This window comes from Oncorhynchus clarkii, chromosome 30 (assembly GCF_045791955.1).
Source record: "Oncorhynchus clarkii lewisi isolate Uvic-CL-2024 chromosome 30, UVic_Ocla_1.0, whole genome shotgun sequence".
In the NCBI taxonomy this organism is placed as follows: Eukaryota; Metazoa; Chordata; class Actinopteri; order Salmoniformes; family Salmonidae; genus Oncorhynchus; species Oncorhynchus clarkii.
In genome coordinates, this window is record NC_092176.1 from 39780147 (window position 1) to 39852235 (window position 72089).

Sequence of the window (72089 nt, forward strand, 5' to 3'; positions counted from 1 at the left end):
ATTCAACATCTTATTGATTGTTCCATCAATATATTCAACATCTTGTTGTTTGTTCCATCAATACATTCAACATCTTATTGATTGTTCCATCAATATATTCAACATCTTATTGTTTGTTCCATCAATATATTCAACATCTTATTGATTGTTCCATCAATATATTCAACATCTTATTGTTTGTTCCATCAATATATTCAACATCTTATTGATTGTTCCATCAATATATTCAACATCTTATTGATTGTTCCATCAATACATTCAACATCTTATTGTTTGTTCCATCAATATATTCAACATCTTATTGATTGTTCCATCAATATATTCAACATCTTATTGATTGTTCCATCAATACATTCAACATCTTATTGATTGTTCCATCAATATATTCAACATCTTATTGTTGATTGTTCCATCAATACATTCAACATCTTATTGATTGTTCCATCAATACATTCAACATCTTATTGTTGATTGTTCCATCAATATATTCAACATCTTATTGTTGATTGTTCCATCAATATATTCAACATCTTATTGTTGATTGTTCCATCAATATATTCATCATCTTATTGTTGATTGTTCCATCAATATATTCATCATCTTATTGTTGATTGTTCCATCAATACATTCAACATCTTATTGATTGTTCCATCAATACATTCAACATCTTATTGATTGTTCCATCAATACATTCAACATCTTATTGTTGATTGTTCCATCAATATATTCATCATCTTATTGTTGATTGTTCCATCAATACATTCAACATCTTATTGATTGTTCCATCAATACATTCAACATCTTATTGATTGTTCCATCAATATATTCAACATCTTGTTGTTGATTGTTCCATCAATACATTCAACATCTTATTGATTGTTCCATCAATATATTCAACATCTTGTTGTTGATTGTTCCATCAATACATTCAACATCTTATTGATTGTTCCATCAATATATTCAACATCTTGTTGTTGATTGTTCCATCAATACATTCAACATCTTATTGATTGTTCCATCAATATATTCAACATCTTATTGATTGTTCCATCAATACATTCAACATCTTATTGTTTGTTCCATCAATATATTCAACATCTTATTGTTTGTTCCATCAATATATTCAACATCTTATTGATTGTTCCATCAATATATTCAACATCTTATTGTTTGTTCCATCAATATATTCAACATCTTATTGATTGTTCCATCAATATATTCAACATCTTATTGATTGTTCCATCAATATATTCATCATCTTATTGTTGATTGTTCCATCAATACATTCAACATCTTATTGTTTGTTCCATCAATATATTCAACATCTTATTGATTGTTCCATCAATACATTCAACATCTTATTGATTGTTCCATCAATACATTCAACATCTTATTGATTGTTCCATCAATACATTCAACATCTTATTGATTGTTCCATCAATACATTCAACATCTTGTTGTTTGTTCCATCAATACATTCAACATCTTATTGATTGTTCCATCAATATATTCAACATCTTATTGTTGATTGTTCCATCAATATATTCAACATCTTATTGATTGTTCCATCAATACATTCAACATCTTATTGTTTGTTCCATCAATATATTCAACATCTTATTGATTGTTCCATCAATACATTCAACATCTTATTGATTGTTCCATCAATACATTCAACATCTTATTGATTGTTCCATCAATACATTCAACATCTTATTGTTGATTGTTCCATCAATATATTCAACATCTTATTGTTGATTGTTCCATCAATACATTCAACATCTTATTGATTGTTCCATCAATACATTCAACATCTTATTGATTGTTCCATCAATACATTCAACATCTTATTGTTGATTGTTCCATCAATACATTCAACATCTTATTGATTGTTCCATCAATACATTCAACATCTTATTGATTGTTCCATCAATATATTCAACATCTTGTTGTTTGTTCCATCAATACATTCAACATCTTATTGTTTGTTCCATCAATATATTCAACATCTTATTGATTGTTCCATCAATATATTCAACATCTTATTGATTGTTCCATCAATACATTCAACATCTTATTGTTTGTTCCATCAATATATTCAACATCTTATTGATTGTTCCATCAATATATTCAACATCTTATTGATTGTTCCATCAATACATTCAACATCTTATTGATTGTTCCATCAATATATTCAACATCTTATTGTTGATTGTTCCATCAATACATTCAACATCTTATTGATTGTTCCATCAATACATTCAACATCTTATTGTTGATTGTTCCATCAATATATTCAACATCTTATTGTTGATTGTTCCATCAATATATTCAACATCTTATTGTTGATTGTTCCATCAATATATTCATCATCTTATTGTTGATTGTTCCATCAATACATTCAACATCTTATTGATTGTTCCATCAATACATTCAACATCTTATTGATTGTTCCATCAATACATTCAACATCTTATTGTTGATTGTTCCATCAATATATTCATCATCTTATTGTTGATTGTTCCATCAATACATTCAACATCTTATTGATTGTTCCATCAATACATTCAACATCTTATTGATTGTTCCATCAATATATTCAACATCTTGTTGTTGATTGTTCCATCAATACATTCAACATCTTATTGATTGTTCCATCAATATATTCAACATCTTGTTGTTGATTGTTCCATCAATACATTCAACATCTTATTGATTGTTCCATCAATATATTCAACATCTTATTGATTGTTCCATCAATACATTCAACATCTTATTGTTTGTTCCATCAATATATTCAACATCTTATTGTTTGTTCCATCAATATATTCAACATCTTATTGATTGTTCCATCAATATATTCAACATCTTATTGTTTGTTCCATCAATATATTCAACATCTTATTGATTGTTCCATCAATATATTCAACATCTTATTGATTGTTCCATCAATATATTCATCATCTTATTGTTGATTGTTCCATCAATACATTCAACATCTTATTGTTTGTTCCATCAATATATTCAACATCTTATTGATTGTTCCATCAATACATTCAACATCTTATTGATTGTTCCATCAATACATTCAACATCTTATTGTTGATTGTTCCATCAATATATTCAACATCTTGTTGTTTGTTCCATCAATATATTCAACATCTTATTGATTGTTCCATCAATATATTCAACATCTTATTGTTTGTTCCATCAATACATTCAACATCTTATTGATTGTTCCATCAATATATTCAACATCTTATTGTTTGTTCCATCAATATATTCAACATCTTATTGTTTGTTCCATCAATATATTCAACATCTTATTGTTGATTGTTCCATCAATATATTCAACATCTTATTGATTGTTCCATCAATACATTCAACATCTTATTGATTGTTCCATCAATATATTCAACATCTTATTGTTGTTTGTTCCATCAATATATTCAACATCTTATTGATTGTTCCATCAATATATTCAACATCTTATTGTTTGTTCCATCAATATATTCAACATCTTATTGTTGATTGTTCCATCAATATATTCAACATCTTATTGATTGTTCCATCAATACATTCAACATCTTATTGATTGTTCCATCAATATATTCAACATCTTATTGTTGTTTGTTCCATCAATATATTCAACATCTTATTGATTGTTCCATCAATACATTCAACATCTTATTGTTGATTGTTCCATCAATACATTCAACATCTTATTGTTGATTGTTCCATCAATACATTCATCATCTTATTGTTTGTTCCATCAATATATTCAACATCTTATTGTTTGTTCCATCAATACATTCAACATCTTATTGTTTGTTCCATTACTGTATTCGGAACCTAACTCACTCTAGCTGTGATGTCATTCATATTGCCCCTCTATATGGCGATCATAATAGATTCCACTTGGCCTCTAGCCCCCTCAAACTCAACTCTGGACCTCATTGTTCCCCTCTAATCAGGGCCTGATTTAGACCTGGGACACCAGGTGGGTGAGTCCCCTCTAATCAGGGCCTGATTTAGACCTGGGACACCAGGTGGGTGATTCCCCTCTAATCAGGGACTGATATAGACCTGGGACACCAGGTGGGTGATTCCCCTCTAATCATGGCCTGATTTAGACCTGGGACACCAGGTGGGTGATTCCCCTCTAATAAGGGCCTGATTTAGACCTGGGACACCAGGTGGGTGATTCCCCTCTAATCAGGGCCTGATTTAGACCCGGGACACCAGGTGGGTGATTCCCCTCTAATCAGGGGCTGATTTAGACCCGGGACACCAGGTGGGTGATTCCCCTCTAATCAGGGGCTGATTTAGACCTGGGACACCAGGTGGGTGATTCCCCTCTAATCAGTGACTGATTTAGACCTGGGACACCAGGTGGGTGATTCCCCTCTAATCAGTGACTGATTTAGACCTGGGACATCAGGTGGGTGATTCCCCTCTGATCAGGGCCTGATTTAGACCTGGGACATCAGGTGGGTGTAATTAATTATCTGGTCAAACAGAAAACCAGAAGGCTCCGGACTTTGTACGGGTAAGAGTTGCTCTAGCTAGCCCCTGGTCTCTTGGTCTGTCTGCATGTAAACTAGGCTGCTGTGATGTCCACTGGCTCCTCTAGGGCAGGGGAGTCGAACTCATTCCATGGAGGGCCTAGCGTCTGCAGGTTTTCCTTTCAATTAAGCCCTATACAACCGGGTTAGGGATGTTCCTTATTAATTAGTGACCTTAATTCACAAGGGGAGGAGCCACTCGGCCCTCAGAGGAATGAGTTCGACACCTGTGCTCTAAGGCAGGTTTCCCAAACTCCCCCCCCCCCCCGGATGCACTGGTTTGGTTTTTGCTCTAGCACGACATAGCTGATTCAAATAACCAACTCATCATCAAGCCTTGACTGTTTGAATCAGATGTGTTGTGCTAGGGAAATTCAATTGAAATGGGGATCCTTTTAATCCTCACATCGTATTCCAACATGGCGTTATAATCCATCAAAATACTCTGTCCACTTCGCGGGGTTGGATGTCACCCAGTATGGAAATGGGACAATAAAAGGCCACTCTCAAATGTGCAGTTTTGTCACACAATACAATGCCACAGATGTCTCAAGTTTTTCAGGGAGCGTGTAATTGGCATGCTGACTGAAGAAATGTCCTCCAGATCTGTTGCCAGATCATTTTACGTTAATTTCTCTACCATAAGCCGCCTCCAACGTCATTTTGGAGAATTTGGCAACCTGGTTGCTCCTCAACTGGAAGATATGGATCCTCAATTGATATTGTAGTCTTCTTCCACATGGACAATAATAGTCCTATCACAGTGTGTGTGTGTGTGTGTGTGTGTGTGTGTGTGTGTGTGTGTGTGTGTGTGTGTGTGTGTGTGTGTGTGTGTGTGTGTGTGTAAGCGAAGTCTCTATAAAGTCCTGAATACTCTCTTCCTGTCCGTAACGCTCATGTGTACGTGTGAGAAGCTATTTCATTGCATAGAGACAATGAAACCGAAAATAATACTATCAGTTTTAAATGTCTTTAGCCAACACCATTTACAATAGAGTCTACACACTATGCCAGCCCAGGTATCGCTATGTTGCATTCTGGGTTTTAAATGTCTTTAGCCAACACCATTTACAATAGAGTCTACACACTCTACCAGCCCATGTATCGCTCTGTTGCATTCTGGGTTTTAAATGTCTTTAGCCAACACCATTTACAATAGAGTCTACACACTCTACCAGCCCATGTATCGCTCTGTTGCATTCTGTTTTTTTTTTAGGAATGTGTTGAATGCGTCAGTCTCCATTGAGTTAACAGCAAATGATTGATTATTATTAATGATTGATTAGCAAATGATTGATTATTTGCATTGATTATTATTAATGATTGATTAGCAAATGATTGATTATTTGCATTGATTATTATTAATGATTGATTAGCAAATGATTGATTATTTGCATTGATTATTATTAATGATTGATTAGCAAATGATTGATTATTTGCATTGATTATTATTAATGATTGATTAGCAAATGATTGATTATTTGCATTGATTATTATTAATGATTGATTAGCAAATTATTGATTATTTGCATTGATTATTATTAATGATTGATTAGCAAATGATTGATTATTTGCATTGATTATTATTAATGATTGATTAGCAAATGATTGAATAACCTATCTCATTGTTCCTTTTGGTTGTAAGTCACAACAATGTTCTCACTGTGTGAGTTTTTATAACAAAGTAGACAGCCTACCGTCACGAACGTTGTTGTAAGAATCGGACCAAGGCGCAGCGTGCGTAGAGTTCCACATGTTTAATTAATAAAGAAACTCACCAAAACAATACAGAACAAACTAAACGTGTCGCTAATGTAATGCTCGTGGGCAACTATACATAGACAAGGGCCCACAACAAACAGGTGGGAACAGGCTGCCTAAATATGATTCCCAATCAGAGACAACGATAGACAGCTGCCTCTGATTGGGAACCATGCCAGGCCAACCTAGAAATAAAGAAACTAGAATGCCCACCCTAGTCACACCCTGACCTAACCAAAATAGAGAATAAAGGATCTCTAAGGTCAGGGCGTGACACCTACTTACCCCCAGCTGGGTGCTGGGGGGGCTGGGGGCTGGGTGCAGGGGGAGCTGGGTGCGCTGGAGGGGCTGGGGGTGCTGGAAGGGGCTGGGTGCTGGGTGGTGCTGGGGGGGCTGGGGGTGCTGGAGGGGCTGGGGGTGCTGGGGGCTGGGGGATGGGGGCTTGGGGCTGGGTGGGATGTTCATACCCTTACAGGAGTTAAGACAGTTAGCTTCATATATGACCTGAGGCACCCGGTTCAAGTCCCATAGGGTGGTGCAAAATTGGCCCAGCGTCGTCCGGGTTAGGTTTTGGCCGGGGTAGGCCGTCATTGTAAATGAAGAACTTGTTCTTAACTGGCTTGCCTAGTTAAATAAAGGTAAAATAAAACTAAATAAAAAGATTCCTATCCCAAGTCTCCAATAGTGATTAGCTTTGTGTCCTGCCATTACATTGTTGTGTGTCTGTATAGTAACAGTCTAAGACATCCATCCGTTAAAGGTGCTCACACATAGCTCCAGGCAGCCACACTGCGTTCGTTGAGGCGGTTGGGCAGGCTGACTAGCTGTGCGTGGTACTCCGGCAGGATGCCAGTGCAGAAGCTCTCATCCACACACTGCCCCCCCCCCCCCCCCCCCCCCCAGACACTGACGAAGGGCCAGCATGCACAGGAGCAGCAGGAGCTGCGTAGGAAAACACAGAAAGTTAAATATCAACGTTGAGTTGGAGCCGAACACGGAAAACACAACACCAAAAGGGATTGAATATCATTGTTAAACCTAGAGATTTACTGTCCCTTGTTTAATGATATAATGTCTTGTCATTAGGCTAGTGGCAGCTGAAGCTGAGCAGATAAAACATCAGGCACTAAACATTACATCTGTGCAACTAAATACAACTACAAGCCCAGGGCTCTACGCTGAGATTGTTTTTACGAGGAGCACATGTGCACCTCAGATGAAAAATGTAGGAGCACATGAAAAGATTTAGGAGCACAAGGAAAAATATTCAGCGTGTTATTGATAAGAATTGCCAGCAATTACAAAATACAGGGTTAATGATAGAGATGTAGTCTGCGTTGGCTATATGAATCCTAGTTACTTTTGAAGCTCATCTCCCGAAGAAGCTCTCCCTTTTCACTTTTTTTATGTTGTACTAAATGGTATCTGAGTACTGTTGGGGCACTGGCGCTCCCAAATCAAAATGTCAGGTAGCACAGCAAAACACTTAGGAACATTTGTAACCGAAATGGAAGCACCGTAGTGCCCTGTAGCCTAGGTTTAGCTTACTGTCTTAGGCCTAATTCTGTCTTGTCCAAATGCCCGAAAATAACTAACTACATACAACTACCGTACCCTAAAACAATAAGAATCAAAACTTGATTCATTTTGACGGTTTGACCTTCCACTAAGAGAGCTAATGCTCAGCCGGGTGGTAGCACTGTAGCTCATACTGTGCTGTTAGAATGAGCCTAATAGCAACAGCAACAACAAAGGATGAGAATACTAAATCAAAGCACATAGTTTGTCTTCACATAAACCTCACAGCGTAGTAATAACCAGTGGCAACCAAGAACATTCAACACTCATAGTGAAAGTTAGCGTCATAAAGTTGGGGTCAGCGTCACAGCTAGGGATGGGTAGACCCTTCAAGTGAATGGTCACAACGTTTAGGTCAGCGTCACAGCTAGGGATGGGTAGACCCTTCAAGTGAATGGTCACAAAGTTGGGGTCAGCGTCACAGCTAGGGATGGGTAGACCCTTCAAGTGAATGGTCACAACGTTTAGGTCAGCGTCAGAGCTAGGGATGGGTAGACCCTTCAAGTGAATGGTCACGAAGTTGGGGTCAGCGTCACAGCTAGGGATGGGTAGACCCTTCAAGAGAATGGTCACAAAGTTGGGGTCAGCGTCACAGCTAGGGATGGGTAGACCCTTCAAGAGAATGGTCACAAAGTTGGGGTCAGCGTCACAGCTAGGGATGGGTAGACCCTTCAAGAGAATGGTCACTCTACTCTACTCTACCCTACCCTACCCTACCCCACCCCACCCTACTCTACCCTACTCTACTCTACCCTACCCTACCCTACTCTACTCTACCCTACCCTACCCTACTCTACTCTACTCTACTCTACTCTACTCTACTCTACTCTACCCTACCCTACCCTACCCTACCCTACCCTACTCTACTCTACTCTACTCTACTCTACTCTACTCTACCCTACTCTACTCTACTCTACTCTACTCTACTCTACCCTACCCTACTCTACTCTACTCTACTCTACTCTACCCTACCCTACTCTACTCTACTCTACCCTACCCTACCCTACTCTACTCTACCCTACCCTACCCTACCCTACCCTACCCTACCCTACTCTACTCTACCCTACCTATGGGTAGACCCTTCAAGTGAATGGTCACGAAGTTGGGGTCAGCGTCACAGCTAGGGATGGGTAGACCCTTCAAGAGAATGGTCACAAAGTTGGGGTCAGCGTCACAGCTAGGGATGGGTAGACCCTTCAAGAGAATGGTCACAAAGTTGGGGTCAGCGTCAAAGCTAGGGATGGGTAGACCCTTCAAGAGAATGGTCACTCTACTCTACTCTACCCTACCCTACCCTACCCCACCCCACCCTACTCTACCCTACTCTACTCTACCCTACCCTACCCTACTCTACTCTACCCTACCCTACCCTACTCTACTCTACTCTACTCTACTCTACCCTACCCTACCCTACCCTACCCTACCCTACTCTACTCTACTCTACTCTACTCTACTCTACTCTACTCTACCCTACTCTACTCTACTCTACTCTACTCTACTCTACCCTACCCTACTCTACTCTACTCTACTCTACTCTACTCTACCCTACCCTACTCTACTCTACTCTACTCTACCCTACCCTACCCTACTCTACTCTACCCTACCCTACCCTACCCTACCCTACTCTACTCTACCCTACCCTACCCTACCCTACTCTACCCTACCCTACCCCACCCCACCCTACCCTACCCTACCCTACCCTACCCTACCCCACCCTACTCTACTCTACTCTACTCTACTCTACTCTACTCTACCCTACTCTACTCTACCCTACCCTACCCTACCCCACCCCACCCCACCCCACCCAGTACCCTACCCTACCCTACCCTACCCTACTCTACTCTACTCTACTCTACCCTACCCTACCCTACCCTACTCTACCCTACCCTACTCTACTCTACTCTACCCTACCCTACCCTACCCCACCCCACCCCACCCCACCCTACCCTACCCTACCCTACCTACCCCACCCTACCCTACCCTACCCTACCCTACCCCACCCCACCCCACTCTACCCTACTCTACTCTACCCTACCCTACCCTACTCTACTCTACTCTACTCTACTCTACCCTACTCTACTCTACTCTACTCTACCCTACCCTACCCCACCCCACCCTACTCTACCCTACCCTACTCTACTCTACTCTACTCTACTCTACTCTACTCTACTCTACTCTACTCTACTCTACCCTACTCTACTCTACTCTACTCTACTCTACCCTACCCTACCCTACCCTACCCTACCCTACCCTACCCTACCCTACCCTACCCTACCCCACCCCACCCCACTCTACCCTACTCTACTCTACTCTACTCTACTCTACCCTACCCTACCCTACTCTACTCTACTCTACTCTACTCTACCCTACTCTACTCTACCCTACCCTACCCTACTCTACTCTACTCTACTCTACTCTACTCTACCCTACCCTACCCTACTCTACTCTACTCTACTCTACCCTACTCTACCCTACTCTACTCTACTCTACTCTACTCTACTCTACTCTACTCTACTCTCTACTCTACACATATACAGAGAGAGTATTGCCTTCACTTGTTACATTACACAGCCACAGATGTGTCATTTTCTTAAAACCTGTCCTCTCCTCTTCTTCTCATCAGACTGGCTTTGTCTTGATCACTCCTCATCATCAGACTGGCTTTGTCTTGATCACTCCTCATCATCAGACTGACTTTGTCCTGATCACTTCTCATCATCAGACTGGCTTTGTCCTGATCACTTCTCATCGTCAGACTGGCTTTGTCCTGATCACTTCTCATCGTCAGACTGGCTTTGTCCTGATCACTTCTCATTGTCAGACTGGCTTTGTCCTGATCACTTCTCATCGTCAGACTGACTTTGTCCTGATCACTTCTCATCGTCAGACTGACTTTGTCCTGATCACTTCTCATCGTCAGACTGGCTTTGTCCTGATCACTTCTCATCGTCAGACTGACTTTGTCCTGATCACTCGCTTCAGATCAGTCCAATGAAGGAGAGAAAGTTTTTTTGGGGAGAAGGATCCACTGAGTTTGGCTGATTTAATGAAGTGTTAACTGTGCTAATGCCAGTGGGGCTGTCCTGTTGTTGGAATGTGTTCCAGGTTCCAGACCAAGTACTACCAAGTACTACCAAGTACTACCAAGTACTACCAATATAAATATCTCCTTCGGGCTGTCAGACCCCACACTGTGGAGCGCCACAACAAGATCCTTCAAATCAGAGACCTTCTGATTCATACAGGCTAAGCTGAGCCCCAATTCTAAACCAAGCCTTAACCCTAACAATGACCCTAACACTGACCCTAACCCAAGATCCACTTACCCTGGATCTCAAACTGAACTTGTATCCGTGTTAAGTAGCAATGATATCCTTCGCCACTGTCGTCTTACGACAAATATCTCAAACCTGTCATGATTATTCAACAAAACAACAAAACAAATGAATCAGTTTTTTTTCCAGCAAATTTCTTAGTAACATGAATGTATAACTAGCAGAGGAGTTTTTAAGTTGAGGGTGCAGTATTTATGAAGTTTGGCAATGTGGACTAAAATTAGCATAATTAACCAATTTACTCTCACTTAGCTACATATATTTTACAAATATCATACCCCAAGACATGCTAAACTCTCAACATTACAATAACAAGGTTTTTTTTTTGGGGGGGGGGGTGATATTTGAGTGTCTAACTTTCTAGGGCCATTCATAAAGCTGGTTGAGGACCTTATTACTGATGAATGTGATGTTCTGGTGCCTCTAAGGCCATTCATAAAGCTGGTTGAGGACCATATTACTGATGAATGTGATGTTTTGGTGCCTCTAGGGCCATTCATAAAGCTGGTTGAGGACCATATTACTGATGAATGTGATGTTTTGGTGCCTCTAGGGGCCATTCATAAAGCTGGTTGAGGACCATATTACTGATGAATGTGATGTTTTGGTGCCTCTAGGGGCCATTTAGAAAGCTGGTTGAGGACCTTATTACTGATGAATGTGATGTTTTGGTGCCTCTAGGGGCCATTCATAAAGCTGGTTGAGGACCATATTACTGATGAATGTGATGTTTTGGTGCCTCTAGGGGCCATTTAGAAAGCTGGTTGAGGACCATATTACTGATGAATGTGATGTTTTGGTGCCTCTAGGGCCATTCATAAAGCTGGTTGAGGACCATATTACTGATGAATGTGATGTTTTGGTGCCTCTAGGGGCCATTCAGAAAGCTGGTTGAGGACCTTATTACTGATGAATGTGATGTTTTGGTGCCTCTAGGGGCCATTCAGAAAGCTGGTTGAGGACCATATTACTGATGAATGTGATGTTCTGGTCCCTCTAGGTCCATTCAGAAAGCTGGTTGAGGACCTTATTACTGATGAATGTGATGTTTTGGTCCCTCTAGGTCCATTCAGAAAGCTGGTTGAGGACCATATTACTGATGAATGTGATGTTTTGGTGCCTCTAGGGGCCATTCAGAAAGCTGGTTGAGGACCATATTACTGATGAATGTGATGTTTTGGTGCCTCTAGGGGCCATTCAGAAAGCTGGTTGAGGACCATATTACTGATGAATGTGATGTTTTGGTGCCTCTAGGGGCCATTCAGAAAGCTGGTTGAGGACCATATTACTGATGAATGTGATGTTTTGGTGCCTCTAGGGGCCATTCAGAAAGCTGGTTGAGGACCATATTACTGATGAATGTGATGTTCTGGTCCCTCTAGGTCCATTCAGAAAGCTGGTTGAGGACCTTATTACTGATGAATGTGATGTTCTGGTGCCTCTAGGGGCCATTCAGAAAGCTGGTTGAGGACCATATTACTGATGAATGTGATGTGTTGGTGCCTCTAGGGCCATTCAGAAAGCTGGTTGAGGACCTTATTACTGATGAATGTGATGTTTTGGTGCCTCTAGGGCCATTCAGAAAGCTGGTTGAGGACCATATTACTGATGAATGTGATGTTTTGGTGCCTCTAGGGGCCATTCAGAAAGCTGGTTAAAGACCATATTACTGATGAATGTGATGTTTTGGTGCCTCTAGGGGCCATTCAGAAAGCTGGTTGAGGACCTTATTACTGATGAATGTGATGTTTTGGTGCCTCTAGGGCCATTCAGAAAGCTGGTTGAGGACCATATTACTGATGAATGTGATGTTTTGGTGCCTCTAGGGGCCATTCAGAAAGCTGGTTGAGGACCATATTACTGATGAATGTGATGTTTTGGTGCCTCTAGGGGCCATTCAGAAAGCTGGTTGAGGACCATATTACTGATGAATGGGTTTGTTTTTTCTTTCTTCGTGAATTTTGTATTTATGTCTTGATATGTGTATTTTCAGTCATTTATGTAATTCAGGGCTCATCTGTAAAAGAGACCTTGGTCTCAGTATGACTCCCTGATAAAATAAAGGTTAAATAAAATACATGTTCTATGTTTGAGCTGCTTTTGAAAGAAAAAAGTCAAATAGAAAACATTGTTGAATTCGATTTTAATAATAGCAAGTTAGCACTGATTGTTTGGTTACCAAGGGAACTAGCCACTGTAGCTATCTAGTGAACTTGCTGGCTAACTTACTTCAGTGGATTTTGAACAAATTTCTACCAGCAAATTAACACATTTCTAGTGACAAATGTGTTAAATGATAGCCTTGTTATGAAAGGGATAATTAACTCGAGGCTCTACGTGTTCTCTGGAAAATAATGCAACTCTGTGGAAAGTTAGTTGTGCTCCGCTAACACATTGTGGAATTGTTTATCTCTGACATATATGGCTATGGCCTGCAGGTATCGTGATCATTGAATGTTAAACCTTCTTCAAGATATCTGCTAAATAACTACACAGTTCAGCAGAAGTGTATACACTGTATTTACAATCATCAAGGTTGGAACAAAATTATTGCAACTTACACTATGTGACCAAAAGTATGTGGACACCTGCTTGTCAAACATCTCATTCCAAAATCATGGGCATTAATATAGAGTCGGTCCCCCCTTTGCTGCTATAATAGCCTCCACTCTTCTGGGAAGGCTTTCCACTAGATGTTGGAACATTGCTATTGGGACTTGCTTCCATTCAGCCACGAGGATTAGTGAGGTCAGGCATTGATGTTGGGTGATTAGGCCTGGCTAGCAGTCGGCGTTCCCATTCATCCCAAAGGTGTTCAATGGGGTTGAAGTCAGGGATCTGTGCAGGCCAGTCAAGTTCTTCCACACCGACCTCGGGGACATTGTCATGCTGAAACAGGAAAGAACCTTCCCCAATCTTGTGCCACAAGGTTGGAAGCACAGAATCATCTAGAATGTCATTGTGTGCTGTAGCGTTAAGATTTCCCTTCACTGGAACTAAAAGGCCCAAACCATGAAAAACAGCCCCAGACCATTATTCCTCCTCCACCAAACTTTACAGTTGGCACTATGCATTGGGGCAGGTAGCGTTGTCCTGGCATCCGCCAAACCCAGATTCGTCCATCGGACTGCCAGATGGTGAAGCGTGATTCATCACTCCAGAGAACGCGTTTCCACTGCTCCAGAGTCCAATGGCGGTGAGCTTTACTCCACTCCACGGGTAACGGGTGTGGCTGAACTAGCCAAATGCACTAATTTGAAGGTGTCCTCATACTTTTGTATATATTGTGTATTTGCATTGTGGTCCTCTGAAGAGTGTGTCTGAATTGTGATCGCTTCCATTTTAGGTATGGGTTGGCAGCACACCATGCAGATAGCAGAGCGTCTGTACACCCAGGGCTGGAGGAAATTGGTAATTGGTATAGGCACTTTCATTTGTTAGTAGATACCAGTTTACCCAGTAAAGGGACGGGATGGTCAATCAAAAAAGGAAGATTACATAAACATTATTTTAGTGGAAACTTGCTCAAATTTGTTATCTAGTTCGAAATCTCTGACTGCCTTCAACGAAAAGGCATGTGCTAAAATTAGATTACTTTGAGGCACGCACACAAACACTTTGGTCGAGCGGTCGAGCGGGAAGGCACCAGGCCTCTGACACACGGCCAGCAGACGTTAGTTCCCCCCTCCTTTAACCGGTTTGGTGGCCGAGATGCGGCCTTCGGTCGGCGCCGAGGGACCAGAAAAGGGGGCTTTTAAATGAACAGATCCACTTGAGCTGAGGAAGTCACTAAAGCATTAGTTATTCATCAGGGTGATGTTCATCAGGAAACAACGTTCCAAAACGTTTTCCAACGGAAAACTAAGAAGGAGCGTTTATTTTTTGTACAAGTCCAGGTTGTCCCTCCCTTGAACTAGTCTGTTTTCTGTTCCGTTCGGTGCCTAATGGACACAACCCTTTTTCTAATTGCATCTGCATGTCGTTACGTAATGCGTGACTCAAGAGAGAGAGAGGTGTGTACCGTTCTAATGACGTTTAGGAGAGAGGGGGAGACAGCGAGAAGAAGTCTGTGAGGTAGACCTTTGAGAAGTGAAACTACTCTCCTTTGATTCCTCAGACTGTTTTCCCTTTACTTCTATTTTTACTTGGTCCTCTGCCACACAGCCCTGTTGGAGTTACAGACACACAAGGACACCACTGCTTTCCTTGAAATCAAACCATTTCCCTGCTATCCCATTTAGCTATGCTGTTGATCCATCCTCAGTTTTCTCCTTTCACAGTCATCAAACTCTGTAACTGTTTTAAAGTCACCATTGGCCTCATGGTGAAATCCCTGAGCTGTTTCCTTCCTCTTTGGCAACTGAGTTATAAAGGAGGCCTGTGTCTTTGTAGTGACTGGGTGTATTGATACACCATTCAAAGTGTAATTAATAACATCAACATGCTCAAAGGAATATTTAGTGTCTGCTTTTAAAAAAAATAATGATTTTTTACCAATCAGTGCCCATCTTTGTGAGGCATTGGGGAAAAAAGGGCTTGTTAAGTCAACATTTCACGGTAAGGTCTACACTTGTTGTATTCGGCGCATGTGACAAACAAAGATTGATTTGATTTTGATTTAAACCGACCAGATGTAAGAGCTGAAAGGGAAAGTCCAGAACTGAAATTACATTCCTTCAATAAGGAGGGAACTAGGCCTGTATTCCATTTCAGTTTCACTTTCATTTGGCCTTTTTTCAAAAGGACACCTAAACCTCTTTGCTGGAAACGGGAACCTTTCCAACAGAACCTGCTTGTCTCCCAGTCAGTTATTCTACAGTAGTCTACTATTAACACATTCCTCTCATTGATTAGGTGAATCAATTCATGTTATAAATATACCAGATTGATACAATGAACCTTGTACTTTTATTCATTATTCAGACTCCACTAACACAAACACAATAGTGCATTTGTTTTATGGTATTTGTGTTATATTCTACAGCTCCCGTGGAGCTGTTACCAACTCCCTGCATAGTGTTCATTAGATAAGGATCATTTTTACATGATCTATTGCAGGTAACAGTCAAACAGAATGTATTTGCACATGAGATTCGTCTTTTGAGTTCTCAGGAAAATGTATAGTTGTCTCTCATTCAACAGAATATCGGGGAGGATTTGGTCATGCAATGCAAGGTCCTCTTCAGTGCTGCTCAGCCAGCTTGGATCATATCATGCCTCCAACATGCTTCCCTTACTGTTTAGATATTTTATGGGAACAGGGTTCGATCTATACATTGAGTTTTGATGGTGGCAAGATGTTGATATGGGGGGGGGGGGGGGGGGGCTCACATTGGTATTTCTATTATGTGACCCCCCCCCCCCCCCCTGTAATTCAAACCCTGTACGGTTATGGAGTAGGTCATTCCCTGTCAGAGAGGCTGTTTCCCCCTGCCTTCAACATGCCTCCTGGTTCACTGTCAGAGAGGCTGTTTCCCCCTGCCTTCAACATGCCTCCTGGTTCACTGTCGGAGAGGCTGTTTCCCCCTGCCTTCAACATGCCTCCTGGTTCACTGTCAGAGAGGCTGTTTCCCCCTGCCTTCAACATGCCTCCTGGTCTACTGTCAGAGAGGCTGTTTCCCCCTGCCTTCAACATGCCTCCTGGTTCACTGTCAGAGAGTGTTTCTGAGAAACAAGATGTCTCGTGAGAAAGGAGAAGCAGGGAAAAGGGAAAAACTCCCGCTTTCATCTTCCTCCTACTCTCATTGGATGACTGCCAGAGAGGGCATGGAATTCAGTATAAATACAAGCCAAGCTCTCCTCCATTCACAACTTCTATCACTTCTCTCCTTCATTCACAACTTCCATCACTTGACTGAGCTGTCCATCCAGACTCTGAAAGAAACTGAAGAAGCAGTATCCATGACCAACACGATGACATTAAAGGTCCTCATCAGCTTCCTTGCCTGTCTGCTCCTGGCCAATGTTGAAGGTAACATCTCTGAAATATCTTCAATTATATTTCTAATATCGTTGACATCTTTATTAGAAGTCTGTAGCATACAAAGCAACTTGCAAAGCCAGGGAGATGTGTAGTAAAATAATAGGTTTGATTTCTGACTGAAGAGTTTAGTTCTTAGCTGCAATAATGCCATAACCAAACCTGCCATAAACTGTTCTTGTCATCTCCAGGCCAGGTGGGTCATTCTAAAGCTCGGTGCCTGTGTCTGAATGGACTGGTGAACCGTGTTAAACCTCTTCACATTGAGAAGCTCGAGGTGTACACTTCCAGCCACTCCTGCAGGAACATGGAGATCATGTAAGAAATCTGTCTGTCTGTCTGTCTGTCTGTCTGTCTGTCTGTACCATATTAATATCAGTGCATATTGTGACCAGCTCAGTAGATGGACACAATGGTAAATGTTGCTATTTATTTGTACACCTGCTAGTAGGATAATATTATTTCTCTCTATGCTCAGTTGGAAAGTGGTGAAGGCTAACTTCTAACTGTAGTCTCTCTCTCCTTGTATATTCAGTGTCACTCTGAAGAACGGAGAAGGGAAGAAGTGTCTGAATCCAGAGGCTCCATTTGCCAAGAAAACCATTGAGAAAATAATGAAAAAACGAAGGTTTGCAGACTTCATTACAGATTCAATACACACTAACTGATCCATATGCATCTTTCTCAACAGAGCAATACTCAGTACATCAGTATTACATCAGTACATCAGTATTATTTCAGTATTTCCATATTATATCAGTACATCAGTATTATCAGTATTTCAATATGATATCAGTACATCACTATTATATCAGTACTATGTCAGTATATCATTATATCAGTATTATATCAGTATATCAGTATTATATAAGTACATCAGTATTACATCAGTACTATATCAGTACATCATTATATCAGTATTATATCAGTATATAAGTATTATATCAGTACAATATCAGTAAATCAGTATATCATTATATCAGTATTATATCAGTATATAAGTATTATATCAGTACAATATCAGTAAATCAGTATATCAGTATTATATCTGAACATCAGCATTATATCAGTAATATGTATATTATATATGTATTACTGATATATGTACTAATGATATATGTACTAATGATATATGGATAATGATTGTTTTTCCTTTCAGGAGTGTGCAGTAAAATGAATGACACCAGTTCAGGTGAGAACTCGATAGAGAGAGAGAGAGAGAGAGAGAGCTGGAGGAATGCAAAGAAGACTGCCTGAAGACTGCCTGAAGACAGCCTGAAGACAGCCTAAAGACTGCCTGAAGACTGCCTAAAGACTGCCTGAAGACTGCCTGAAGACTGCCTGAAGACAGCCTAAAGACTGCCTGAAGACTGCCTGAAGACAGCCTAAAGACTGCCTGAAGACTGCCTGAAGACTGCCTGAAGACAGCCTGAAGACTGCCTGAAGACTGCCTGAAGACTGCCTGAAGACAGCCTGAAGACTGCCTGAAGACTGCCTGAAGACTGCCTAAAGACTGCCTAAAGACTGCCTGAAGACTGCCTGAAGACTGCCTAAAGACTACCTGAAGACTGCCTAAATATATGTTTACATTGTTGAATGGTACTTAGAAAGCTGTTTTTTAAATGTACAAAGTCAGTATCTGTTACACAATATGACTTACTAGTTGAGTGACATTTCTAGCATTTCCAATGGAAAAAATAAAAAGCATGTAAATATGTAAATATACTTTTTTATTATGTAATGTCAAGAATATATGTATGTATTTCTCAGGTTTTCTATCAAATTAATAAAGAAGCATTTGACTCTACTTCTTGCTCTATTTGACCTCTTTTCCTCAAAATTGAGCTCAGGTACATCCTGTTTCCATTGATCATCCTTGAGATATTTCAACAACTTGATTGTCCACCTGTGGTAAATTCAATTGATTGGACATGATTTGGGAAGTCAAAAACCTGTCTATATAAGGTCCCACAGTTGACAACGCATGTCAGAGAAAAAACCAAGCCGTAGAGCTCCGAGACACAATTGTGTCATGCGCCCATGAAGAAACTGACTGTTAGAACTGCCAAATCCCCTTCGGTCACCCAAGTCATAGACTGTTCTCTCTGCTACCGCACAGCAAGCGATACTGGAGCGCCAAGTCTGGGACCAAAATGCTCCTTAACAGCTTCTACCCCCGAGCCATAAATCTGCTGAACAACTATTCAAATGGCCACCCTGACTATCTACATTGTTTTTACACTGCTCCTACCCACTGTTTACTATCAATGCATAGTCACATTACAAATTACCTCGACTATCCTGTACCCAAGCACATTGACTCTGTACCGGTACCCCCTGTATATAGCCTCCACATTGACTCTGTACCGGCTCCCCCCTGTATATAGCCTCCACATTGACTCGGTACCGGTACCCCCTGTATATAGCCTCCACATTGACTCTGTACCAGTACCCCTTGTATATATCCTCCACAGTGACTCTGTACTGGTAGCCCCAATATATAGCCTCCACATTGACTCGGTACCGGTACCCCTGTATATAGCCTCCACATTGACTTTGTACCAGTACCCCCTGTATATAGCCTCCACATTGACTCTATACCGATATCCCCAGTATATAGCCTCCACATTGACTCTGTACCGGTAGCCCCAGTATATAGCCTCCACATTGACTCTGTACCGGTAGCCCCTGTATATAGCCTCCACATTGACTCTGTACCGGTAGCCCCAGTATATAACCTCCACATTGACTCTGTACCGGTAGCCCCAGTATATAGCCTCCACATTGACTCTGTACCGGTAGCCCCAGTATATAGCCTCCACATAGACTCTGTACCGGTAGCCCCAGTATAGAACATCCACATTGACTAAGGTACCGGTAGCCCCAGTATATAAATTTGTTATTGTTACGTAGATGTACTGTGTTACTTTTTGAATGATATGATTTTTTAAAACTTTTGTTTTGGGCTTGTAAGTAAGCATTTCACGGTAAGGTCTACTACACCTGTTTTATTCAGCATTTCACGGTAAGGTCTACTACACCTGTTGTATTCAGCATTTCACTGTAAGGTCTACTACACCTGTTGTATTCAGCAGTTCACGGTAAGGTCTACTACACCTGTTGTATTCAGCATTTCACGGTAAGGTCTACTACACCTGTTGTATTCAGCATTTCACTGTAAGGTCTACTACACCTGTTGTATTCAGCATTTCACTGTAAGGTCTACTACACCTGTTGTATTCAGCATTTCACGGTAAGGTTTACTACACCTGTTGTATTCAGCATTTCACGGTAAGGTCTACTACACCTGTTGTATTCAGCATTTCACTGTAAGGTCTACTACACCTGTTGTATTCAGCATTTCACTGTAAGGTCTACTACACCTGTTGTATTCAGCATTTCACGGTAAGGTCTACTACACCTGTTGTATTCAGCATTTCACTGTAAGGTCTACTACACCTGTTGTATTCAGCATTTCACTGTAAGGTCTACTACACCTGTGGTATTCAGCATTTCACTGTAAGGTCTACTACACCTGTTGTATTCAGCATTTCACTGTCAGGTCTACTACACCTGTTGTATTCAGCATTTCACTGTAAGGTCTACTACACCTGTTGTATTCAGCATTTCACTGTAAGGTCTACTACACCTGTTGTATTCATCATTTCACGGTAAGGTCTACTACACCTGTTGTATTCAGCATTTCACTGTAAGGTCTACTACACCTGTTGTATTCAGCATTTCACGGTAAGGTCTACTACACCTGTTGTATTCAGCATTTCACGGTAAGGTCTACTACACCTGTTGTATTCAGCTTTTCACGGTAAGGTCTACTACACCTGTTGTATTCAGCATTTCACTGTAAGGTCTACTACACCTGTTGTATTCAGCATTTCACTGTAAGGTCTACTACACCTGTTGTATTCAGCATTTCACTGTCAGGTCTACTACACCTGTTGTATTCAGCATTTCACTGTAAGGTCTACTACACCTGTTGTATTCAGCATTTCACTGTAAGGTCTACTACACCTGTTGTATTCATCATTTCACTGTAAGGTCTACTACACCTGTTGTATTCAGCATTTCACGATAAGGTCTACTACACCTGTTGTATTCATCATTTCACTGTAAGCTATACTATACCTGTTGTATTCAGCATTTCACGGTAAGGTCTACTACACCTGTTGTATTCAGCATTTCATGGTAAGGTCTACTACACCTGTTGTATTCAGCATTTCACTGTAAGGTCTACTACACCTGTTGTATTCAGCATTTCACTGTGAGGTCTACTACACCTGTTGTATTCAGCATTTCACTGTGAGGTCTACTACACCTGTTGTATTCAGCATTTCACTGTAAGGTCTACTACACCTGTTGTATTCAACGCATGTGACAAATACAATTGGATTTGATTTGAGATGGATGATGATTTGAAAAACTGTATGGCTGAGTGGGATGAGGCAAAGGGAATAGCAAATAAGTCTGACAACACAGCAGACTGGCAAACAGAGTCAATTGAGAAATTACTTATCTAAAATAAAGAAAATAAGAAACTCTACTACTGAACATAGATAACTAATATAAAGAATGACAGTAAAACACTCTTGAGGACTTTAAATTACATTCTAGGGAAAAAGCCAACTCGGCTCCATCCTTCATTGAGGCAGATGGCTTGTTCATAACAAAAACCCTTTGATAGTACCAACTACTTTAATATCTTTGTTGTTGACAAGACTAGAAAACTTATATATGACAAACATTTGAGTTCCACAACGTAGTTGTGGAAGATGTGACATTTGTTTTTGCTATCTATAAATAAGGACAAACCACCAGGTACCGACAACCTTGATGGTAAATTGCTTGAGGTTGGTAGCAGAATACACTTTGACTCCTGTTTGCCTTATCGTCAGTTGAAGCCTAGAAGACGGTGTGTGCCCTCAGACACGGAGGAAGTCAAAGGTCATTCAGCTACCCAAGAATAGCAGAGCACCATTTAATGGTTCAAATAGATGACCAATCAGCCTTTTACAAATGCTTAGCAAACTTTTGGAAAAACATTTTTATTTGATCAAATACAAAGTTATTTGACAGAAAACAAATTAACAACAGACGTTCAACATGCTTATAGGGAAGGGTACTCAACATCCTTGGTACTGACACAAAGGACTGATGATTAGCTGAAATAAATTGATGGTAAGACTTTGTCACGCCTTCTCCCACTCTCCCTCCCTGCCCTGCACTACGCTCTCCCTCCCTGTAAGTGTTATGGATTTGCATCCTCTAACTTATTATGGATTGAGAGCTAACTATCTAATGGAACACAGAGTTACCTATCTAATAGAACACAGAGTTATCTATCTAATAGATCACAGAGTTATCTATCTAATATAACACAGAGTTACCTATCTAATAGAACAGTTACCTATCTAATAGAAGACAGAGTTACCTATCTAATAGAACACAGAGTTACCTATCTAATAGAACAGTTACCTATCTAATAGAAGACAGAGTTACCTATCTAATAGAACACAGAGTTACCTATCTAATAGAACAGTTACCTATCTAATAGAAGACAGAGTTACCTATCTAATAGAACACAGAGTTACCTATCTAATACAACACAGAGTTACCTATCTAATATAACAGTTACCTATCTAATAGAAGACAGAGTTACCTACCTAATAGAAGACAGAGTTACCTATCTAATAGAACACAGAGTTACCTATCACACAAAGGACTGATGATTGGCTGAATTAAATTGATGGTAAGACTTTGTCACACATTGATCATAATCTATTGCTGAAAAAATGTGCATCCTCTGCCTTATTATGGATTGAGAGCAAGCTATCTAATAGAACCCAGAGTTACCTATCTAATAGAACACAGAGTATCCCATCTAATAGAAGACAGAGTTAGCTATCTAATAGAACCCAGAGTTACCTATCTAATAGAACACAGAGTATCCCATCTAATAGAAGACAGAATTACCTATCTAATAGAACACAGAGTTAGTTACCTATTGTCAGGCATATGTGTATAGGTGGCAGGGAAGTCAGGCGCAGGAGAGTCAAACGGAGTGTTAAATGGAGTCTTTTAATAATGTCATAAAAACATGCTCCATAACACTAAACAGGAAAAGAACATAAACCAATATGGGTACGAAGACCCGTCGCGCACCTATACAACAAAAACACTACACTGACAATAAACAATCTCTGACAAAGACATGAGGGGAAACAGAGGGTTAAATACACAACAGGTAATGAATGGGATTGAAAACAGGTGTGTGGGAAGACAAGACAAAACCAATGGAATATGAAAAATGGATCGATGATGGCTAGAAGACCGGTGACGTCGAACGCCGAGCACCGCCCGAACAAGGAGAGGCAACGACTTCGGCAGAAGTCGTAACACCTATCTAATAGAACACAGTTACCTATCTAATAGAACACAGAGTTACCTATCTAATAGAACACAGAGGGTTATTGATAATGGAATGGTCTCTCATGCAAATTCAGTTGAGTGTGGTGTACCGCAGGGCAGCCGGCTAGGGCTCTGGTCAAAAGTAGTGCACTATGTAGGGAATAGGGTGCCATTTGGGATGGAAGAGGAAAGACAGATTGTATCACCTCTCTGCCTTTAAGCACTCCTCAAATTTCACTGTCAGAGAGAGTGTTTCTGAGAAATGGGAAATCCTGTGTGAAAGAAGAAGCAGGGAAAAGGAGAAAGGAGCTGAAACAGAGGAAAGGGAAAACCCCTCTCTTTCTCTGTCTCCCCTTCTCATTGGATGACTGTCTTAGAAAGGGTGGGGCTTATTATAAATACAGTATAAATACAAGCCAAGCTCTCCTCCATTCACAACTTCTATCACTTCTCTCCTCCATTCACAACTTCCATCACTTGACTGAGCTGTCCATCCAGACTCTAAAAGAAACTGAAGAAGCAGTATCCATGACCAACACGATGACATCAACGGTCCTCATCAGCTTCCTAGCCTGTCTGCTCCTGGTCAATGTTGAAGGTAACATCTCTGAAATATCTTCAATTATATTTCTAATATCGTTGACATCTTTATTAGAAGTCTGTAGCATACAAAGCAACTTGCAAAGCCAGGGAGATGTGTAGTAAAATAATAGGTTTGATTTCTGACTGAAGAGTTTAGTTCTTAGCTGCAATAATGCCATAACCAAACCTGCCATAAACTGTTCTTGTCATCTCCAGGCCAGGTGGGTCATTCTAAAGCTCGGTGCCTGTGTCTGAATGGACTGGTGAACCGTGTTAAACCTCTTCACATTGAGAAGCTCGAGGTGTACACCTCCAGCCACTCCTGCAGGAACATGGAGATCATGTAAGAAATGTCTGTCTGTCTGTCTGTCTGTCTGTCTGTCTGTCTGTCTGTCTGTCTGTCTGTCTGTCTGTCTGTACCATATTAATATCAGTGCATATTGTGACCAGCTCAGTAGATGGACACAATGGTAAATGTTGCTATTTATTTGTACACCTGCTAGTAGGATAATATTATTTCTCTATATGCTCAGTTGGAAAGTGGTGAAGGCTAACTTCTAACAGTAGTCTCTCTCTCCTTGTATATTCAGTGTCACTCTGAAGAACGGAGAAGGGAAGAAGTGTCTGAATCCAGAGGCTCCATTTGCCAAGAAAACCATTGGGAAAATAATGAACAACCGAAGGTGAGGACAACATATGCAGACTTCATTACAGATTCAATACACACTAACTGATCCATATGCATCTTTCTCAACAGAGCAATACTCAGTACATTAGTATTACATCAGTACATCAGTATTATATCAGTATTTCCATATTATATCATTACATCAGTATTATATCAGTATTTCCATATTATATCAGTACATCAGTATTATATCAATATTTCATTATTATATCAGTATTTCAATATGATATCAGTACATCACTATTATATCAGTACTATGTCAGTATATCATTATATCAGTATTATATCAGTATATCAGTATTATATCAGTACATCAGTATTACATCAGTACTATATCAGTACATCATTATATTAGTATTATATCAGTACATCAGCATTATATCAGTAATATGTATATTACTATATGTACATTATATATGTATTACTGATATATGTACTAATGATATATGTACTAATGATACATGGATAATGATTGTTTTTCCTTTCAGGAGTGTGCAGTAAAATGAATGACACCAGTTCAGGTGAGAACTCGATAGAGATAGAGAGCTGGAGGAATGCAAAGAAGACTGCCTGAAAACTGCCTGAAGACAGCCTAAAGACTGCCCGAAGACTGCCTGAAGACTGCCTGAAGACTGCCTAAAGACTGCCTGAAGACTGCCTGAAGACTGCCTGAAGACTGCCTGAAGACTGCCTGAAGACTGCCTGAAGACAGCCTGAAGACAGCCTGAAGACAGCCTGAAGACAGCCTGAAGACTGCCTGAAGACTGCCTGAAGACTGCCTGAAGACAGCCTGAAGACAGCCTGAAGACTGCCTGAAGACTGCCTGAAGACTGCCTGAAGACAGCCTAAATACTGCCTGAAGACTGCCTAAAGACTGCCTGAAGACAGCCTGAAGACAGCCTGAAGACTGCCAGAAGACTGCCTGAAGACTGCCTAAAGACTGCCTAAATATATGTTTACATTGTTGAATGGTACTTAGAAAGCTGTTTTTTAAATGTACAAAGTCAGTATCTGTTACACAATATGACTTACTAGTTGAGTGACATTTCTAGCATTTCCAATGGAAAAAATAAAAAGCATGTAAATATGTAAATATACTTTTTTATTATGTCAACAATATATGTATGTATTTCTCAGGTTTTCTATCAAATTAGTAAAGAAGCATTTGACTCTACTTCTTGCTCTATTTGACCTCTTTTCCTCGAAATTGAGCTCAGGTACATCCTGTTTCCATTGATCATCCTTGAGATATTTCAACAACTTGATTGTCCACCTGTGGTAAATTCAATTGATTGGACATGATTTGGGAAGTCAAACACCTGTCTATGTAAGCTCACAGAGTTGACAACGCATGTCAGAGCAAAAACCAAGCCGTAGAGCTCCGAGACACAATTGTGTCATGCGCCCATGAAGAAAGTGACTGTTAGAACTGCCAAATCCCCTCCAGTCACCCAAGTCATAGACTGTTCTCTCTGCTACCGCACGGCAAGCGATACTGGAGCGTCAAGTCTGATACCAAAATGCTCCTTAACAGCTTCTACCCCCGAGCCATAAACCTGCTGAACAACTATTCATATGGCCACCCTGACTATCTACATTGTTTTTACACTGCTCCTACCCACTGTTTACTATCAATGCATAGACACATTACAAATTACCTCGATTATCCTGTACCCCAGCACATTGACTCGGTGTAAGTGCAGGGCAGGGAGTGTAGTATTCACTGTAAGCTCTACTACACCTGTTGTATTCAACGCATGTGACAAATACAATTGGATTTGATTTGAGATAGATGATGATTTGAAAAACTGTATGGCTGAGTGGGATGAGGCAAAGGGAATAGCAAATAACTCTGACAACACAGCAGACTGGCAAACAGAGTCAATTGAGAAATTACTTAACTAAAATAAATAAAATAAGAAACTATACTAGTGAACATAGATAACTAATATAAAGAATGACAGTAAAACACTCTTGAGGACTTTAAATTACATTCTAGGGATAAAAGCCAACTCGGCTCCATCCTTTTTCAAAAGGACACCTAAACTTCTTTCCTGGAAACGGGAACCTTTCCACAGAATCTGCTTGTCTCCCAGTCAGTTATTCTACAGTAGTCTACTATTAACACAGTCCTCTTATTGATAAATATACCATACTGAGCCAAAGGTCCTTTCTAACACAAACACAATGCATTGGATTTGTTTATGTTTGGTATTTGACGATAGCATGTACAGTTACTGTGGAGCTGTTACTAGCTCTCTAAAATCATTCATCTGACAGGGATCCTTAATTACAGGTCTGAGATCAGATCATTCATCTGACAGGGATCCTTAATTACAGGTCTGAGATCAGATCATTCATCTGACAGGGATCCTTAATTAAAGGTCTGAGATCAGATCATTCATCTGACAGGGATCCTTAATTACAGGTCTGAGATCAGATCATTCATCTGACAGGGATCCTTTATTACAGGTCTGAGATCAGATCATTCATCTGTCAGGGATTCTTAATTACAGGTCTGAGATCAGATCATTCATCTGACAGGGATTCTTAATTACAGGTAAACAATAAGATCTGAGTTCAGATTTTAAAAAAATAAATTACTGTATTAGCTCTTTACTGTATTAGATAATTTTAATTCATTAGTAGTTGAATATTGGTAAGTCATTTTGGAAATACACTTGAAAAGTCTTGGCATGTGTTTGAAAATATTAAAATACACTGATTTAAATACAGTCCCATGCATTTAACCCAGGTTGTTTTGGTATGTTCAATAATGTATTTGGAAATAAATCTGTGAAAACACTTTCAAATTCTTCAAATTGTCGTACAATTCGTCGTACAATTTTACATGTAACTAAAATGTTTGGATGCAGTGTTTCTCAAGTGCAATAATATGAATGAAAACGAGTCGTCTCTCATTGAATGACAACATACACTTCATTGAAGAATCCCTACTGTTGACCAATCACTGACAAACAGGCATAGACTTTGACTACTGAACTTTGGCTTGTCTCAGGAACAGCTGAAAAAACCCTTGGACCAAAACTTCACAAAGACTTCACAAAATGTTGTCATAATATATGTATGAATTGTTTCTCATGGGAATTATAGGGACGCCTTTTAGTGGTGCCAAACGTGTCTTAGAGTAGCCTGGCGTCGTTATCTTTGATATCATAGAAATGAAACCACAAAGGCCGTGGTTAACTTCCAAATGGCACACATAGTCCTCTGGTCAAAAGTAGTGCACTATATAGGGAATACGGCTCTGGTCAATTATAGTACACTATATAAGGAATAGGGCTCTAGTCTAAAGTAGTGCACTATATAGGGAATAGGGCTCTGGTCAATTATAGTACACTATATAAGGAATAGGGCTCTAGTCTAAAGTAGTGCACTATATAGGGAATAGGGCTCTGGTCAATTATAGTACACTATATAAGGAATAGGGCTCTAGTCTAAAGTAGTGCACTATATAGGGAATAGGGCTCTGGTCAAAAGTAGTGCACTATATAGGGAATAGGGCTCTGGTCAACAGTAGTGCACTATATAGGGAATACGGCTCTGGTCAATTATAGTACACTATATAAGGAATAGGGCTCTCGTCTAAAGTAGTGCACTATATAGGGAATAGGGCTCTGTTCAAAAGTAGTGCACTATATAGGGAATACGGCTCTGGTCAATTATAGTACACTATATAAGGAATAGGGCTCTAGTCTAAAGTAGTGCACTATATAGGGAATAGGGCTCTGGTCAAAAGTAGTGCACTATATAGGGAATAGGGCTCTGGTCAAAAGTAGTGCACTATATAGGGAAGAGGGCTCTGGTCAAAAGTAGTGCACAATATAAGGAATAGGGCTCTCGTCTAAAGTAGTGCACTATATAGGGAATAGGGCTCTGGTCAAAAGAAGTGCACTATATAGGGAATAGGGCTCTGGTCAAAAGTAGTGCACAATATAGTTTATTTGGCTCTGGTCAAAAGTAGTGCAATATGTAGGGTGCCATTTGGGATGGAAGAGGAAAGACAGATTGTATCACCTCTCTGCCTTTAACTTCTTGCTCCTACTTGAGACGTAGATGTCACCTGGAAATGCAAATGCGCTACGCTAAATGCTAAATTTACTCGTTAAAACTCAAACCTTAATCAAAATTCACAAGCAGGGTATTGAATTAAAGCTACACTCGTTGTGAACCTAGCCAACAAGTCAGATTTTTAAAATGCTTTTCGGCGAAAGCATGAGAAGCTATTATCGGATAGCATGCAACACCTCAAAATGCCTGAATGCGACGTAAACAAAGACTCTGCTTATCCGACGCAGCACAAAACGCAGAAATAAAATATAAAACATTCATTACCTTTGACGAGCTTCTTTCTTGGCACTCCTATATGCCCCATAAACATCACTATTGGGTCTTTTTTTCGTTTAAATCGGTCCATATATACCCAAAATAGCTTTCTATGGAAGCTGTGTCATTCAGAAAAAAACATTGTTTTTAAACGCTGCGTCATTTTTTAAAATTAAAAAAGTTGACGATAAACTTTCACAAAACACTTCGAAATACTTTTGTAATCCAACTTTAGGTATTAGTAAACGTTTATAATCTATCAAAATGATTACAGGGCGATGTATATTCAATAGCTCCTCGTCTGCAAATCAATGGCTGCCAATGTCCACATTGAAAACATCCTGGTGGAGACCGGAAGAAACGGAATCCAGATAGTTGGATTTTCCAACAAAAAATTCAATTGAAAATGATTTGTATGAATTGCATGCAGGTCGATATTAAATTTTGTCCCCTTTTAACAACCCATGAAAGTGACTTATGGAAATTATTTTTAGCTTTCAGAGAGCAGTTTTTCAATGAAACACACAATCTGTTTTAGTCACAGCCGTGATTTAACCAGTTTTAGAAACTTCAGAGTGTTTTCTATCCACACATACTAATCATATGCATATACTATATTCCTGGCATGAGTAGCAGGACGCTGAAAAGTTGCGCGATTTTTAACAGAATGTTCGAAAAAGGAGGGGGTAGAAGTAAGCACTCCTCAAATGTCACTGTCAGAGAGAGTGTTTCTGAGAAATGGGAAATCCTGTGTGAAAGGAGAAGCAGGGAAAAGGAGAAAGGAGCTGAAACAGAGGAAAGGGAAAACCCCTCTCTTTCTCTGTCTCCCCTTCTCATTGGATGACTGTCAGAGAAAGGGTGGGGCTTATTATAAATACAGTATAAAGCCAAGCTCTCCTCTGTTCTCAACTTCTATCACTTCTCTCCTCCATTCACAACTTCCATCACTTGACTGAGCAGTCCATCCAGACTCTAAAAGAAACTGAAGAAGCAGTATCCATGACCAACACGATGACATCAACGGTCCTCATCAGCTTCCTGGCCTGTCTGCTCCTGGTCAATGTTGAAGGTAACATATCTGAAATATCTTCAATTATATTTCTAATATCGTTGACATCTTTATTAGAAGTCTGTAGCATACAAAGCAACTTGCAAAGCCAGGGAGAAGTGTAGTAAAATAATAGGTTTGATTTCTGACTGAAGAGTTTAGTTCTTAGCTGCAATAATGCCATAACCAAACCTGCCATAAACTTGTCTTGTCATCTCCAGGCCAGGTGGGTCATTCTAAAGCTCGGTGCCAGTGTCTGAATGGACTGGTGAACCGTGTTAAACCTCTTCACATTGAGAAGCTTGAGGTGTACACCTCCAGCAACTCCTGCAGGAACATGGAGATCATGTACGAAATCTGTCTGTCTGTCTGTCTGTCTGTCTGTCTGTCTGTCTGTCTGTCTGTGCCATATTAATATCAGTGCATATTGTGACCATCTCAGTAGATGGACACAATGGTAAATGTTGCTATTTATTTGTACACCTGCTAGTAGGATAATATTATTTCTCTATATGCTCAGTTGGAAAGTGGTGAAGGCTAACTTCTAACAGTAGTCTCTCTCTCCATGTATATTCAGTGTCACTCTGAAAAACGGAGAAGGGAAAAAGTGTCTGAATCCAGAGGCTCCATTTGCCAAGAAAACCATTGGGAAAATAATGAACAAACAAAGGTGAGGACAACATATCAGTACACCAGTATTATATCAGTACATCAGTATTATATCAGTACATCAGTATATCAGTACACCAGTATTATATCAGTACATCAGTATATCAGTACACCAGTATTATATCAGTACACCAGTATTATATCAGAAAACCATTGGGAAAATAATGAACAAACAAAGGTGAGGACAACATATGCAGACTTCATTACAGATTCAATACACACTAACTGATCCATATGCATCTTTCTCAACAGAGCAACACTCAGTACATCAGTATTACATCGGTACATCAGTATGATATCAGTATTTCAATATTATATCAGTACATCAGTATTATATCAGTATTTCCATATTATATCAGTACATCAGTACTATATCAGTATTTCAATATTATATCAGTACATCAGTACTATATCAGTATTTCAATATTATATCAGTACATCAGTACTATATCAGTGTTTCAATATTATATCAGTACATCAGTACTATATCAGTATTTCAATATTATATCAGTACATCAGTATTATATCAGTATTTCATTATTATATCAGTATTTCAATATGATATCAGTACATCACTATTATATCAGTACTATGTCAGTATATCATTATATCAGTATTATATCAGTATATCAGTATTATATCTGTACATCAGTATTACATCAGTACTATATCAGTACATCATTATATCAGTATTATATCTGAACATCAGTATTATATCAGTATATAAGTATTATATCAGTACAATATCACTAAATCAGTATTATATCTGAACATCAGCATTATATCAGTAATATGTATTTTACTATATGTACATTATATATGTATTACTGATATATGTACTAATGATATATGTATTAATGATATATGGATAATGATTGTTTTTCCTTTCAGGAGTGTGCAGTAAAATGAATGACACCAGTTTAGGTGAGAACTCGATAGAGAGAGAGAGCTGGAGGAATGCAAAGAAGACTGCCTGAAAACTGCCTGAAGACAGCCTGAAGACTGCCTGAAGACTGCCTGAAGACTGCCTAAAGACTGCCTAAAGACTGCCTGAAGACTGCCTGAAGACTGCCTGAAGACTGCCTGAAGACTGCCTGAAGACTGCCTAAATATATGTTTACACTGTTGAATGGTACTTAGAAAGTTGTTTTTAAATGTACAAAGTCAGCATCTGTTACACAATATGACTTACTAGTTGAGTGACATTTCTAGCATTTCCAATGGAAAAAATAAAAAGCATGTAAATATGTAAATATACTTTTTTATTATGTAATGTCAAGAATATATGTATGTATTTCTCAGGTTTTCTATCAAATTAATAAAGAAGCATTTGACTCTACTTCTTGCTCTATTTTACCTCTTTTCCTCGAAATTAAGCTCAGGTACATCCTGTTTCCATTGATCATCCTTGAGATATTTCGACAACTTGATTGTCCACCTGTGGTAAATTCATTTGATTGGACATGATTTGGGAAGTCACACACCTGTCTATATAAGCTCCCACAGTTGACAACGCATGTCAGAGCAAAAACAAAGCCGTAGAGCTCCGAGACACGATTGTGTCGTGCGCCCATGAAGAAACTGACTGTTAGAACTGCCAAATCCCTCCAGTCACCAAAGTCATAGACTGTTCTCTCTGCTACCACATGGCAAGCGCTACTGGAGCGCCAAGTTTGGGACCAAAAGGCTCCTTAACAGCTTCTACCCCCGAGCCATAAACCTGCTGAACAACTATTAATATGACCACCCTGACTGTCTACATTGTTTTTACACTGCTCCTACCCACTGTTTACTATCAATGCATAGTCACATTACAAATTACCTCGACTATCCTGTACCCCAGCACATTGACTCTGTACCGGTACCCCCTGTATATAGCCTCCACATTGACTCTGTACCGGCTCCCCCCTGTATATAGCCTCCACATTGACTCGGTACCGGTACCCCCTGTAAATAGCCTCCACATTGACTCTGTACCGGTACCCCCTGTATATAGCCTCCACATTGACTCTGTGCCGGTACCCCCTGTATATAGCCTCCACATTGACTCGGTACCGGTACCCCCTGTAAATAGCCTCCACATTGACTCGGTACCGGTAGCCCCTGTATATAACCTCCACATTGACTCGGTACCGGTACCCCCTGTATATATCCTCCACATTGACTCGGTACCGGTACCCCCTGTATATAGCCTCCACATTGACTCGGTACCGGTACCCCCTGTATATATCCTCCACATTGACTCGGTACCGGTACCCCATGTATATAGCCTCCACATTGACTCGGTACCGGTACCCCCTGTATATAGCCTCCACATTGACTCTATACCGGTACCCCCTGTATATATCCTCCACATTGACTCGGTACCGGTACCCCCTGTATATAGCCTCCACATTGACTCGGTACCGGTACCCCCTGTATATAGCCTCCACATTGACTCGGTACCGGTACCCCCTGTATATAGCCTCCACATTGACTCGGTACCGGTACCCCCAGTATATATCCTCCACATTGACTCTGTGCCGGTACCCCCTGTATATAGCCTCCACATTGACTCGGTACCGGTACCCCTGTATATATCCTCCACATTGACTAAGGTACCGGTACCCCCTGTATATAACCTCCACATTGACTCGGTACCGGTACCCCCTGTATATATCCTCCACATTGACTCTGTACCGGTACCCCCTGTATATATCCTCCACATTGACTAAGGTACCGGTACCCCCTGTATATATCCTCCACATTGACTCGGTACCGGTATCCCCTGTATATATCCTCCACATTGACTCGGTACCGGTACCCCTGTATATATCCTCCACATTGACTAAGGTACCGGTACCCCCTGTATATAACCTCCACATTGACTCGGTACCGGTACCCCCTGTATATATCCTCCACATTGACTCTGTACCGGTACCCCCTGTATATATCCTCCACATTGACTAAGGTACCGGTACCCCCTGTATATATCCTCCACATTGACTCGGTACCGGTATCCCCTGTATATAGCCTCCACATTGACTCTGTACCGGTACCCACTGTATATAGCCTCCACATTGACTCTGTACCGGTACTCCCTGTATATAGCCTCCACATTGACTCAGTACCTGTAGCCCCTGTATATATCCTCCACATTGACTCGGTACCGGTACCCCCTGTATATAGCCTCCACATTGACTCTGTACCGGTACCCCCTGTATATAGCCTCCACATTGACTCAGTACCTGTAGCCCCTGTATATATCCTCCACATTGACTCGGTACCGGTACCCCCTGTATATAGCCTCCACATTGACTCTGTACCGGTACCCCCTGTATATAGCCTCCACATTGACTCAGTACCTGTAGCCCCTGTATATATCCTCCACATTGACTCGGTACCGGTACCCCCTGTATATAGCCTCCACATTGACTCGGTACCGGTACCCCTGTATATATCCTCCACATTGACTCGGTACCGGTACCCCCTGTATATAGCCTCCACATTGACTCTGTACCGGTACCCCCTGTATATAACCTCCACATTGACTCGGGACCGGTACCCCCTGTATATAGCCTCCACATTGACTCGGTACCGGTACCCCCTGTATATAGCCTCCACATTGACTCGGTACTGGTACCCCCTGTATATAACCTCCACATTGACTCTGTGCCGGTACCCCCTGTATATAGCCTCCACATTGACTCGGTACCGGTACCCCCTGTATATATCCTCCACATTGACTCTGTACCGGTACCCCCTGTATATAGCCTCCACATTGACTCGGTACCGGTATCCCCTGTATATAGCCTCCACATTGACTCGGTACCGGTACCCCCTGTATATAGCCTCCACATTGACTCGGTACCGGTAGCCCCAGTATATAGCCTCCACATTGACTCGGTACCGGTACCCCCAATATATAACCTCTTCATTGTTATGTAGATGTATTGTGTTACTTTTTTGACTGATTTGATTTTTTTTAAACTTGAAAAACTTGAAAAAGTTTTCTTAAAACTGCATTTTTGGTCAAGGGCTTGTAAGTAAGCATTTCACGGTAAGGTATACCTACACCTGTTGTATTCAACGCATGTGACAAATACAATTGGATTTGATTTGAGATGGATGATGATTTGAAAAACTGTATGGCTGAGTGGGATGAGGCAAAGGGAATAGCAAATAAGTCTGACAACACAGCAGACTGGCAAACAGAGTCAATTGAGAAATTACTTAACTAAAATAAATAAAATAAGAAACTCTACTACTGAACATAGATAACTAATATAAAGAATGACAGTAAAACACTCTTGAGGACTTTAAATTACATTCTAGGGAAAAAGCCAACTCGGCTCCATCCTTCATTGAGGCAGATGGCTTGTTCATAACAAAAACCCTTTGATAGTACCAACTACTTTAATATCTTTGTTGTTGACAAGACTAGAAAACTTATGTATGACAAACATTTGAGTTCCACAAAGTAGTTGTGGAGGATGTGACATTTGTTTTTGCTATCTATAAATAAGGACAAACCACCTGGTACCGACAACCTTGATGGTAAATTGCTTGAGGTCGGTAGCAGAATACATTTTGACTCCTGTTTGCCTTATCGTCAGTTGAAGCCTAGAAGACGCTGTGCGCCATCAGACACGGAGGGAGTCAAAGGTCATTCAGCTACCCAAGAATAGCAGAGCACCATTTAATGGTTCTAATAGATGACCAATCAGCCTTTTATAAATGCTTAGCAAACTTTTTGAAAAAAAATTGTATTTGATCAAATACAAAGTTATTTGACAGAAAACAAATTAACAACAGACTTTCAACATGCTTATAGGGAAGGGCACTCAACATCCTTGGTACTGACACAAAGGACTGATGATTGGCTGAAATAAATTGATGGTAAGACTTTGTCACGCCTTCTCCCACACTCCCTCCCTTCCCTGTACTACGCTCTCCCTCCCTGCCCAACACTACACTCTTCCTCCCTGCCCTGCACTACGCTCTCCCTCCCTGCCCTGCACTACGCTCTCCCTCCCTGCCCTTCACTACGCTCTCCCTCCCTGCCCTAAACTACGCTCTCCCCCCCTGCCCTGCACTACGCACTCCTGCCACCATCATTTCTCACACCTGCTTCCCTCGTCACGCTCATCAGTGATTCATTGCACTCACCTGGACTTGACCTCCTCTACATCTGTCTGTTCACCAGCTCTGTTCCCCTCTTCTGCATTAATTGTCGTATGTCATCGTGTTCTGACGCTGTTCCTGTCCTGTTCCATGTCTGTGCTAAATGAAATGCTAACTCTCCATACCTGCTTCTCTACTCCAGTGTCAGTTCTTACAGACTTCAGTGCAGCCTTTGATGTCATTGATCATAATCTATTGCTGAAAAAATTTGCATCTTCTGGTTTATTATGGATTGAGAGCTAGCTATCTAATAGAACCCAGAGTTACCTATCTAATAGAACACAGAGTTATCTGTCTAATAGAACCCAGAGTTACCTATCTAATTGAACACAGAGGGTTATTGATAATGGAATGGTCTCTCATGCAAATTCAGTTGAGTGTGGTGTACCGCAGGGCAGCCGGCTAGGGCAACTATTGTTTTCTGTTTTTACAAATGACCTTCCAATGACCTTGAATAAAGCCTGTGTGTCTATGTACACTAATGACTCAACAGTATACAAGTCGGCTGCTACAGTAAAATAAATAACTGAGACACTTAACATAGAGCTCCCGTATGTTTTAGAATGGGTAACTAACAATAGGTTGGTGCTAAATATTTCTGGGACAAATCACTCACTCAATGCTAAACCTCATTAAGATATATTATTAACTTGTGTCAAACGTTTCAGGTAGCCTTCCACAAGCTTCCCACAATGTTGGGTGAATTTTGGCCCATTTCTCCAGACAGAGTTGGTGTAACTGAGTCAGGTTGGTAAGCCTCTTTGCTCGCACACGCTTTTTCAGTTCTGCCCACACATTTTTTATGGGATTGAGGTCAGTACTATGTGATGGCCACTCCAATACCCTGACTTTGTTGTCCTTAAGCCATTTTGCCACAACTTTCTAAGTATGCTTGGGGTTATTGTCCAGTTGGAAAACCCATTTGCGACCAAGCTTGAACTTCCTGACTGATGTCTTGAGAGGTTGCTTCAATATATCCACATAATTTTCCATCCTCATGAAGCCATCTATTTTGTGAAGTGCACCAGTCCGTCCTGCAGAAAAGCACCCACACAACATGATGCTGCCACCCCCGTACTTCACGGTTGGGATGATGTTCTTCAGCTTGCAAGCCTCCCCATTTTTCTTCCAAACATAACGATGGACATTCTTGCCAAAAAGTTGTATTTTTGTTTCACAGACCAGAGGACATTTCTCCAAAAAGTACAATATTTGTCCCCATGTGCAGTTGCAAACTGTAGTCTGGCTTTTTAATGGTGGTTTTGGAGCAGTGTCTTCTTCCTTGTTGAGCGGCCTTTCAGGATATATTGATATAGGACTCGTTTTACTGTGGATATAGATACTTTTGTAAATGTTTCCTCCAGCATCTTCACAAGGCCCTTTGCCGTTGTTCTGGGACTGAGTTCCACTTTTCGCAACAAAGTACGTTCATCTCTAGGAGACAGAACGCGTCTCCTTCCTGAGCGGTATGACGGCTGTGTATTCCCATGGTGTTTATACTTGCATACTATTGTTTGTACAGGTGAACGTGATACCTTCAGGCATTTGGAAATTGTTCCCAAGGATGAACCAGACTTGTGGAGGTCTACAATATTTTTTCTGAGGTCTTGTGTGTGGTCAGTGCGTGGTCAGTGTGTGGTCAGTGTGTGGTCAGTGTGTGATCAGTGTGTGATCAGTGTGTTGTCAGTGTGTGGTGTGGTTAGCCTTTTGAATCAACGCCGTTGCTGGAAAAGATATTAACTGGACAGGAGAAGCTCTGTTCATACCAAAACAAGTCTTATTACAGACTAATAAGGCCGTTTCTACTGAAGTTTCTACTACACACACACACACACACACACACACACACACACACACAACACGCACACGCACACACACTCCACACACACACACACACACACACACACACACACACACACACACACACACACACACACACACACACACACACACAAACACACATACTCACAAAGTTGTGTGATTCTCTGGAATTCCGTATTGCCACTTCCTGTTTTAAACCACAGCTTTATATTCTTCAACGTCATCATGTTATTGGTCTCTGTTCTACCCATCTCTTAACTGAAACCACTTGATGTCATTTAAACCTTTCAATCTCTGATATTGTCTTCATCACTGTACCACCATCCTTCTTGGCTGTATTGCTGTGGTTTGTTTGTTGCGTTTCCTAAAATAACTTTCATGTCTGGTTTATTCTTTGTTCTGCAAAAAAAGTGAATGTGAACAATATCAGATTCTTCAAAGGAAATATGTGTTAATTAATACATTTGAGGTAGTTTGGAGGTGTACTACTCTACTACTAAGTTTATTGACACACAAGGACACCACTGCTTTCCTTGAAATCAAACCATTTACCTGCTCTCCCATTTAAACCGACCAGATGTAAGAGGTGAAAGTCCAGAACTGAAACTACATTCCTTCAATAAGGAGGAAACTAGGCCTGTATTCAATTTCACTTTCACTTTCATTTGGCCTTTTTTCAAAAGGACACCTAAACTTCTGTACTGGAAACGGGAACCTTTCAACAGAACCTGCTTGTCACCCAGTCAGTTATTCTACAGTAGTCTACTATTAACACAGTCCTCTTATTGATAAATATACCATACTGAGCCAAAGGTCCTTTCTAACACAAACACAATGCATTGGATTTGTTTATGGTTGGTATTTGACGATAGCATGTACAGTTACTGTGGAGCTGTTACTAGCTAAAATCATTCATCTGACAGGGATCCTTAATTACAGGTCTGAGATCAGATCATTCATCTGACAGGGATCCTTAATTACAGGTCTGAGATCAGATCATTCATCTGACAGGGATCCCTTATTACAGGTCTGAGATCAGATTTCATCTGACAGGGATCCTTAATTACAGGTCTGAGATCAGATCATTCATCTGACAGGGATCCTTAATTACAGGTCTGAGATCAGATCATTCATCTGACAGGGATCCTTAATTACAGGTCTGAGATCAGATCATTCATCTGACAGGGATCCTTAATTACAGGTCTGAGATCAGATCATTCATCTGACAGGGATCCTTAATTACAGGATCCCAGATTTAAAAAAAATAATAATACTGTATTAGATCTTTACTGTATTAGATAATTTTAATTCATTAGTAGTTGAATATTGGTAAGTAATTTTGGAAATACACTTGAAAAGTCTTGGCATGTGTTTGAAAACATTAAAATACACTGATTTAAATACAGTCCCATGCATTTAACCCAGGTTGGAATGTTCAATAATGTATTTGGAAATAAATCTGTGAAAACACTTTCAAATCCTTCAAATTGAGAAGCGAGATCTTAGTCATACAATTTGACATCTAACTAAAATGTTTGGATGCAGTGTTTCTCAAGTGCAATAATATGAATGAAAACGAGTCGTCTCTCATTGAATGACAACATACACTTCATTGAAGAATCCCTACTGTTGACCAATCACTGACAAACAGGCATAGACTTTGACTACTGAACTTTGGCTTGTCTCAGGAACAGCTGAAAAAATCCTTGGACCAAAACTTCACAAAGACTTCACAAAATGTTCTCATAATATATGTATGAACTGTTTCTCATGGGAATTATAGGGACGCCTTTTAGTGGTGTCTTAGAGTAGCCTGGCGTCGTTATCTTTGATATCATGGAAATGAAACCACGAAGGCCGTGGTTAACTTCCAAATGGCACACATAGTCCTCTAGTCTAAAGTAGTGCACTATATAGGGAATAGGGCTCTGGTCAAAAGTAGTGCACTATATAGGGAATAGGGCTCTAGTCTAAAGTAGTGCACTATATAGGGAATAGGGCTCTGGTCAAATATAGTGCACTATATAAGGAATAGGGCTCTAGTCTAAAGTAGTGCACTATATAGGGAATAGGGCTCTAGTCTAAAGTAGTTTACTATATAGGGAATAGGGCTCTGGTCAAATATAGTGCACTATATAAGGAATAGGGTTCTGGTCAAAAGTAGTGCACTATATAGGGAATAGGGCTCTGGTCAAAAGTAGTGCACTATATAGGGAATAGGGCTCTAGTCTAAAGTAGTGTACTATATAGGGAATAGGGCTCTGGTCAAAAGTAGTGCACTATATAGGGAATTAAGGCTCTGGTCAACAGTAGTGCACTATATAGGGAATAGGGCTCTGGTCAAAAGTAGTGCACTATATAGGGAATTAGGGCTCTGGTCAACAGTAGTGCACTATATAGGGAATAGGGCTCTGGTCAAAAGTAGTGCACTATATAGGGAATAGGGCTCTGGTCAAAAGTAGTGCACTATATTGTTTATTTGGCTCTGGTCAAAAGTAGTGCAATATGTAGGGAATAGGGTACCATTTTGGATGGAAGAGGAAAGACAGATTGTATCACCTCTCTGCCTTTAAGCACTCCTCAAATTTCACCGTCAGAGAGAGTGTTTCTGAGAAATGGGAAATCCTGTGTGAAAGAAGAAGCAGGGAAAAGGAGAAAGGAGCTGAAACAGAGGAAAGGGAAAACCCCTCTCATTCTCTGTCTCCCCTTCTCATTGGATGACTGTCAGAGAAAGGGTGGGGCTTATTATAAATACACTATAAATACAAGCCAAGCTCTCCTCTGTTCTCAACTTCTATCCCTTCTCTCCTCCATTCACAACTTCCATCACTTGACTGAGCTGTCCATCCAGACTCTGAAAGAAACTGAAGAAGCAGTATCCATGACCAACACGATGACATCAACGGTCCTCATCAGCTTCCTGGCCTGTCTGCTCCTGGCCAATGTTGAAGGTAACATCTCTGAAATATCTTGAATTATATTCCTAATATCGTTGACATCTTTATTAGAAGTCTGTAGCATACAAAGCAACTTGCAAAGCCAGGGAGAAGTGTAGTAAAATAATAGGTTTGATTTCTGACTGAAGAGTTTAGTTCTTAGCTGCAATAATGCCATAACCAAACCTGCCATAAACTGTTCTTGTCATCTCCAGGCCAGGTGGGTCATTCTAAAGCTCGGTGCCAGTGTCTGAATGGACTGGTGAACCACATTAAACCTCTTCACATTGAGAAGCTCGAGGTGTACACCTCCAGCCACTCCTGCAGGAACATGGAGATCATGTAAGAAATCTGTCTGTCTGTACCATATTAATATCAGTGCATATTGTGACCAGCTCAGTAGATGGACACAATGGTAAATGTTGCTATTTATTTGTACACCTGCTAGTAGGATAATATTATTTCTCTATATGCTCAGTTGGAAAGTGGTGAAGCCTAACTTCTAACAGTAGTCTCTCTCTCCTTGTATATTCAGTGTCACTCTGAAGAACGGAGAAGGGAAGAAGTGTCTGAATCCAGAGGCTCCATTTGCCAAGAAAACCATTGAGAAAATAATGAACAACCAAAGGTGAGGACAACATATCAGTATTTCAGTATTATATCAGTACATCAGTATTATATCAGTACACCAGTATTATATCAGTACATCAGTATATCAGTACATCAATAAGTCAATACATCGATTCATTGCTATATCAGTACATCAGTATTATATCAGTACATCAGTACATCACTATACATCAGTACACCAATATATCAGTACATCAGTATACCAGTATCAGTATATCAGTACATCAGTATGTCAGTACATCTTGAGTCTATTTATTAGTAGTTAATTAAGTTATTAATTATGTAAGTTGTCACGACTTCCGCCGAAGTTGGCTCCCCTGCCTGTTCGGGCGGTGCTCGGCGGTCGTCGTCGCCGTCCTACTAGCCACCATCGATCCCTTTTTCGTTTGTCTGTTGGTTTTGTCTTATTAGTTTCACCTGTGTGTATTTTAGTTTATTGACGTCCTTATTTATAGTAGGTTGTCCCGCCCTTGTTTCGTGCGGGATTGTTTTGGTGTCATGTATTTTAGTGATTACGTATCGTGCTATTTGCTCCGATATATCTTAATCCTGTGTTGGATTATTTCACCCGTGTTTTCGGGTTTTCAGTGTTTGTTCCGGAGAATAAACTATCGACTCATTGCACCTGCTCTCTGCGCTTGATTCCACCTACCTTGTGAATACGTGACAGAATCCCGCACCACCCATGGAATCAGCAGGAGCAGCCGCGTCTCCTCTCCCATCGATGGAGGAGAGAGTCCTCCACCACACCAGCGTGCTCCATCGGATTGGTTCTGCCATGGACCAAATGATGGAGAGGATGGATCGATGGGAGAGGAGTGGTCTTCCCACATCATCACTAGCACCCCCTTCTCCAGCACCTCCTGTTCCTGTGACCACATCTGGCTCCGGGGCTCTGCGGTTGACGCTCCCACGGGAGTATGACGGAACGGCGGCTGGGTGCCAGGGTTTCCTCCTTCAACTGGAGCTATACCTGGCTACCGTGCGTCCTGCTCCCTCTGGAGAGGAGAGCGTGAGCGCCCTCGTCTCCTGCTTGACTGGGCGAGCCCTCGAGTGGGCCAACGCAGTATGGAATGGCCCGGACTCGGCGAGGGATAATTACCCAGAGTTCACCCGCCGATTCCGAGCTGTTTTTGACCATCCACCAGAGGGTCGGGCGGCGGGTGAACGGCTGTTCCACCTGCGGCAGGAGACGAGGAGCGCTCAGGACTTTGCTCTGGAGTTCAGGACCCTGGCCGCAGGAGCAGGATGGAATGACAGGGCCTTGGTCGACCATTTCAGATGCAGTCTCAGGGAGGACGTCCGCAGGGAGCTGGCATGTCGGGACACCACCTGCACACTGGATGAGCTCATTGACTTGGCTATCCGTCTCGACAATCTGCTGGCTGCTCGCGGGCGTTCGGATCAGGCCCTGTCGTTTCCACTTCCCAGCCCTCCTGCCCCTATCCCTATGGAATTAGGAGGGGCAGCTTCGAGGGAGACCGGAGGAGGAGTGTCCTCCTGCACCAGTTGTGGTCGACGAGGGCACACGTCAGACCGGTGCTGGAGGAACTCGTCTGGGAGTCGGGATGGCAGGCGGAGCACTGCTCGATCACCCCAGGTGAGTAAGCACCAGACTCACCCAGAGCCTCCTGTCGGTCATGTGTATGTTTTGATTTCTTTCCCTGGGTTTTTCCCCTCTCTACAGCATAAGGCGCTAGTCGATTCAGGCGCAGCTGGGAATTTCATGGATCGTGGGCTTGCGTTAAGGCTAGGGATTCCCCTGGTGTCGGTAGATCAACCTTTCCCCGTGCACTCATTAGATAGCCGACCATTAGGGTCAGGAGTGATTAGGGAGGCTACGGTGCCACTGGACATGGTAACGCAGGGGGATCATAAGGAGCAGATTAGTCTGTTCCTTATAGATTCACCTGCGTTTCCGGTGGTGTTGGGGGTTCCCTGGTTAGCTCAACACAACCCGGTGATTTCCTGGCGACAGGGGGCTCTTAAGGGGTGGTCAGAGGAGTGTTCAGGTAGGTGTAGAGGAGTTGCCGTTGGTGCGACTACGGTGGAGAGTCCAGACCAAGTTTCCACCGTGCGCATTCCCTCTGAATATGCCGATTTGGCTATCGCCTTCAGTAAAAAGAAGGCGACCCAATTACCACCTCATCGTCGAGAGGACTGCGTGATAAACCTTCTGGAGAACGCTGCACTTCCTAGGAGTCACGTGTATCCATTGTCCCAGGAGGAGACGGTAGCGATGGAAACATACGTTACTGAATCACTGAGACAGGGGTACATTCGGCCCTCCGCATCACCCGTCTCCTCGAGCTTCTTTTTTGTGAAGAAGAAGGATGGAGGTCTGCGTCCGTGCATTGATTATAGAGGTCTAAATTCCATCACAGTGGGGTTTAGTTACCCACTACCTCTCATCGCCACGGCGGTGGAATCATTTCACGGGGCGCGCTTCTTCACAAAACTGGACCTGAGGAGCGCGTATAATCTGGTGCGTATCCGGGGAGGGGATGAGTGGAAAACTGCATTCAGTACTACATCTGGTCATTATGAGTACCGCGTCATGCCATACGGGTTGAAGAATGCTCCAGCCGTTTTCCAATCCTTCGTAGACGAGATTCTCCGAGACCTGCTCGGGCAGGGAGTGGTAGTGTACATCGATGACATCTTGATCTATTCTGCCACACGCGCGGCGCATGTGTCTCTGGTGCGTAAGGTACTTGGGCGACTGCTGGAGCATGATCTGTATTGCAAGGCGGAGAAATGTGAGTTTTTCAAACAGTCCGTTTCCTTCCTGGGATATCGTATTTCCACCTCTGGGGTGGTGATGGAGGATGACCGCGTTACAGCCGTGCGTAATTGGCCGACTCCGACCACGGTGAAAGAGGTGCAGCGGTTTTTAGGGTTTGCCAATTACTACCGGAGGTTTATCCGGGGTTTTGGTCAGGTAGCTGCTCCCATCACCTCGCTGCTGAAGGGAGGACCGGTGCGCTTGCGCTGGTCAGCAGAGGCGGGCAGAGCATTCACTCGTTTGAAGGAGCTGTTCACCAATGCACCCGTGTTGGCGCATCCGGACCCCTCTTTAGCGTTCATAGTGGAGGTGGATGCGTCCGAGGCTGGGGTCGGAGCCGTGCTGTCCCAACGCTCGGGCGTGCCACCCAAACTTCGCCCTTGTGCTTTTTTTTCGAGCAAGCTCAGCCCAGCGGAGCGAAACTATGATGTGGGGGACCGGGAGTTGTTAGCTGTAGTCAAGGCTCTGAAGGTGTGGAGACATTGGCTTGAGGGGGCTAAACACCCCTTTCTCATCTGGACTGACCATCGTAATCTCGAGTATATCCGGGCAGCGAAGAGAATGAATCCACGTCAGGCTAGATGGGCCATGTTTTTTACCAGATTCCGGTTTACCCTCTCATACCGGCCCGGCTCCAAAAACACCAAGGCCGACGCGCTGTCCCGCCTCTATGATACCGAGGAGCGGCCCGTTGAGCTAACTCCCATCATTTCACCGTCATGTCTCGTGGCACCGGTGGTATGGGAGGTGGACGCAGAGATAGAGGGGGCCTCACGGTCAGAGCCGGCCCCCCCCAACTGTCCAGTAGGAACCCAGTACGTACCGAGGGGGGTCCGGGACAAGCTGATTCGGTGGGCTCATACTCTCCCCTCCTCGGGTCATCCGGGCATCGAGAGGACAGTGCGGAGTCTGAGAGGGAGATACTGGTGGCCCACGCTAGCTAAAGACGTGAGATTTTATGTCTCCTCCTGCTCCGTGTGTGCTCAGAGCAAGGCTCCTCGGCACTTGCCTAGAGGGAAATTACAACCCCTCCCCGTTCCACAACGGCCGTGGACACACTTATCGGTGGACTTTCTTACCGACCTTCCCCCGTCCCAGGGAAGTACTACAATCCTGGTCGTTGTGGATCGGTTTTCTAAGTCCTGTCGTCTCATCCCGTTGCCCGGTCTCCCTACGGCCCTGCAGACTGCTGAGGCCTTGTTTACCCATGTCTTCCGGCACTATGGGGTGCCTGAGGACATCGTTTCTGATCGGGGTCCCCAATTCACGTCCAGAGTATGGAGGGCGTTTATGGAGAGACTGGGGGTCTCGGTCAGCTTAACCTCAGGTTTTCACCCCGAGAGTAATGGGCAGGTGGAGCGCGTAAATCAAGAGGTGGGCAGGTTTCTGCGGTCCTATTGCCGGGACCGGCCTGGTGAGTGGGCAAGGTATGTTCCCTGGGCTGAACTAGCTCAGAACTCCCTACGCCACTCCTCAACTAACTTGTCTCCTTTTGAGTGTGTGCTAGGTTACCAGCCGGTCCTGGCTCCATGGCATCAGAGCCAGACCGAGGCCCCTGCGGTGGAGGAATGGGTACAGCGCTCCAAGGACACATGGAAAGCCGTTCAGGACTCACTACGGTTAGCGGGCGAACGGCAGAAGAGGAGCGCTGACCAACACCGCAGTGAGGCCCCCGTGTTTGCACCGGGGGACAGGGTCTGGCTCTCGACCCGGAACCTGTCCCTCCGCCTGCCCTGTCGGAAGCTGGGGCCGCAGTGTGTGGGGCCGTTTAAAGTCCTGAGGAGAATAAACGAGGTGTGTTACAGGTTACAACTTCCTAGGTATTACCGTATTAACCCCTCGTTTCATGTGTCTCTCCTCAGGCCGGTGGTGGCTGGTCCCCTGCAAGAAGGTGAGGTGCCTGAGGTCCCTCCGCCCCCCCTGGACATCGAGGGGTCCCCGGCGTACACAGTTCGGGGCATTCTGGATTCGAGACGCCGGGTGGGGGGCCTACAGTACCTCGTGGACTGGGAGGGGTACGGTCCGGAGGAGAGATGCTGGGTTCCGGTGAGGGACATTTTGGACCCTTCTCTCCTGAGTGATTTCCACCGCCTCCACCCGGATCGCCCAGCACCTCGTCCTCCGGGTCGTCCTCGAGGACGGTGGCGGCGCGCTGCGGGGGCCGCGCGTCAGGGGGGGGGTACTGTCACGACTTCCGCCGAAGTTGGCTCCCCTGCCTGTTCGGGCGGTGCTCGGCGGTCGTCGTCGCCGTCCTACTAGCCACCATCGATCCCTTTTTCGTTTGTCTGTTGGTTTTGTCTTATTAGTTTCACCTGTGTGTATTTTAGTTTATTGACGTCCTTATTTATAGTAGGTTGTCCCGCCCTTGTTTCGTGCGGGATTGTTTTGGTGTCATGTATTTTAGTGATTACGTATCGTGCTATTTGCTCCGATATATCTTAATCCTGTGTTGGATTATTTCACCCGTGTTTTCGGGTTTTCAGTGTTTGTTCCGGAGAATAAACTATCGACTCATTGCACCTGCTCTCTGCGCTTGATTCCACCTACCTTGTGAATACGTGACATAAGTATAATAATTGATTTTTTATTTCAGGAGTGTGCAGTAAATCTGTGAACTAATGACACCAATCCCATTGAGAAATTGATGGAACAGAGAGCACCATGAGAGAGAGAGTTAATCCTGATGAATTACCACAGTTGATTCAATGTACTGAAGACTGCCTGAGTACATTTACACTGTTTAATGGTACTTAGAAAGTTGTTTTTTAAATTGACAAAATTAGTATGTCTCACACCATATGACTTACTAGTTGAGACATTCATAAAATCTTCCAATGGAAACTTAAATAAAAGTTCACGTTTTTTTAGGTCAGTTTAATATTTTCTTGAATGTTCAATTTATGCAATTGAAAATATAAAAAGCCTGTAAATATGTAGCTATATTTTTTCATTTTGGAAGGTCAAAACTTGAAATGTTTTACATTATGTTTAGTGATCAAAATGATCAACATCTGTGTAAATACTGTATATTCTATATGTGTTGTTTACTTTTTCTATCAAATTATTAAAGACGCATTTGACTCTACTTTCTGCTCTATTTTACCTCTGTTCAGCTAGTCTTTGATAGCACACTGCAATGATGATAGTCAGATGACAGACTATGTAGAGTGAGATGTCTTCTAGAACATAGCCTAAAGGAACACATTATGTAGAGTGAGATGTCTTCTAGAACATAGCCTAAAGGAACACATTATGTAGAGTGGGATGTCTTCTAGAACATAACCTAAAGGAACACATTATGTAGAGTGAGATGTCTTCTAGAACATAACCTAAAGGAACACATTATGTAGAGTGAGATGTCTTCTAGAACATAACCTAAAGGAACACATTATGTAGAGTGAGATGTCTTCTAGAACATAACCTAAAGGAACACATTATGTAGAGTGAGATGTCTTCTAGAACATGACCTAAAGGAACACATTATGTAGAGTGAGATGTCTCCTAGAACATAACCTAAAGGAACACATTATGTAGAGTGAGATGTCTTCTAGAACATAACCTAAAGGAACACATTATGTAGAGTGAGATGTCTACTAGAACATAACCTAAAGGAATACATTATGTAGAGTGAGATGTCTTCTAGAACATAACCTAAAGGAATACATTATGTAGAGTGAGATGTCTTCTAGAACATAACCTAAAGAAACACATTATGTAGAGTGAGATGTCTTCTAGAACATAACCTAAAGGAACACATTATGTAGAGTGAGATGTCTTCTAGAACATAGCCTAAAGAAACACAAACACATCTAGAAATCATTATCAGTTTTAGCAGCAACCACGTGGAAAGAGCTTTCATAACATCTTCATAAAAACAAAATAGATGCTTCATAAATACTTAAATACTACACCTGGCTATCAGAGGAGTCTTGTCTGGCAGTGAAACAGTTAATTCGGCGTCATTTAATGCATTAAAAAAATACATATCTGATATGGCTGACTTGCTGAAACAAATGTAAGTTTCTACTGACAATTGAGATGTACAAACTATGGCATAAGGGGACGATAAACAGATAAGAGGCAATCCGTATTTTTGATTAAGACATTAATGAGCGAATTTAGGACGGACGTGGTCAATATAACTATTTCTTCAGCACTTTTGAAATGTACAGTGACAGAATTCAGAACATGGGCCGTTCTTACAGTGTTCTCCCTGTACACCAAGTCAGAACCATAGGATAAATAGAGGGGGCTCTTACCATATTTGACAATGACATTTCTTGAAAACAGGCTATAGGCTACACGTGCACCATCAAGTCAGAACAGTAGGCTAAGATTTGAGGGGGAAAGGAACCAAATTATTAGGGTGAGGCACATGGGCTACTATCAGCTAACTACACAACATACACTTTGTATTACTTTCTTAGCTACAGTATACATATCTCCCATGTACTGTAGGTATTCCTCTTGTCCAGATGGGTTAGGGCAGTGTGCAGTGTGATTGCATTACCACAAAAATGGACGAGGTAAGTAGAATGGGAAAAAAGTAAGGAACTTGTATGTCGGCCCTGCATTAAAGAACATAAATGGTTAAAGAAAAGTGTGATAAATAAAAACATAAACCAATTTCATTTCCGACTAAAAACTGACAGCTGTGCCATATAAATTGCAAAATAGTTGGGAAGAGATTTTCGATGTACCCATTCCATGGCACATGGTTTATGAATTGATACGCAAAACAACGCCGGATTCAAAACTTTTTTTTCCATTTTTAATTACAAAACAAAATTCTTGCAACCAATAGAATGTTATATATATGGGGGATACAATCTTCCCAGATCTGCAGATTTTGCTGTGAGGAGGCAGAGTCATTAGATAATTTATGTCTCTCTCAAATGTCAATATGCCTTGTATACTGTTGTTTAGGATAGTTATCTTTGTTTCAGTTTACTGCGGAGCCCCTAGTCCCACTCAACATGCCTCAGATACCACCTTGGTCCCACCTCCCACACATGCGGTGACCTCACCCAGCATAACTAGTGAGTCCAGAGATGCAACCTCTCTTATCATCACTCAATGCCTAGGTTTACCTCCACTGTACCCGCATCCCACCATATCCCTGTCTGAACATTATGCCCTGAATATATTCTACCCAGAAATCTGCTCCTTTTGCACTAGACGACCAGTTTTGATAGCCTTTAGCCGTACCATCATCCTACTCCTCCTCTGTTCCTCACGTGATGTGGAGGCTAAATCAGGCCCTGCGTGGTCCTAAGCACTCTCATTTGTTGACTTATGTAACCAAAAAAGCCTTGGTTTCATGCATGTTAACATCAGAAGCCCTCTCCTTAAGTTTGTTTTACTCATTGCTTTAGCACACTCCGCCATCCCTGATGTTCTTGCCGTGTCTGAATCCTGATTTAGGAAGGCCACCAAAAAGGTTTTCATCGCCAACTACAATATTTTCTGCCAGGATAGAACTGCCACAGAAGAGGAGTTGCAATCTACTGCAGAGATAGCCTGCAAAGTTCTGTCATACTTTCCAGGTCTAGGCCCAAACAGTTCGAGCTTCTAATTTTAAAAACAAATCTCTCCAGAAATAAGTCTCTCACTGTTGCCGCCTGTTATAGACCCCCCTCAGCTCCCAGCCGTGCCCTGGACACCATATGTGAATTGATTGCCCCCCATATATCTTCAGAGTTCGTTCCACTACGTGACCTAAACTGGGATATGCTTAACACTCTGGCCGTCCTACAATCTAAGCTAGATGCCCTCAATCTCACACAAATTATTAAGGAACCCACCAGGTACAACCCTAAATCTGTAAACATGGGCACCCTCATAGATATTATCCTGACCAACTCGCCCTCCAAATACACCTCTGCTGTTTTCAATCAGGATCTCAGCTATCACTGCCTCTTTGCCTGCATCCGCTATGGGTCTGCGGTCAAACGACCACCCCTCATCACTGTCAAACGCTCCCTAAAACACTTCTGCGAGCAGGCCTTTCTAATCGACCTGGCCCGGGTATCCTGGAAGGATATTGACCTCATCCCGTCAGTCGAGGATGCCTGGTCGTTCTTTAAAGTAATTTCCTCACCATCTTAAATAAGCATGCCCCTTTCAGAAAATTCAGAACTAAGAACAGATATAGCCCTTGGTTCATTCCAGACCTGACTGCCCTCGAGCAGCACACAAACATCCTGTGGTGGACTGCACTAGCATCTAATATTCCCCACGATATGCAACTTTTCAGGGAAGTCAGGAACCAATACAAGCAGTCAGTCAGGAAAGCAAAGGCTAGCTTTTTCAAACAGAAATTTGCATCCTGTAGCTCTAACCACAAAAAGTTTTGGGACACTGTAAAGTCCATGGATAATAAGAGCACCTCCTCCCAGCTGCCCACTGCAATGAGTCTAGGTAACACGGCCACCACCGATAGATCCACAATAATCGAGAATTTCAATAAGCATTTCTCTACGACTGGCCATGCTTTCCTCCTGGCTACCCCAACCCCGGCCAACAGCTCCACACCCCCCACAGCTACTTGCCCAAGCCTCCCCAGCCTCTCCTTCACCCAAATCCAGATAGCAGATGTTCTGAAAGAGCTGCAAAACCTGGACCCATACAAATCAGCTGGGCTAGACAATCTGGACCCTCTCTTTCTAAAATTATCTGCCGCCATTGTTGCAACCCCTATTACCAGTCTGTTCAACCTCTCTTTCGTATCACCCGAGATCCCTAAAGATTGAAAAGCTACTGTAGTCATCCCCATCTTCAATAGGGGGTGACACTCTCGACCCAAACTGCTAGAGACCTATATCCATCCTGCCCTGCCTTTCTAAAGTTCTAAAGCCAAGTTCTAAAGTTCTAAAGTTCTAAAGCCAAGTTCTAAAGTTCTAAAGCCATGTTCTAAAGTTCTAAAGTTCTAAAGCCAAGTTCTAAAGTTCTAAAGCCAAGTTCTAAAGTTCTAAAGCCAAGTTTTAAAGTTCTAAAGCAAAGTTAATAAACAGATCACTGATCATTTCGAATCCCACCGTACCTTCTTCACTGTGCAATCCGGTTTCCAAGCTGGTTACGGGTGCACCTCAGCCACGCTCAAGGTCCTAAACGATATCATAACCGCCATCAATAAAAGACAGTACTGTGCAGCCGTCTTCATCGACCTGGCCAAGGTTTTCGACTCTGTCAATCACCGTATTCTTATCGGCAGACTCAACAGCCTTGGTTTCTCTAATGACTTCCTCGCCTGGTTCACCAACTTATTTTCAGATAGAGTTCAGTGTGTCAAATTGGAGGGCCTGTTGTCTGGTCCTCTGGCAGTCTCTATGGGGGTGCCACAAGGTTAAATTCTCAGGCCGACTCCGTTCTCTGTATATATCAACGATGTCGGTCTTGCTGCGGGTGATTCCCTGGTCCACCTCTACGCAGACAACACCATTCTGTATACATCTGGCCCTTCTTTGGACACTGTGTTAACAAACCTCCAAACGCGATTCAATGCCATACAACACTCCTTCCGTGGCCTCCACCTGCTCTTAAATACTAGTGCAACTAAATGCATGCTTTTCGACCGTTCGCTGCCCGCCCCACTAGCATCACTACTCTGGACGGTTCTGACTTAGAATATGTGGACAACAAATACCTAAGTGTCTGGCTAGACTGTAAACTCTCCTTTCAGACTCATATTAAACATCTCCAATCCAAAATTAAATCTAGAATCAGCTTCCTATTTCGCAACAAAGTCTCCTTCACTCACACCTCCAAACATACTCTCGTAAAACTAACTAGCCTACCGATCCTCGACTTCGGCGATGTCATTGACAAAATAGCCTCCAACACTCTGCTCAGCAAACTGAATGCAGTCTATCACAGTGCCATCCGTTCTGTCACCAAAGCCCCATATACCACCCACCACTGTGACCTGTATGCTCTAGTCGGCTGGCCCTCGCTACATATTCACTGCCCGAACCACTGGCTCCAGGTCATCTATAAGTCTATGCTAGGTAAAGCTTTGCATTATCTCAGCTACGATAACATCACCCACCCATAGCACGTGCTCCAGCAGGTACATCTCACTGGTCATCCCCAAAGCCAACACCTCATTTGCCCGCCTTTCCTTCCAGTTCTCTGCTGCCAATGACTGGAACGAATTGCACAAATCGCTGAAGCTGGAGACTTATATTTCCCTCACTAACTTTAAACATCAGCTATCTGAGCAGCTAACCGATCGATGCAGCTGTACATAGCCCATCTGTAAATAGTCCTTCCAATCTACCTACCTCGTCCCATTATTGTTTTTATTTACTTTTCTGCTCTTTTGCACACCAGTATTTCTACTTGCACATCATCATCTGCACATCTATCACTCCAGTGTTTATTTGCTAAATTGTAATTACCTCGCTACTATGGCCTATTTATTGCCTTATCTCATCGTGCCATTTGCACACACTGTATATAGACTTTCTTTTTTTCTATTGTGTTATTGACTGTACGTTTATTTATCCCATGTGTAACTCCGTGTTGTTGTTTGTGTCGCACTGCTTTGCTTTATCTTGACCAGGTTGCAGTTGTAAATGAGAACTTGTTCTCAACTAGCCTACCTGGTTAAATAAAGGTGATCTGGCCTACCTGGTTAAATAAAGGTGATCTGGCCTACCTGGTTAAATAAAGGTGATCTGGCCTACCTGGTTAAATAAAGGTGATCTGGCCTACCTGGTTAAATAAAGGTGATCTGGCCTACCTGGTTAAATAAAAGGTGACATAAAAAATACAAATGTATTTTGGTATTGTCCATATGTAGCTTGTTTTTGGTCCCAGGTCCAGGAATGGCTGAAGAATTGCAACATTTGCCTTGAACGCTGCAGACAGCAATACTGGGTGATTTGAAAAGCCATAGTCAAATCAATAATATAATAATTATTTTAGCAAAAAAATGAATTTAATTTACAATCTGTAGAAGCTATGAGAATAGAAAGGTTCAGTACTTTTGTGAAGCATCACGGCACAGTTGAAAAATATATGGCAAATAGAAATCCAAAATGGATGATGTTAAGAGATAGATGGGAGGGGATGAATGGAGCTGAAGGGTGGGCCTAATAACAGATAACATATGTAAAACATACGGGGTCTGTAAAATGTATATAGGTGTAACGACGTTCGTCTGTAGAAGGAGAAGCGGACCAAAAAGCAGCGTGGTGGTTACTCATGTTCTTTAATGGAAAACTGAACGATACATGAAATAACTTAAATCTACAAAACAACAAACGGAACGTGAAAACCTATACAGCCTATCCTGTGACAACAAACACAGAGACAGGAACAATCACCCACCAACAAACAGTGCAACCCAGGCTACCTAAGTATGATTCTCAATCAGAGACAACTAATGACACCTGCCTCTGATTGAGAACCATACTAGGCCGAAAACATAGAAATGCCCCAAAACATAGAAAAACAAACATAGACTGCCCACCCAACTCACGCCCTGACCATACTAAATAAATACAATACAACGGAAATAAAGGTCAGAACGTGACAATAGGTTCCAAAATGTTATGAAATAGCACAGTTACAAGTATAAATCAAACTGGATAAACATCAGAAATAGGGGAAAAATGTAAAAACAAACAAAATATAACTATTGTAAAATAGATTGTGTCTGTAAAATGTGTATGTTGTATAAACTGAAGGTAGAAGCCTAAGTGTTGTTGTTTATTTGTTTACTCCAGTTGGGGGAGGGGTGGTAGGGTTTGTGGGGAATAATAAAGGTATATATTTTTTAAAAGTATGTATGTCTATATAGGTATGTGTATGTATATATCTGTATATGTACGCATGTGTGAATGTACGTGTCTACATATGTACCAAAAATAGATATGGGGGATTGGAAATGATGCAGACAATTACGTTGATGGAAACAACAATCTTTTCACAATTTTAAGCTGATCCACCTCTAAAAAAATAAAAAAATATGTATGTCATGGAAGTGTGGTCTCTTATGTAAAACCCTTGAACCTGCATCTGTCTAGGACCAGATCTGTCATAATGCATTAAAACTATGTTATCGCCGTGAGCCTTGATCAATAAAGGGTCATAAATGAAACCATTTGATAGACAGTATATGAATAGTGTGTAATACAGTACATTGTACGAAGCCCATTGTATTTATTTGAATAAGAAGATTGATGAAACTATTGGACATATCAGTTCAGTGCTTGACAAAATCATACTGCTGCACACTTGAACTACACTGTTGGTTAAGGGCTTGTAAGTAAAGCATTTCATGATCTACACTTTGTATTCGGCTTCTTTGACAAATAAAGTTTGATTTGATTCATATGTGACCTTCAGCTCAGGGGACAATTGTAGGAAACACTATTATCTCAACACATCCCGTCTTATCACCTCATCATATCCACATATGAAGGCAGGAAACCTGTCTATGGTTTGACAGGTACTTCTCTCTCTCTGGGAGTTACCCTGCCTCTCCACATGTTATCACATGCCACACCCACAAATTGGATGTTTCAATCCCCCTAAATCTAAACTATATGCCAGTGTGTAAAGATGTTCATCAAGCACCAGAGGGCGCTAATGTCATGTGTCATTCTGTCAGTGTTGCTAAGCCTCACTGTCACTATTTCACTGACTACCACCACACCACGAAGTCTATAGAAAACACAACATCTACGCCTATTAATTTGATTGTACATTTTCAAGTCCTACAGATAAAAATGCATTTTTCCTCAGCTGAATTAACCAGCTGAATAAACCAGCTGATTTAACCAGTGCTCATGATAGTGAAATCAGGAACTCCAAAGGAGACTGGTCTCCACCCGTACACACCTAGACACTCTGAATTCCCCCTTATCACCATATAGGCCTAACAAACCAGACAGAAGCATCCCAAAGTGGAACCAATTTAGTGCAGTTTTGTTGTTCCCTGTGGGTTCCTTAGTGGTTCCTTGTGGGTTCCTTAGTGATTCCTTGTGGGTTCCTTAGTGGTTCCATGTGGGTTACTTAGTGCTTCCTTGTGGGTTCCTTGTGGGTCCCTCAGTAGTTCCTTGTGGGTAAACCTACATAGGGAGGAGGGAACATAGGATTGAGGGAACACAGGGTTGAGGGAGCACATGGTTGAGGGAACACAGGGTTGAGGGAACACAGGGATGAGGGAGCACATGGTTGAGGGTACATAGGGCCCAGGGAACATAGGGTTGAGGGAACATAGGGCTGAGGGAACATAGGGCCCAGGGAACATAGGGCTGAGGGAACATAGAGTTGAGGGAACATAGGGTTGAGGGAACATAGGGGTGAGAGAACATATGGCCCAGGGAACATAGGGCCCGGGGAACATAGGGCTGAGGGAACATAGGGTTGAGGGAACATAGGGCTGAGGTAACATAGGGCCCAGGGAACATAGGGCTGAGGGAACATGGGCCCAAGGAACATAGGGCTGAGGGAATATATGGCTGAGGGGGGAGCATAGGGTTGAGGGAATATAGGGTTGAGGGAACATAGGGCTGAGGGAACATAGGGCCCAGGGAACATAGGGCTGAGGGAACATGGGCCCAAGGAACATAGGGCTGAGGGAATATATGGCTGAGGGGGGAGCATAGGGTTGAGGGAACATAGGGTTGAGGGAACATTGGGTTGAGAGAACATAGGGCTGAGGGAATATATGGCTGAGGGGGGAGCATAGGGTTGAGGGAACATAGGGTTGAGGGAACATAGGGCTGAGGGAACATAGGGTTTAGGGAACATAGGGTTGAGGGAACATAGGGCTGAGGGAGCACAGACATGGTCCGAAGCTTGGCATGCTAATTTCCAATGGAAACCAGACAACAAACATCTATAAGAGATAGCTAGAATAACAATTCTAACAGTTTCCACATTATACTGCCTGGGACATTGTGATTCTCGTGGTGAGTGCTATTGACTACTCCAGAGAACGCATTTCCACTGCTCCGGAGTAAAATGGGGGCATAATTTACACCACTCTAGCCGATGCTTGGCATTGCCCATGGTGATCTTAGGCGTGTGTGCTACTGCTCGGCCATGGAAACCCATTTCACAAAGCTCCCGACGATCAGTTCTTGTGCGGACGTTGCTTCCAGAGGCAGTTTTGAACTCGGTAGTGAGTGTTGAAACCAAGGACAGACGATTGTAACGCACTACGCCCTTCATCACTCAGCGGTCCCGTTCTGTGATCTTGCGTGGTCTACCACTTCGCGGCTGAGCCGTTGTTTCTCCTAGACGTTTCCACTTCACAATAACAGCTTTTACAGTTGACCGGGGCAGCTCAACCAGGGCAGAAAATGGACAAATTGATTTGTTGGAAAGGTGGCAACCTGTGGTGGTGCCACATTGAAAGTCACTGAGCCCTTCAGTAAGGCCATTCTACTGCCAATGTTTGTCTATGGAGATTGCATGGCTGTGTGCTCGATTTTATACACCTGTAAGCAACGGGTGTGGCTGAAATAGCCGAATCCACTCATTTGAAGGGGTGTTCACATACTTTTGTATATATAGTTTACATTTCTTAGGGGTGTTCAATGTGGGTTGTCTCTTAGGGTTGCTTGACTCTTAAGGCATCTGCATACTTAGCTCGGTTTGTTTCTAGCTCGTCTTTGCCGAGTCCCCAACCGCCGTTTTGTTCCGATTTTCAGGGAAATGGAAAGAGAGAAAAATACGCCAACCGGATGCTTCACATGTATAAACCGAGTGAAGTATCTGGCTCATTGTTCTATCTGTGAGAGAGTCTTTGACGTGACTTCCGCATTTTGGAGGTTAACACTCCATCTTACCTCCTCTTCTACATTTACTGGATGGGTTGAACAGTGCGAGAGAGAGACCCTCCTCCGACTGTTATGTTTCTTTCCGCCAAGACCAGAATGCTTAGAGACCTAGGTCTCTTTTTCATATAAATAGAACATAAATACACATTACACACAGATATATGTATATATGTATATACATACACATTCAAATACAAAAAACACAGTCATGGGAAGCACAAGTAAAACATCACAAATCAACCAGGAAAACAGTTACATTCCTCTACAAAGTCCCCAATACATATTTTAAATTGCCCGAACGACACCAGAACGTCAACATGAAATGTATTTAGATTTTTTAGGGTATCTAGTTTCAGGCGTTTTTTTATGCTTGCTATATTAGGTTAGCTCCTAGCAGAACTCGGAACGTCTGAGCCTCGCATACTGTACTTCGTTAAAATACCTTAATTTGGAAAAACTTGAAAAAAGCTGAAATAGTACTTTGTCCCTCTTGAGACACTGTGGCCAGTTTATACTTCCTCAAAAATGTTGTCATAACATATGTATAAACTGTTTTGCATTGGAATTATGAGGACGCCTTTTAGTGGTGCCAAAAGCGTCTTAGGGTTTTGCCTGACGTCGTGATCTTTGACATCATGGAGAAGTAGCCGCGAAGGCCGTGCCCCAAATGGCACCTTATTCTCTATTTACCGCACTACTTCTGACCATTGTCCATAGGGCTCTGGTCAAAAAGTAGGGCACTATATAGGGAATAGGGTGCCATTTGGGATGTGGTAGAAAGACAGATTGTATCATCTCTCTGCCTTAAACATGCCTCAAATTTCACTGTCAGAGAGAGTGTTTCTGAGAAATGGGAAATCCTGTGTGAAAGGAGAAGCAGGGAAAAGGAGAAAGGAGCTGAGTCAGACAGAGACGAGGGGAACACCCTCTCAATTCAATTCAAAGGGCTTTATCAAACATATAAATCTAATTGTATTGGTCACATGAGCCGAATAAAACAGGTGCAGACTGAAAATGCTTACAGGCCCTTAACCACAACTTACTAAATAAACTAAAGTAAAAAATAAAAGAGCAACAATAAAATAACAATGATGAGGCTATATACAGGGGGTACTGGCACTGAGTCTATGTGTGGGGTACAGGTTAGTTGAGGTAATTGAAATAATATGTAGGAAGAGGTAACGTGAGTAGCAGCAGTGAGTAGCAGCAAGTAGCAGTAGCTAATAAAAGAAAAGGGGGGGGGGGGGGACTGGAGGCAAATAGCCTGGGTAGCCATTTAATTAGCTGTTCAGCTGTTTTATGGCTTGGGGATAGAAGCTGTTAAGAAGCTTTTGGACCTAGACTTAGGTAGCAGAGAGAACAGTCTATGACTAGAGTAACTGGAGTCTTTGGCAATTTGTAGGGCTTTCCTCTGACACCACCTGGTATAGAGGTCCTGGATGGCAGGAGGCTTGGCCCCAGTGATGTACTGGGCCATACGCACTTCCCTCTGTAGAGCCTTGCGGTTGCCATACGAGGCGGTGATGCAATCAGTCATGATGCTCTCAATGGTGCAGCTGTATAACTTTTTGACAGAATTCTCATATAGGTGTTCCTTTTGTCCAGGTGGGAAAGGGCAGTGTTGAGTGCAATAGAGATTGCGTCATCCGTTGATCTGTTGGGGCGGCTTACAAATTGGAGTGGATCTAGCATTTCTGGGATGATGGTGTTGATGTGCCATGACCAGCAGTTCAAAGAACTTCATGGCTACAGACGTGAGTGCTAAGGGTCGGTAGTCATTTAGGCAGGTTACCTTGGTGTTCTTGGACACAGGGACTATGATGGCCTGCTTGAAACATGTAGGTAATACAGAATCGGACGGGGATAGGTTGAAAATGTCAGTGAAAACACTTGCCAGCTAGTCAGCACATGCTCGCAGTACAAGTCTTGGTAATCTGTCTGGTGCTGAGGCCTAGTGAATGTTGACCTGCTTAAAGGTCTTTCTCACATCGGCTACGCCGAGTGTGACCACACAGTCGTCCGGAACAGCTGGTGCTCTCATGCATGCTTCAGTGTTGCTTGCCTCGAACCGCGCATAGAAGTAGTTTAGCTTGTCTGGTAGGCTTGTGTCAATGGAAAGCTTGTGGTTCCGTAATAGTTTGCAAGCCCTGCCACATCAGACAAGCGTCGGAGCCGGTATAGTATGATTAAATCTTAGTCCTGTATTTATGCTTTGCCTGTTTGATGGTTCATTTGAAAGCGATATTGTTTATAATCCTCCGGGTTAGAGTCCCGCTCCTTGAAAGTGGCAGTATGTTTACATCCATTGCCACTGCCAGAGAAAGGTTCACATGGGCAGGGATTATTATAAATACAGTATAAATACAAGCCAAGCTCTCCTCCATTCACAACTTCTATCACTTCTCTCCTCCTTTCACAACTTTCATCACTTGACTGAGCTGTCCATCCAGACTCTGAAAGAAATTGAAGAAGCAGTATCCATGACCAACACGATGACATCAAAGGTCCTCATCAGCTTCCTGGCCTGTCTGCTCCTGGCCAATGTTGAAGGTAACATCTCTGAAATATCTTGAATTATATTTCTAATATCTTTGACATCTTTATTAGAAATCTGTAGCATATGAATTGACTTGCAAAGCCAGGGAGAAGTGTAGTAAAATAATAGGTTTGATTTCTGACTGAAGAGTTTAGTTCTTAGCTGCAATAATGCCATAACATAACCAAACCTGCCATAAACTTGTCTTGTCATCTCCAGGCCAGGTGGGTCATTCTAAAGCTCGGTGCCTGTGTCTGAATGGACTGGTGAACCACATTAAACCTCTTCACATTGAGATGCTTGAGGTGTACACCTCCAGCCACTCCTGCAGGAACATGGAGATCATGTAAGAAATGTCTGTCTGTCTGTCTGTCTGTCTGTCTGTCTGTCTGTCTGTCTGTCTGTCTGTCTGTCTGTCTGTCTGTCTGTCTGTACCATATTAATATCAGTGCATATTGTAACCAGCTCAGTAGATGGACACAATGGTAAATGTTGCTATTTATTTGTACACCTGCTAGTAGGATAATATTATTTCTCTATATGCTCAGTTGGAAAGTGGTGAAGGCTAACTTCTAACAGTAGTCTCTCTCTCCATGTATATTCAGTGTCACTCTGAAAAACGGAGAAGGGAAAAAGTGTCTGAATCCAGAGGCTCCATTTGCCAAGAAAACCATTGAGAAAATAATGAACAAACAAAGGTGAGGACTGCAGTATATCAGTACATCATTATGTCAGTACATCAGTATATCAGTATGTCAGTATATCAGTATATCAGTACATCAGTATGTCAGTATATCAGTATGTCAGTATGTCAGTACATCAGTACATCAGTATCAGTATGTCAATATATCAGTACATCAGTATGTCAATATATCAGTACATCAGTATGTCAATATATCAGTACATGAATACATCAGTACATGAGTACATCAGAATATCAGTATATGACTACATCACTATGTCAGTATGTCAGTATGTCAGTACATCAGTATGTCAGTACATCAGTACATCAGTACGTCAGTTCATCAGTATATCAGTACGTCAGTATGTCAGTATATCAGTATGGTAGTACATCAGTATGCCAGTACCTCCGTATGTTAGTACATCATTACATCAGTATCAGTACATCAGTATGTTAGTACATCAGTATGTCAGTATATCAGTACATCAGTACGTCAGTGCATCAGTATGTCAGTATATCAGTACATCAGTATGTCAGTACACCAGTATGTCAGTATATCAGTATGAGTACATCAGTATATCAGTATGTCATTATATCAGTACATCAGTATATCAGTATCAGTATATCATTACATCAGTATCAGTACATCAGTATGTCAGTACATCAGTATGTCAGTACATCAGAATATCAGTACATCAGTATATGAGTACATCAGTATGTCAGTATAGCAGTATTAGTATATCAGTACATCAGTACATCAGTATGTCAGTATATTAGTACATCAGTACATCCTTACATCAGTATCAGTACATCAGTATGTCAGTATATCAGTACGTCACTATATCAGTATCAGTGTATCAGTATATTAGTACATCACTATATCAGTATTACTATATCAGTATATCGGTACATCAGTATTTCAGTACATAAGTACATCAGTATGTCAGTATATCAGTATGTTATAATGTCAGTTCATCAGTATATCAGTATATCAGTACATCAGTATCAGTAATTCAGTACATCAGTATATCAGTACATCAGTATACCAGTACGTCAGTACATCAGTATGTCATTATATCAGTACATCAGTATGTCATTATATCAGTACATCAGTATGTCATTATATCAGTACATCAGTATATCAGTATGTCATATCAGTACATCAGTATGTCATTATATCAGTACATCAGTATATCAGTATGTCATATCAGTACATCAGAATATCAGTACGTCATATCAGTACATCAGTATGTCATTATATCAGTACATCAGTATATCAGTATCAGTATATCAGTATGAGTACATCAGTATATCAGCGTATTTTGAATCTGTATTTATTAGTAGTTGTATTAATAATACATGTATTAATTATGTAATTATAATAATACATTTTATTATTTCAGGAGTGTGCAGTAAATCTGTGAACTAATGACACCAATCCCACTGAGAACTTGATCGAACAGAGAGCAACATGAGAGAGAGAGTTAATCCTGATTAATTACCACAGTTGAGTCAATGCACTGAAGACTGCCTGAATACGTTTACACTGTTTAATGGTACTTAGAAAGTCATTTTTTAAATTGACAAAATTAGTATGTCTTACACCATATGACTTACTAGTTGAGAGACATTCATAACATCTTCCAATGAAAAAGTAAGCAGGCAGATGTGTTTTTTTAGGTCAGTTTCATATTTTTGTTCATTGTTATTAATTTATGCTATTGAAAATATAAAATGCATGTCAAGAATTAAAATGTTCTACATTTTGTTTATTTATCAAAATGATCAACATCTGTGTAAATACTGTATATTCTATATGTGTTGTTTACGTTTTCTATCAAAATAATAAAGACGCATTTGACTCTACTTTCTGCTCTATTTTACCTCTGTTCAGCTAGTCTTTGATAGCACACCAAATGTCACTGCAATGATGATAGTCAGATGACAGACTATGTAGAGTGTGATGTCTTCTAGAACATAGCCTAAAGGAACACATTATGTAGAATAAGATGTCTTCTAGAACATAACCTAAAGGAACACATTATGTAGAGTGGGATGTCTTCTAGAACATAGCATAAAGGAACACATTATGTAGAATGAGATGTCTTCTAGAACAGCCTAAATGAACACATTATGTAGAGTGGGATGTCTTCTAGAACATGACCTAAAGGAACACATTATGTAGAGTTGGATGTCTTCTAGAACATAGCATAAAGGAACACATTATGTAGAATGAGATGTCTTCTAGAACAGCCTAAAGGAACACATTATGTAGAGTGAGATGTCTTCTAGAACATAACCTAAAGGAACACATTATGTAGAGTGAGATGTCTTCTAGAACATAACCTAAAGGAACACATTATGTAGAGTGAGATGTCTTCTAGAACAGCCTAAAGAAACACATTATGTAGAGTGAGATGTCTTCTAGAACATAACCTAATGGAACACATTATGTAGAGTGGGATGTCTTCTAGAACATAACCTAAATGAACACATTATGTAGAGTGAGATGTCTTCTAGAACATAACCTAAAGGAACACATTATGTAGAGTGAGATGTCTTCTAGAACATAGCCTAAAGAAACACAAACACATCTAGAAATCATTATCAGTTTTAGCAGCAACTACACGTGGAAAGAGCTTTCATAACATCTTCATAAAAACAACCTATTTGCTTCATAAATACTGTACTTAAAAGCAAAGTGATACAACATGAAGGTTGAGACCCACAAGGGTGCGTTCTGAGCCCTCCCCTGTACTTCCTGTTCACCCACGACTGCGTGGCCATGCACGCCTCCAACTCAATCATCAAGTTTGCAGACAACACTACAGTTGTAGGCTTAATTACCAACAACGACGAGACGGCCTACAGGGAGGAGGTGAGGGCCCTCGGAGTGTGGTGTCAGGAAAATAACCTCACACTCAACGTCAACAAAACAACCGTAAGGCTCTCCTAGAGAGAGGTCTGCACAACGCATCACCGGGGGCAAACTACCTGCCCTCCAGGACACCTACACCACCCGATGTCACAGGAAGGCCATAAAGATCATCAAGGACAACAACCACCCGAGCCACTGCCTGTTCACCCCGCTATCATCCAGAAGGCGAGGTCAGTACAGGTGCATCAAAGCCGGGACCGAGAGACTGAAAAACAGCTTCTATCTCAAGGCCATCAGACTGTTAAACAGCTACCACTAACATTGAGTGGCTGCTGCCAACATACTGACTCAACTCCAGCCACTTTAATCATGGAAATTGATGGAAAATTGATGTAAAAATGTATCACTAGCCAATTTAAACAATGCCACTTAATATAATGTTTACATACCCTACATTACTCATCTCATATGTATATACTGTACTCTATACCATCCACTGCATCTTGCCATCTTTATGTAATACATGTATCACTAGCCACTTTAAACAATGCCACTTTTATATGTTTACATACCCTACATTACTCGTCTCATATGTATATACTGTACTCTATACCATAGATGATTCACCCCCGCCACCGGACACTGCTAATGCCGGCCCCACGAAAACACTGACTGTGGAGATGCTACAATCCGTGATAGGAACCCTCAAACCTGATATTTTCGGCAAAATTGACCCTCTCTCTACCAATCTCAGGTCCGAGATATCAATGGTCAAAGCTTATGGACGAGCTTAAAAATAATCTATCGAGAGTATACAGAATAACCCCGACGCACACGGAGTGGCCTTATCGGATTTGGAACGAGGTGCCTCTAGCACTCCCATTAGCGAGCTAGAGGCTAACGTTGGCTCATTGACAACTAAGGTGGCATACCTCGACAATAGATGTGAAGATATGGAAAGTAGAATGCAGAGGAACAACATCCGTCTACTGGGAATACCGGAGGGACTACACCACAGCTGTGGCTAAGAAGCGGGCTAGTTTTGGAGCTGTGAAGCGCCAGCTACGCCCATGCCCTGGAGTGAAGTTCGACCTCATCTACCCTGCGGTTCTGACTTTACCGGACGGCTCCACGTACAGATTCGAGGACCTGGCTTCAGCGGCAGATTCCATCAACTAGAACGTGAAAGCGGGAGTTGTACCACATGGTGGTGGAGCAACTGGTTGGTTAGCAGGCTAGTTAACAGGCCAAATGGTTGGTTAGCAGGCTAGTTAGCAGGCCAAATGGTTGGTTAGCAGGCTAGTTAGCAGGCTAGTTAGCAGGCCTGAATGGTTGGTTAGCAGGCTAGTTAGCAGGCCAAATGGTTGGTTAGCAGGCTAGTTAGCAGGCCAAATGGTTGGTTAGCAGGCTAGTTAGCAGGCCAAATGGTTGGTTAGCAGGCTAGTTAGCAGGCCAAATGGTTGGTTAGCAGGCTAGTTAGCAGGCTAGTTAGCAGGCCGAATGGTTGGTTAGCAGGCTAGTTAGCAGGCCAAATGGTTGGTTAGCAGGCTAGTTAGCAGGCCAAATGGTTGGTTAGCAGGCTAGTTAGCAGGCTAGTTAGCAGGCTAGTTAGCAGGCTAGTTAGCAGGCCGAATGGTTTGCTAGCAAAGCCAATTTTGCTGGGTTCATCAACATTTGAATGTCATTCTCTTTTTAATTTTTTTCATTTCTAACCCAGGTTGCCGCCTCTAATGCCAATATCTGGCTGTTCTCATGGTTCAGTCGTGGTTTTACCATCTGTATTGCTGTTAAACCGCTCTTAACCGAGGTTAAGTTTCCTTAGACTCTGTTGGGGATGTATGCTTGGCTTACTCTAGTTAAATGGTCACACATCTCAGGTAGCACAGAGTAAGAGTTATCATGCTTTGCTCTAAGCCTGTTTTGTATTTAGGGTTTTGCTTGCATCTCAGTTGGGGAGATGCTTTGGCAAGGGAGGGTGTGAGGGAAGGGGTTTTTCCCTCTTTCATTGTATATAGTTTTTATATGTATGTTGTGTCTCGTCACTTGCTTTGAAAGCTTATATCAGAGGTGAAATGATTTACACCGCACATGAGAACAAACTGAAAAGGGATACGCTATCTATGTTAACACGCTGTATTGCCCAATTAGATGACATTTATGCCGTTTCATTATCCCCAGATATTTATAAGGAACGTTTAACTCTGCAAACAGAATTTGACACATTATTATGTTACTGAACTGCTTGTTAAGTCTAGGAGCACTTACTATGAACAAGGAGATAAAGTCAGTAAATTATTAGCTCACAAGTCACGTCAACTATCATCATCATTTCAGATTCCTAAAATTTGTACATCATCTGGGATATCATTAGATCCTAGGGGCATCAATGATGAGTTCAAGAGATTTTACCAGTCTCTATATACTTCTGAAAGTAAAGTGGATACATTGGAATTGGATGATTTCTTCCATTCACTTGCTGTCTCTTCTGTCAGCCGGGAATTAGTTTAAAAATTAGAGCAGCCGATCACTGTTGAAGAATTGTCTAATGCTGTCAAATCCCTTCAATCTGGGAGAAGCTCAGGGTCTGGCGGCTACTCGGCAGAGTTTTATAAAAAGTATATCTCCAAAATAGCCCTTAATCTAATTGAAATGTACAATGAAGCATTTGTAAATGGTGCTCTCCCACAGACTCTCACTCAGGCAACCATTTGTCTTATTCTTAAAAAAAACAAAGACCCTCTTGACCGTCCAATTAGCCTGCTAGAGGTTGACTATAAAATTCTAGCCAAACTTCTGGCAATTTGTATGGAAACAGTCCTCCCATCAATTATCTCACAAGATCAAACAGGATTCATTAAAAATAGACACTCATTCTTCAATCTTCAACAATTATTTAATATTGTACATAATCCTTCTGTCGTCAATACCTCTGAAGCCATTATATCCCTGGATGCGTTTGAATGTGTGGAATGGAAATACCTTTTTTACACTCTAAATAAATTCAGCTTTGGCTCCAAATTCATGGCTTGGATAAGAGTTCTGTATTCATCCCCTCAAGCCTCTGTCAGGACTTATAACACTCAATCAGACTGCTTCCTTTTGCAACGATCGACACGCCAGGGTTGCCCTTTAAGTCCATTACTGTTTGCCCTCGCCATTTCGCTACACTCGCATTAACATCTGCTAACCATGTGTATGTGACAAATAAAATTTGATTTGATTTGATTTGATTTGATCGACACGCCAGGGTTGCCCTTTAAGTCCATTACTGTTTGCCCTCGCCATAGAACCACTTGCAATGACACTTCACTCCAACCCCCACAAACTGTCCTTATATGCAGATTATTTATTATTATACACATCCAACCGTTCTGTCTCTGTTCCTGCTGCCCATGCCACTTTCGCATCCTTTGGTCACTTATCAGGGTATAAACTGAATCTCAGTAAAAGCGAATTGATGCCGCTGAATATGGCCGCAAAAAATTCCCCTTTACATAACTTGCCATTTAAAATGGCTCACAATAGTTTTATTTATCTCGGTGTACATGTCACAATCAGATTTGAAAACCTTTTTCAAGCCAACTTTGCTCCTCTTTTAACCCGTACTAAGGACGATTTGGAAACGCTGGTCTTTGCTACAACTCTCCTTAGTCGCAATAATTCATTCTGTTAAAATGAATACACTCTCCCTAAATTCTTACATCTCTATCAGTACCTTCCGATTTTTTTTCCCAATACATTTTCCAAAAAGATTGACGGCCTAATACTACCCTTTATGTGGCACAAAGAGCCCCCCAGGATGCGTAAACAGCTTTTGCAGAGGCCCGGATTTCAGAATCTATTATAGGGCCGCTAACCTTAGGATCATTCACTACTGGTTGCAGAGAGAGATGTTCCCACCCCCTCAACTTAGCTAGAGATGGAGGCTGCCTTGTCATTGTCTTCCCTCTCTCACTCCTCCGTTACAGGCCCTTACTTCTCCTTCACCGAAAATATATGTGTCAAAACAAGATTGAAGATCTGGAATCAATTTTGGTGCCACTTTGGGTTTCAGACAACCTCTTATATGGATCCAGTGGACTCAAAGCCAGCTTTTCCCCCCATCTATGGTTGATGGTGCCTTCTCAACATGGTCTTGTCTCGCTATTAAAAGATTCAGAGATCTGTATACTAACAATACATTTACTACGTTTGAACAATTATCAGCTACATTTGGTCTCCCCAGACATATTTTTTTTTAGGTTCTTACAAGTCCGGAGTTACGTCCACAGCGTAGATCCAGGATTCCTCACCCTTCCTGGTGAAACCCAGTTCGACACATTTCTTGTCCCAGTTCCTACTCTCAAAGGCACCTTGTCAATAATCTATAGTCAAATTTGCTCACTACAAGTCATTGCTCACTACAAGTCATTAAACAGTATTAAATCCTCATGGGAGGAGGAACTGGGTGAGGACATAGCTGATGAACTATGGGAAGGGGCACTCAAAAGGGTTACATAGCTCTTCTATTTCCGCTCGACACGGCCTCATTCAATGCAAACTCATTCATAGGGCCCACTGGACCAAAGCAAGGTTATCCAAAATTTACAAGGATGTGAACCCTAATTGTGTACGATGTAATCAGTCTCCTGCTAATCATGTACACATGTTTTGGTGTTGCCCATCTCTTGTTGGTTTCTGGAAAGACATCTTTAACACACTCTCAGAATTAAGCGGGAAACACAGATCGAGCCAGACCCTTTAATTGCATTATCTGGGGTTTCCTTACCCACAATACAACTGACCAAAATTAATAAGGATGTAATTGCCTTCGTCACTTTGTTTTCGAGATGATTAATTTTACTTAGATGGAAATCCTCTGCAGTCCCTTCTCATGCTCTTTGGATTAAATCTGTTTTGAAATTGCATAACGTTGGAAAAAATGTAACACACACTCAATGGGTCTGTAGACAGAATCTATGCAATGTGGGCTCCCTTCTTTTCTTATGCTAAACGAATACATTTATATATTGGTGACGTAAGAGGCCTGGTATGTGTATACACGACATCTCGGATGGTAAGGATGGTATTATCTGTACTAGTTGAATCATAACAACTGTATCAAAATATATATTTTTCCTTATTATTATTATTATTATTATTATTAGTAGTAGTAGTAGTATTTTTTGTATTTTTTATGTCTGTCTCTATGTCTTGCTGTATTGTTGTCATTGATGTGTTGTTTTATACTACTACCAAATAACTTACAAGTGCTATTATGCAATTCAAAAATATAAAAAATATTTAAAAAATAACGTATAACAGAACTAATACTGCTGATAAAGGGCTTGATATATTTTACTCATTCTATTTAAACCCAGATTGTGTATATACTTATCCTTATTTTACCAGGTAAGTTGACTGAGAACATATATCTTTTTACAGCACCTACCTGGGGAAGAGTTACAGGGGGATGAATTAGCTGATTGGAAGCTGGGGTTGATTGGGTGGCCATGATTGTAAGGGAATGTATCCAGGACACTGTGGTTTGCACCCTTTTACATTAAGTGCTATGTGATCTTTAGTGACCATAGAGAATCAGTACAACATAGTTAACCTCCCATCCAAAAGGCTGCACCTTATGAGAAGGCAATGTCTTCTTCACTGCCTTGTGGCATAACAATCTCCTTAAACCAGGTCTCCCATCCAGGGACCAACAAGGATTGTCCCTACTTAGTTTCAGAGGCAAGCCAGCAGTGGAATGCAGGCAGAGACAGTGGCGATTTTAGCAAGCAAATCTTGGTGGGGCAAGCTCCCCTTCCAAATTTTTTTTTCCATGCCAGCAAAGTCACTACAGAACACAACACTAAACAATACATTAATTGCACTACAGAAAGCTGTCCCAACAGCAGAGTCCCAACAGCAGTCCCAACACCTTACCACTACTACACCTGGCTATCAGCTGAGCCTTTATCTGGCAGCAAAACAGTTCATTCAGCCTCATTTACTGCCTTATAAAAATACATAGCTGATATGGCTGACTTGCTTAAACAAATGTGGTTTCTACTGACAATTGAAATGTACAAACTATGGCATAAGGGGGCCCACAAGCGGATTAGAGGCAATTCATAATTTAGATGAAGACATTAATGAGCGAGCTAGGACGGATGTAGTCAATATAACTATTTGTTCAGCACTTGAAATGTACAGCGACATAATTCAGTGTTCAGTGTACACCAAGTCAGAACCATAAGATAAATAAAGGGGGTACATAAGCAGACAATGAAAGCTCTTACAATATTCATGATGATGATGATATCCATGATGACATTTCTCTAAAACATTTGACATCAAAGTCTGGCATTCTCTGTATTTATGGTGCTTTCAAGACAACTGGGAATTCTGAAGAAAAAAAACAAGGTTGAATCATGAGGTCAGTGATCTTCAGGTTAGAGCTCAAGAAAGAGGCCCGACTTCCCGACTTGGAATTCTGAGTTGGATGACCATTCAAACGTATTTTCCCAGTCGGTTTATTTCCAAATTCACAGTGGCCTTGAACTCACTGAAGTCTGAGATTTCCCAGTTCCGAGTTTCCAGTTGTTTTGAACGTGACAAAAGTCGTGCTGGATTGACAGCATGGCCAATGTTGAATGTTTATCCTTTTAAGGTTGGAAAATAAACCCAGACTTGGACCACACACCCACTCCATTGAATAGCGGGCTAGTGATTACTTTGAAATGCTTGCAGTTAGCCACTGATTCCTTCCAAACCACTCATTGTTGAATTTGCAATTTCCAACTTGTTGTGTTATGTTTGTGTCCAATGATCGATGAGCACATTTGATCAATAATTTCTCTTCATAATTTCTCCTCATATGAAAAGGATTTGCCAGTAGATTGTCAACTTGATTCATGATGATGACTGCTAGCTTGCTAGCTAAGATTTTGAATTATGGTGTTGACATGATCAGTCCAATCAAAGCTAAGGTACATATAATGTGATTTGATGTCATTTTATCTGTGGCCAATGACCTTGAGCCTTCTTGGATGGGCACTTTTAATGTAACTCTATGGCAGCACCCAAGGGGCTGTTAGCTGAAGATGAGGCGCAGCTGGGTCATGCAGCCAGACAATGATCGTAAACACGCAATCAAGTCTACATGAAAATGGCTAAAAAGTAACACATTTGAAGCTATGGAATGGCCTAGTCAAAGTCCAGACCTAATTCAAATTGAGATGTTGTGGCAGGACCTAAAATTAGCAAATGTCTCTGAGGTACAGCAGTTCTGTACCTCAGAGCAGTTCTGCAAAATTCAAAAATAAACAACTGCAGGAAGGGTTTGGATTCAGTCATTACATCTGAAGGGGGCGCAACCAGTTATTGAGTGTAAGGTGGCAAATACTTTTTCACACAGGAGAATGGGGTGTTGGGTGTTGCGTAACTTTGTTAATTGAATAAATCAAGTATTAAAAAAGTGCTCAGGTTCCCTTTATCTAATATTAGGTATTGGTTGGATATCTGTGTCACGATGTGCGCAACTGGATGAAGGTAAGTCAGGTGCAGGAGAGCAGAGATAACAGGCGCACTTTATTCATGCCCAAGGAAAACAGCGATAACTCCCAAAGTACACAATAAACAAAACACACGGGTCAAACACATACAGTGCCTTGCGAAAGTATTAGGCCCCCTTGAACTTTGCGACCTTTTGCCACATTTCAGGCTTCAAACATAAAGATATAAAACTGTATTTTTTTGTGAAGAATCAACAACAAGTGGGACACAATCATGAAGTGGAATGACATTTATTGGATATTTCAAACTTTTTTAACAAATCAAAAACTGAAAAATTGGGCGTGTAAAATTATTCAGCCCCTTTACTTTCAGTGCAGCAAACTCTTTCCAGAAGTTCAGTGAGGATCTCTGAATGATCCAATGTTGACCTAAATGACTAATGATGATAAATACAATCCACCTGTGTGTAATCAAGTCTCCGCATAAATGCACCTGCACTGTGATAGTCTCAGAGGTCCGTTAAAAGCGCAGAGAGCATCATGAAGAACAAGGAACACACCTGGCAGGTCCGAGATACTGTTGTGAAGAAGTTTAAAGCCGGATTTGGATACAAAAATATTTCCCAAGCTTTAAACATCCCAAGGAGCACTGTGCAAGCGATAATATTGAAATGGAAGGAGTATCAGACCACTGCAAATCTACCAAGACCTGGCCGTCCCTCTAAACTTTCAGCTCATACAAGGAGAAGACTGATCAGAGATGCAGCCAAGAGGCCCATGATCACTCTGGATGAACTGCAGAGATCTACAGCTGAGGTGGGAGACTCTGTCCATAGGACAACAATCAGTCGTATATTGCACAAATCTGGCCTTTATGGAAGAGTGGCAAGAAGAAAGCCATTTCTTAAAGATATCCATAAAAAGTGTTGTTTACAGTTTGCCACAAGCCACCTGGGAGACACACCAAACATGTGGAAGAAGGTGCTCTGGTCAGATGAAACCAAAATTGAACTTTTTGGCAACAATGCAAAACGTTATGTTTGGCGTAAAAGCAACACAGCTGAACACACCATCCCCACTGTCAAACATGGTGGTGGCAGCATCATGGTTTGGGCCTGCTTTTCTTCAGCAGGGACAGGGAAGATGGTTAAAATTGATGGGAAGATGGATGGAGCCAAATACAGGACCATTCTGGAAGAAAACCTGATGGAGTCTGCAAAAGACCTGAGACTGGGATGGAGATTTGTCTTCCAACAAGACAATGATCCAAAACATAAAGCAAAATCTACAATGGAATGGTTCAAAAATAAACATATCCAGGTGTTAGAATGGCCAAGTCAAAGTCCAGACCTGAATCCAATCGAGAATCTGTGGAAAGAACTGAAAACTGCTGTT

General features: G+C 41.7%; 5 protein-coding genes across 5 annotated transcripts; all 5 read left to right on the plus strand.

The window, feature by feature from the left end:
• The first annotated feature begins 17140 nt into the window (after positions 1-17140).
• On the plus strand, positions 17141-17887 carry LOC139389550 (C-X-C motif chemokine 11-1-like). Its single transcript, XM_071136367.1, has 3 exons — positions 17141-17210; positions 17411-17537; positions 17755-17887. Exons 1-3 carry the CDS (start codon positions 17141-17143, stop codon positions 17885-17887), a joined length of 330 nt encoding a protein of 109 aa, XP_070992468.1.
• A 6211-nt stretch (positions 17888-24098) lies between these two features.
• LOC139389953 (C-X-C motif chemokine 11-1-like) lies at positions 24099-25537 on the plus strand. Its single transcript, XM_071137002.1, has 4 exons — positions 24099-24240; positions 24441-24567; positions 24815-24907; positions 25401-25537. The coding sequence occupies exons 1-4, from the start codon at positions 24171-24173 to the stop codon at positions 25411-25413; spliced, it is 303 nt and encodes a 100-aa protein (XP_070993103.1). The 5' UTR covers positions 24099-24170; the 3' UTR covers positions 25414-25537.
• Positions 25538-30231: 4694 nt separating this feature from the next.
• LOC139390002 (C-X-C motif chemokine 11-1-like) lies at positions 30232-32088 on the plus strand. The gene is made up of 4 exons (XM_071137087.1): positions 30232-30328; positions 30529-30655; positions 30885-30977; positions 31868-32088. Exons 1-4 carry the CDS (start codon positions 30259-30261, stop codon positions 31878-31880), a joined length of 303 nt encoding a protein of 100 aa, XP_070993188.1. The 5' UTR covers positions 30232-30258; the 3' UTR covers positions 31881-32088.
• An 8667-nt stretch (positions 32089-40755) lies between these two features.
• On the plus strand, positions 40756-47396 carry LOC139389962 (C-X-C motif chemokine 11-1-like). Its single transcript, XM_071137015.1, has 4 exons — positions 40756-40911; positions 41112-41238; positions 41432-41524; positions 46905-47396. Exons 1-4 carry the CDS (start codon positions 40842-40844, stop codon positions 46915-46917), a joined length of 303 nt encoding a protein of 100 aa, XP_070993116.1. The 5' UTR covers positions 40756-40841; the 3' UTR covers positions 46918-47396.
• Positions 47397-59588: 12192 nt separating this feature from the next.
• On the plus strand, positions 59589-64383 carry LOC139389551 (C-X-C motif chemokine 11-like). The gene is made up of 4 exons (XM_071136368.1): positions 59589-59658; positions 59864-59990; positions 60250-60342; positions 64128-64383. Exons 1-4 carry the CDS (start codon positions 59589-59591, stop codon positions 64381-64383), a joined length of 546 nt encoding a protein of 181 aa, XP_070992469.1.
• The last annotated feature ends 7706 nt before the right edge of the window (positions 64384-72089 follow it).

Coding starts and splice junctions, on each gene's coding strand:
- LOC139389550 (XM_071136367.1), top strand. CDS start 17,141: ATGACCAACACGATGACATTAAAGGTCCTCATCAGCTTCCTTGCCTGT. Junction 17,211..17,410: donor GCTCCTGGCCAATGTTGAAG/GTAACATCTCTG, acceptor TGTCATCTCCAG/GCCAGGTGGGTCATTCTAAA. Junction 17,538..17,754: donor TGCAGGAACATGGAGATCAT/GTAAGAAATCTG, acceptor TTGTATATTCAG/TGTCACTCTGAAGAACGGAG.
- LOC139389953 (XM_071137002.1), top strand. CDS start 24,171: ATGACCAACACGATGACATCAACGGTCCTCATCAGCTTCCTAGCCTGT. Junction 24,241..24,440: donor GCTCCTGGTCAATGTTGAAG/GTAACATCTCTG, acceptor TGTCATCTCCAG/GCCAGGTGGGTCATTCTAAA. Junction 24,568..24,814: donor TGCAGGAACATGGAGATCAT/GTAAGAAATGTC, acceptor TTGTATATTCAG/TGTCACTCTGAAGAACGGAG.
- LOC139390002 (XM_071137087.1), top strand. CDS start 30,259: ATGACCAACACGATGACATCAACGGTCCTCATCAGCTTCCTGGCCTGT. Junction 30,329..30,528: donor GCTCCTGGTCAATGTTGAAG/GTAACATATCTG, acceptor TGTCATCTCCAG/GCCAGGTGGGTCATTCTAAA. Junction 30,656..30,884: donor TGCAGGAACATGGAGATCAT/GTACGAAATCTG, acceptor ATGTATATTCAG/TGTCACTCTGAAAAACGGAG.
- LOC139389962 (XM_071137015.1), top strand. CDS start 40,842: ATGACCAACACGATGACATCAACGGTCCTCATCAGCTTCCTGGCCTGT. Junction 40,912..41,111: donor GCTCCTGGCCAATGTTGAAG/GTAACATCTCTG, acceptor TGTCATCTCCAG/GCCAGGTGGGTCATTCTAAA. Junction 41,239..41,431: donor TGCAGGAACATGGAGATCAT/GTAAGAAATCTG, acceptor TTGTATATTCAG/TGTCACTCTGAAGAACGGAG.
- LOC139389551 (XM_071136368.1), top strand. CDS start 59,589: ATGACCAACACGATGACATCAAAGGTCCTCATCAGCTTCCTGGCCTGT. Junction 59,659..59,863: donor GCTCCTGGCCAATGTTGAAG/GTAACATCTCTG, acceptor TGTCATCTCCAG/GCCAGGTGGGTCATTCTAAA. Junction 59,991..60,249: donor TGCAGGAACATGGAGATCAT/GTAAGAAATGTC, acceptor ATGTATATTCAG/TGTCACTCTGAAAAACGGAG.